Consider the following 72,089-nt stretch of genomic DNA (forward strand, 5'->3'; position numbering starts at 1 on the left):
GTTGGTTTATTTGGTGGAAGATCATATGTTCAGATCCTTTATGCATATTAATACTCCTCTGATTATGAACATGAATATGCTTTGTGAGTAGTTACGTTTGTTCCTAAGGACATGGGAGAAGTCTTGCTATTGGTAGTCATGTGAATTTGGTATTCGTTCGATATTTTGATGAGATGTATGTTGTCTCTCCTCTAGTGGTGTTATGTGAACGTCGACTACATGACACTTCACCATTATTTGGGCCTAGAGGAAGGCATTGGGAAGTAATAAGTAGATGATGGGTTGCTAGAGTGACAGAAGCTTAAACCTAGTTTATGCGTTGCTTCGTAAGGGGCTGGTTTGGATCCATATGTTTCATGCTATGGTTAGGTTTACCTTAATACTTCTTTTGTAGTTGCGGATGCTTGCAATATGGGTTAATCATAAGTGGGATGCTTGTCCAAGTAAGGACATCACCCAAGCACCGGTCCACCCACATATCAAATTATCAAAGTACCGAACGCGAATCATATGAACGTGATGAAAACTAGCTTGACGATAATTCCCATGTGTCCTCGGGAGCGATTTTCTCTATATAAGAGTTTGTCCAGGCTTGTCCTTTGCTACAAAAAGGATTGGGCCACCTTGCTGCACTTTATTTACTTTTGTTACTTGTTGCTCTTTACAAATTATCTTATCACAAAACTACTTGTTACCTACTATTTCAGTGCTTGCAGAGAATACCTTGCTGAAAACCGCTGATCATTTCCTTCTGCTCCTCGTTGGGTTCGACACTCTTACTTATCGAAAGGACTATGATAGATCCCCTATACTTGTGGGTCATCAAGACTCTTTTCTGGCGCCGTTGCCGGGGAGTGAAGCGCCTTTGGTAGGTGGAATTTTGTAAGGAAAAATTTATATAGTGTGCTGAAATTTACTGTTACTTGTTACTATGGAAAGTAATCCTCTGAGAGGCTTATTCGGGGTATCTTCACCCCGACCAGTAGAGCAAAGAGTTGCTCATCAACCTACTGAAGATGAAAATGTCTACTTTGAGATTCCTTCGGGTATGATAGAAAAACTGCTAGCTAATCCTTTTGCAGGAGACGGAACAATGCATCCTGATGAGCACCTAATATATGTGGATGAAGTTTGTGGATTATTTAAGCTAGCAGGTGTGCCCGATGATGTTATTAAGAAGAAGGTCTTCCCTTTATCTTTGAAGGGAGATGCATTGACATGGTATAGGCTATGTGATGATATGGGATCATGGAACTACAAACGATTGAAATTGGAATTTCATCAGAAGTTTCATCCTATGCACCTTGTTCATCGTGATCGCAATTATATATATAATTTTTGGCCTCGCGAAGGAGAAAGCATCGCTCAAGCTTGGGGGAGGCTTAAATCAATGTTATATTCATGCCCCAATCATGAGCTCCCAAGAGAAATAATTATTCAAAATTTTTATGCTCGGCTTTCTGATAATAATCGCACCATGCTCGATACTTCTTGTGCTGGCTCTTTTATGATGAAGACTATTGAATTCAAATGGGATTTATTGGAAAGAATTAAATGCAACTATGAAGATTGGGACCTCGACGAAGGTAAGGAGTTAGGTATGACACCTAAGTTTGATTGTGTTAAATCTTTTATGGATACCGATGTTTTCCGTAAATTTAGCACTAAATATGGACTTGACTCTGAGATAGTAGTTTCTTTCTGTGAATCTTTTGCTGCTCATGTTGATCTCCCTAAGGAGAAGTGGTTTAAATATCAACCTCCCATAGAAGTAAAAGCAGCTGCACCTATTAAAGTTGAAGAAAAGACTATCACTTATAATGATCCTATTGTTCCTACAGCTTATGTTGAAAAACCACCTTTCCCTGTTAGAATAAAGGATCATGCTAAAGCTTCAACTGTGGTTCGTAAAAGCAATATTAGAACCTATACACATCCTGAGCAAGTTAAAGTTGAACCTAATATTGCTATTGTTAAAGATCTCTTGTCTGATAATATTGATGGGCATGTTATTCATTTCTATGATGAAACTGCTAGAATTGCCAAACCTTGTGCTAAAGATAAACATAGACCTGTGGTAGGTATGCCTGTTATTTCTGTTAAAATAGGAGATCATTGTTATCATGGCTTATGTGATATGGGTGCTAGTGCTAGTGCAATACCTATTGACTTATACAGAGAAATTATGCATGATATTGCACCTATTGAGTTAGAAGATATTGATGTCACAATTAAACTTGCCAATACAGATACTATTTCACCCATGGGACTTGTTAGAGATGTTGAAGTCTTGTGTGGGAAAACTAAATATCCTGCTGATTTCTTATTCTTGGTTCCCCACAAGATAGTTTTTGTCCCATTATATTTGGTAGACCCTTCTTGAACACTGTTAATGTTAGGATAGACTGCGAAAAGGATATTGTTACTATTGGTTTGGATGATATGTCTCATGAGTTTAATTTCTCTAAATTTCGTAGACAACACCGTGAAGAGGAATTGCCTAGTAAGGATGAAATTATTGGTCTTGCTTCTATTGCCGTACCTCCTAGTGATCCTTTAGAACAATATTTGCTAGACCACGAAAATGATATGTTTATGAATGAAAGAAGGGAAATAGATGAAGTATTCTTTAAATAGGAACCCGTCCTGAAACACAACTTGCCTGTTGAAATCCTAGGGGATCCTCCTCCACCCAAGGGTGATCCCGTGTTTGAGCTTAAACCCTTGCCTGATACTCTTAAATATGCTTATCTTGATGAGAAAAAGATATATCCTGTTATTATTAGTGCTAACCTTTCAGAGCATGAATAAGAGAGATTATTGAAAACTCTGAAGAAGCACCGCGCTGCTATTGGATATACTCTTGATGATCTTAAGGGCATTAGCCCCACTCTATGCCAACACAAAATAAATTTGGAGAAAGATGCCAAACCAGTTCGTGATCATCAACGACGGCTGAATCCTAAGATGAAAGAAGTGGTAAGAAAGGAAATACTAAAGCTTCTTGAGGCAGGTATTATTTATCCCATTGCTGATAGTCAGTGGGTAAGTCCTGTCCATTGTGTCCCTAAGAAGGGAGGTATTACTGTCGTTCCTAATGATAAAGATGAATTGATTCCTCAAAGAATTATTACAGGTTATAGGATGGTAATTGATTTCCGCAAATTAAATAAGGCTACTAAAAAGGATCATTACCCCTTACCTTTTATCGATCAAATGCTAGAAAGATTATCCAAACATACACATTTTTGCTTTCTAGATGGTTATTCTGGTTTCTCTCAAATACCTGTGTCAGCCGATGATCAATCAAAGACCACTTTTACTTGCCCTTTTGGTACTTTTGCTTATAGACGTATGCCTTTTGGTTTATGTAATGCACCTGCTACCTTTCAAAGATGCATGATGGCTATATTCTCTGACTTCTGTGAAAAGAGTTGTGAGGTTTTCATGGACGATTTCTTTGTTTATGGATCCTCTTTTGATAATTGCTTGAGCAACCTTGATCGAGTTTTGCAGAGATGTGAAGACACTAACCTTGTCTTGAATTGGGAAAAGTGCCACTTTATGGTTAATGAAGGTATTGTCTTGGGGCATAAAGTTTCTGAAAGAGGTATTGAGGTTGATAAAGCCAAGGTTGATGCTATTGAAAAGATGCCATGTCCCAAGGACATCAAAGGTATAAGAAGTTTCCTTGGTCACGCCGGTTTTTATAGGAGGTTCATTAAGGACTTCTCAAAAATTTCTCGGCCTCTGACTAATTTATTACAAAAGATATACCATTTGTCTTCGATGATGATTGTGTAGAAGCATTTGAAATACTTAAGAAAGCATTGATCTCCGCACCTATTGTTCAGCCACCTGATTGGAATTTACCCTTTGAAATTATGTGCTATGCTAATGATTATGCTGTAGGTGCTGTTCTAGGGTAAAGAGTTGATAAGAAATTAAATGTTATTCAATATGCTAGTAAATCCCTAGACAATGCCCAGAGAAATTATGCTACTACTGAAACAGAATTCTTAGCAGTTGTATTTGCTTGTGATAAGTTCAGACCTTATATTGTTGATTCTAAAGTAACTATTCACACGGATCATGCTGCTATTAAATATCTTATGGAAAAGAAAGTGCTAAACCTAGACTTATTAGATGGGTTCTCTTGCTACAAGAATTTGATTTGCATATTATTGATAGAAAGGGAGCTGAGAACCCCGTTCCAGACAACTTGTCTAGGTTAGAAAATGTTCTTGATGACCCACTACCTATTGATGATAGCTTTCCTGATGAGCAATTAAATGTCATAAATGCTTCTCGTACTGCTCCATGGTATGCTGATTATGCTAATTATATTGTTGCTAAATTCATACCACCTAGTTTCACATACCAACAAAAGAAAAAGTTTTTCTATGATTTAAGACATTACTTCTGGGATGACCCACATCTTTATAAAGAAGGAGTAGATGGTGTTATTAGACGTTGTGTACCTGAGCATGAACAGGAACAGATCCTACGCAAGTGTCACTCCGAAGCTTATGGAGGACACCACGCTGGATTTAGAACTGCACATAAGGTATTGCAATCCAGTTTTTATTGGCCTACTCTCTTCAAGGATGCTCGTAAGTTTGTCCTATCTTGTGATGAATGTCAAAGAATTGGTAATATTAGTAGACGTCAGGAAATGCCTATGAACTATTCACTTGTTATTGAACCATTTGATGTTTGGGGCTTTGATTATATGGGACCTTTTCCTGCCTCTAATGGATACACACATATTTTAGTTGCTGTTGATTACGTTACTAAGTGGGTAGAAGCTATTCCAACTAGTAGTGCTGATCATAACACCTCTATTAAGATGCTTCAGGAAGTTATTTTTCCAAGGTTTGGAGTCCCTAGATATTTAATGACTGATGGTGGTTCACATTTTATTCATGGTGCTTTTCGTAAGATGCTTGCTAAGTATGATGTTAATCATAGAATTGCATCTCCTTATCACCCACAGTCTAGTGGTCAAGTAGAATTGAGTAATAGAGAGATCAAATTAATTTTGCAAAAGACTGTTAATAGATCTAGAAAGAATTGGTCCAAGAAACTTGATGATGCATTATGGGCCTATAGAACTGCATATAAAAATCCTATGGGCATGTCTCCGTATAAAATGGTTTATGGAAAAGCATGTCACTTACCTCTCGAACTAGAACATAAGGCTTATTAGGCTATTAAAGAGCTCAACTATGATTTCCAACTTGCCGGTGAGAAGAGGTTATTTGACATTAGCTCACTTGATGAATGGAGAACCCAAGCCTATGAAAATGCCAAATTGTTTAAAGAAAAAGTTAAAAGATGGCATGACAAAAGAATACAAAAGCGTGAGTTTAATGTAGGTGATTATGTATTGCTATACAACTCTCGTTTAAGATTTTTTGCAGGAAAACTTCTCTCTAAATGGGAAGGTCCTTACGTTATCTAGGAGGTCTATCGTTCTGGTGCCATAAAAATCAACAACTTCGAAGGCACAAATCCGAAGGTGGTGAACGGTCAAAGAATTAAGCATTATATCCCAGGTAATCCTATAAATGTTGAAACTAATGTTATTGAAACCGTAACCCCGGAGGAATACATAAGGGACACTTTCCGGAATGTTTCAGAGTCCGAAAAGGAATAGGTATGTGGTACGGTAAGTAAACCGACTCCAAAACAGTTCTAAAGGCAATTTTTCTCCGTTTTGGAATATTTAGAAAAATAGAAAAATAAGAAGCAGTCCGGGAAGGACACGAGGGCTCCACGAGGGTGGAGGGCGCGCCCCCTGCCTCGTGGGCACCTCGTGCGCTCTCCGGACTCCGTTTTCTTGCACAATGTGTATTTTGGTCGGTAAAAATTCATTATATAATCTCCCGAAGGTTTTGACTCCTGTATCACGCAAATATCCTCTATTTTCGTTTCGAGCTGTTGCTGCTGCAGATTAGAGCAAGATGTCTTCTCAAGAGTCAGTCGGGGAGAGCCGGGTGTCTCATCCGGCACCGAGATCAAGGGCAAACAGCGACGCTGACCACTTCGGGCCAACAATGAAGGAAGAGATGGAGGCTGATTTGAAGAGGATAGACGCCATGGAGGAGGATCAAGAAGTCACTTCTCGCTTCCGAGCTGGATTCACAATGGGAGAACTACAGACTATGCAACACCCTTGGGTGCAAGGAGCTTTGGCCGTTACAGGAAAGCTTCGTAAGGAGATAATGGATCTCAAGCAGCAACTCAATAAGCTCGAAGAAGAGAATCGTATCCTGAGGAGTATCATCGCCAGGAATATCACACCATCACCTCCGAAGAAGGAAACATAATCACATGGGTATGGGCACTCCCCTTGGCAACTGCCAAGCTTGGGGGAGGTGCCCTGGTATCGTATCACCATCACATCCCTGTCTTTACCGTTTTTCTTAGTTTGATCCTATTAGTAGTATCTTGATCTAGTAGAATAAAGTTTTGGTATGATCTAGTTTTGAGTTTTGCTTTATGACCCCTCTTTGTAATCGAGTCCGTGAGCTATATAATAAAGATTAGTATTGAGTCAAGGGCTTGATTATCTTGCTATGATCTTGAGAAAATAAAAAGAGAAGAGAAAAGAATAAAAAGAAATAAAGAGATCATATTGATCTTAGTGAGAGTAATGACTTCACATAGAAAGAGTATGATGATTAAAAATTGTTGGGAGTTGGCAAACATAGCTTTGGTCATCGTTGCAATTAATAGGAAGTAATAAAGAAAGAGAGGTTTCACATATAAATATACTATCTTGGACATCTTTTATGATTGGGAGCACTCATTAAAATTTGACATGCTAAAGAGTTGATGTTGGACAAGGAAGACAACGTAATGGGTTATGTCTTCTTATATTTGAGATAAAGTATATTGTCATGGATCATCCAACATGTTGAGCTTGCCTTTCCCCCTCATGCTAGCCAAATTCTTTGCACCAAGTAGAGATACTACTTGTGCTTCCAAAAACCCTTAAACCAGTTTTGCCATGAGAGTCCACCATATCTACCTATGGATTGAGTAAGATCCTTCAAAGTAAGTTGTCATTGGTGCAAGCAATAAAAGTTGCTCTCTAAATATGCATGATTGATTGGTGTGGAGGAAATAAGCTTTATACGATCTTGTGATGTGGAAGAAATAAAAGCAACGGACTGCATAATAAATGTTCATATCACAAGTGGCAATATAAAGTGACATTCTTTCGCATTAAGATTTTGTGCATCCAACCCTGAAAGCGCATGGCAACCTCTGCTTCCCTCTACGGAGGGCCTATCTTTTATTATTATCTTCTCCCTTATGCAAGAGTCATGGTGATCTTCACCTTTCCTTTTTACATTTTATCCTTTGGCAAGCACAAGATGTTGGAAAGATTCTGATATATATATATATCTAATTGGATGTAAGTTAGCATGAGCTATTATTGTTGACATTACCCTCGAGGTAAAAGGTTGGGAGGCAAAACTATAAGCCCCTATCTTTCTCTGTGTCCGGTTAAAACTCCGTAACCACAAGTATTGCGTGAGTGTTAGAAATTATGAAAGACTAAATGATAGTTGAGTATGTGGACTTGCTAAAAAGCTCTGACATAGACTCTTTCTGATGTTACGATAAATTGCAATTGCTTCAATGACTGAGATTATAGTTTGTTGATTCTCAATAAAGTTTCTGACTCATACTTTGCATTGTGAATAGATTATTACTTGAGCATAAGAAATCATATGACAATATCCATATATGTTGCTGTTATGAGAATAATCATGATGCCCTCATGTCCGTATTTTATTTTATCGACACCTCTACCTCTAAACATGTGGACATATTTATTGTTATCGGCTTCCGCTTGAGGACAGGCGAGGTCTAAGCTAGGGGGAGTTGATACGTCCATTTTGCATCATGCTTTATTGCAATATGGGCTATTATTACACATTATGTCACAATACTTATGCCTATTCTTTCTTATTTTACAAGGTTTACATAAGGAGGGAGAATGCCGATAGCTGGACTTCTGGGCTGGAAAAGGAGCAAATATTAGAGACCTATTCTGCACAACTCCAAAAGTCTTGAAACTCCACGAAAGTTATTTTTGGAAATAATAAAAAATACTGGAAGAAGAATCCACGTCAGGGGGGCCTCCACCTGTCCACGAGGGTGGGGGGCGCGCCCTACACCCCTGGGCGCGCCCCTGCCTCGTGGGCCCCCTGTTGGCCCTCCGGTGGCCATCTTCTTCTATATGAAGTCTTTCGTCCGAAGAAAAATCATAAGCAAGCTTTCGGGACGAGACTCCGCCGCCACGAGGCGGAACCTTGGCGGAACCAATCTAGGGCTCTGGCGGAGCTGTTCTGCCGGGGACACTTCCCACCGGGAGGGGGAAATCATCGCCATCGTCATCACCAACGCTCCTCTCATCGGGAGAGGGCAATCTCCATCAACATCTTCAGCAGCACCATCTCCTCTCAAACCCTAGTTCATCTCTTGTATCCAATTCTTGTCTCTAAGTCTGGGATTGGTACCTATAGGTTGCTAGTAGTGTTGATTACTCCTTGTAGTTGATGCTAGTTGGTTTATTTGGTGGAAGATCATATGTTCAGATCCTTTATGCATATTAATACTCCTCTGATTATGAACATGAATATGCTTTGTGAGTAGTTACGTTTGTTCCCGAGGACATGGGAGAAGTCTTGCTATTAGTAGTCATGTGAATTTGGTATTCGTTCGATATTTTGATGAGATGTATGTTGTCTCTCCTCTAGTGGTGTTATGTGAACGTCGACTACATGACACTTCACCATTATTTGGGCCTAGAGGAAGGCATTGGGAAGTAATAAGTAGATGATGGGTTGCTAGAGTGACAGAAGCTTAAACCTAGTTTATGCGTTGCTTCATAAGGGGTTGATTTGGATCCATATGTTTCATGCTATGGTTAGGTTTACCTTAATACTTCTTTTGTAGTTGCGGATGCTTGCAATAGGGGTTAATCATAAGTGGGATGCTTGTCCAAGTAAGGACAGCACCCAAGCACCGGTCCACCCACATATCAAATTATCAAAGTACCGAACGCGAACCTTATGAACGTGATGAAAACTAGCTTGACAATAATTCCCATGTGTCCTCGGGAGCGCTTTTCTCTATATAAGAGTTTGTCCAGGCTTGTCCTTTGCTACAAAAAGGATTGGGCCACCTTGCTGCACTTTATTTACTTTTGTTACCTGTTGCTCGTTACAAATTATCTTATCACAAAACTACTTGTTACATACTATTTCAGTGCTTGCAGAGAATACCTTGCTGAAAACCGCTTATCATTTCCTTCTGCTCCTCGTTGGGTTCGACACTCTTACTTATCGAAAGGACTACGATAGATCCCCTATACTTGTGGGTCATCACCAGCCGACCAGCTTCGTCATGTTAGCTGTACCGGGGGCTTCGCCTCGCCACATTGACTGTGCGACATCACCACCTCATCAAGCCAAGATCCTCACTCGGCCACCTTGGGCTTGGGGGCTTGGACCTTGGCTAGGCTGCGGACTACGTCTTCGTCCCGGCACGAGCTCGAACCTCGTCAAGAATACCGAGTACATTAACCAGCTAAGTCGCCTCCATGCTCAGTTTTTTCTTTCAATTTATTAATTCTTGTTTGGTTCAACCAAACATTATACTTGTGTTAAACAATAAAGTTGTTCGTTGAAATGTTGATTGTTGAACACTTCCTTTTTCCTCACCTCGGTCATGAGGGTTTTCGTCACCTCGGCTGGACCAGGGGCTTCGGCTCGTCACATCAACCGTGCGGCATCGCCACTTCATCAAGCCGAGTTCTTCGCTCGGACACCTGGGGATTGGCTTGGGGGTTGGGACCTCGACCCGCCGCAAGCTCGACCCGCGTCATCAACGCCGAACACATTAATCAGCTAAGTCGCTTTCATGCTCAAAGTTTTTAAATTTTTAATTTGTGTTCGGTTTGACCATGCTCACGTGAGTTGTTTGTTAAAAGAAACTCCCTTTACCCATTTAATTGGGGGCTCTTAAAATTTATATGAGCCATTTTATAATAAATATTTTTTTTCTTGGTCGTTGCAAAATCTTTTTCTACCGCTCCTTTTTCGACTCGAGTGTGTGGTCGATAGCCGGATAGCCTGGCTTCTCTCTAAAGCCGCTCGAGTTTAGTTCACTAAACTGGCCTCGGAGAAGCACTCTGCCTTCGGGATAAGGAGCTTGAAGCCGTAGGCTGACCCGCTTGAAGTCTTGAGATCGGATGTGTCATATTAAAGCACGACAGAAGCACAATTTGTTTTAAGACCAATTTCTGGATTGGCACCAAAATCTCGATTTAGTCCGGATGTCAAGCTTTTACATAAGTTTTTGGCTTTTCGAGCTTATGGCACTTTTTAGCTATTTGTGTGTTTTTCTTTTATGAGGCAGGACATCCTCTTGACCGAGGTACCCTGCGTAATAATCCAGCTTGGGAAATCTTTTTCGACCCATAGTCCGACATTTTTTCTGCCGACCTGCACCTTGGTGTTGGGTCCGAGCATAAATCCCGCAGTACACTGCCGAACACTTTTTAAGCATCGACAATATTAACGGGGGGCTGCGACTTGAGCTGAACCCACCAAAAGCCAAGGTACTCCGAGGAGTCCTCGGCAAAATGTTCTCGGATATTGCTTTATATCCATCAGTTTCGAATTGTGTATTCAGTCAATAGTTGGGTTGCCCGGCCCCTGTGCTTGCCTCCTATGTTCCGCTTTGTTCGGCTAGGTCGCAAAGGGAGAACCACTGCGATTGTGCTTCCAGCTAGCATGGTTAAGCGCCTCAGTGGGGAAAGCGGAAAACTGACTGTCACAATAAGTGTACACTGGTCAGCGATCCAATGAGTCTGTTAAACTATAAGATCGATAGAGGTCACCCCAAGTTAAACGATGGGCCGTTCACAACATTGGACGAAGTGTTAACGGCTTGACCTCGGCTGTCGCCGAACACTAACCGGGGGCTAATAATTGGCCTCCCAACTTTAAGCTCCTATGACTAAGTGAAAGTTATAAAGCCCGAATATCTGATTGCCTCGTTTCCGCTAACACAACCGCCTTCGGGCACCGAGACGTCGGCTAAGGGTTGTTTTGTTATTGCGGAAACACCCTGTGTAGTATCTACAAGGGGGTGGAAGCCGACGATGGGCCACTTTCAACTGATAAACGGTCGCAACAGAGTCAAAATAAACATATCATCAGCATTTGTATTTAATATACGAGGGTTGCCTTCCGTAATTATCATTATAAAGCCATAAATATGCATCAATTTGACTTAAGATTTTGGCCAAGCTGGGTTGCCTGGCTCCTGTGCTTACCCCTACGTTCCCGATTGTTCGGCTAGGCGGTAAAGGGAGCACCTCTGTGATTGTTACTACCGGGTCATCCGAGTTAGTACCTTAGACTGGGTGAAGCTGAAAGCTAGCGATCTTAAAGGACATAATTGGTCGGCAACGACGGAAGTAAAAACTTAGGTTCACTAAAGACCACATAGTTCGGAAACTTTCCCCAAACTAAATCCTCAATATTTTTCTCCCGCATTGATTGGAGGTGAGGTTTCATGATCATGGTTGGCATGACAACCCGAAGAAAGGAACCGATAGCGGGACTATTTTCTTTGGAAGATGTTTTTTACATTACATAGTAATATAACATTCTCTCCGCATACCTTTGTTTATAAAACCATATGGCCGGATTGCCTTGTTTATTATAAATCTTTGCCCTCATAAAGGCTTTATAAAGTGGGACAAACACTCCCCGGCTACTGGCCGAGGAGGTTGAAGCCGATGGCCGGTCAACAAAGTTTTGTACAGTGCGGATCTGAGCATTAATGATGTAGAGTACTTGGATACAAAGAATCATTACACATAATTTGTGATTTTACTCGGGATATCGATCCTTAATTCGGCCACTCGTGCCCACATTAAGGCTCGGGGGCTACTGGGCTTCGGGCTTATTATTTCCAAATATTAAAGGGGCACATTGATCCCCTGATCTGGTGTTGTCACCCGACCAGTGTCTCGGGGGCTACTGCATTGCCTATTCAATGCAGAAAATTCAAAGTGCTTAGTGTTCGGCTTGACCGAACTATGGGCAAACGCGTCTTTGGACAACAATAGGTACCATCTGGACTTACCCGGCATCAAGCTAATATATTACGACAACTTCTCAAGACCCTCTCTCAAGGGCCTGTTCGCCGATCACTATTTCCTCTAATATATTACACCGCGTTTCTGTTCCTAAGTATGCTGCCGAGCTGGGAATTGATCCTCAGGATGATTTTACGAATCGACCTGAGTCTCAGGGGCTACTAGGGTCAGCGGTTTGATTTTATCCTTCAAGTGCATCCCGGATATTAGGCCAACACGCACCTTGAGGGCTACTAGCTATACATCTCGGCAGAGAATACATTGCACAATTCGAAATTAAATTCATAACAATCAGCCCATGGCCGGGGTGGTGCACCACCTCGGATACAGTCCGACGTTGGTGCTTAACCGCACAAGATACCTTGGAAGCAGTCCGGCATAAAAGCTCGGTTGCAAGTGGCTGGCTCCATAGAGGGCATCTCCGGCATTAAGCTCGTTCGAACCCTTTTAACTTTTTCAAGACCAAGGTAATCTATGACACCTCGGATACAGTCTGGGGTTGGAGCTCGGATACATTTCGGCATTGAAGCTCGGCTGCAAAAAGACACCTCAGATATAGTACGACGATGGAGGTCAGATATAGTCTGGTGTTGGAGCTCGTAAGCGAGAGGATACCGCCGCATGGGAAACACTTCAAACCCGAGGTGTGGTGTAAAAATAACAAGGCATTGATAAAAGCCGATAACTTAAAGGGCTCCTCGGATACCTGATGTGGGAACCCTTCGGATTTAGCTTGGCAATCCTCAAGATCGAAGATAGGAAGATTTGTTGAACCAGTTTTCAAGACTGACGACCAAAGATGAAGAACAACTCGGAAGAACCGAGGAGCGTCCCCAACTTGAAGACCGGTTCAGGGGGCTACTGACGATGTCCTGGACTAGGGGGTACTCACCATGTCGTCTCCCGACCAGTGGGTCGGGCCGAGGACCCCCACGACGGTTCACTAATGGGCCAGTTCGAATAGCCGATGACATATACAAGGAAGATTCCACAAGACTTGGTGATCAAAACAAGGACTCCTCTCCATCGGCGTATTCGACTAGGACTCTTGTTATCCTAGGCCTCTGGTACATTATATAAGCCGAGGCCAGGCTTGTCGATAGATGATTATGACATTATTCATCATACCCTCAGGTTTTAGACCAGAACATATGATCTCGAGGTAGATCAACTCTGTACTTGATACTCCATCAATGTAAACAAGAGCAAGACATAGGGTTTTACCTCCATCAAGAGGGCCCGAACCTGGGTAAAACATCATCTCCTTCGTTCCTGTTACCATTGATCCGAGAATCCACAGCTCGGGATCCCCTACCCTGAGATCTGCTGGTTTTGACACCGACAGTCGTCCCCCGGGCGACGCCTTCATGACTCAAGGATGGGGCGAGATCACCCGCGCCTGCTGTCCGGAAGGGGCCCTCGCCATCCACTTTGAATACGACAGAGCCTCCACGCTTTTCTTCAAGGTCTTCGGCGAAGACGGCCGGCGCCTGGAGTACTGCTCCGGAAGAGGTGATCCACGCGGTGCGGCCACGGGTGCTGAACTTGCCCTTGGCCTTGCCAGCAGCTCCTCCAGCAGCAGCGGCGACTCCCCGGAATCCAGCGATTCTCCGGAGTCTAGCGATGATGACAACTATGAGCCGCCGAGCTCACGCCGGGCTCGGAGCGCAACGGCGGCATCCGCCCGGCGTCGCCGGTGACGCCCTGTGTGTCGGCACCCTGGGAACGGGGTACCCAAACTTGCCTGCCTGCGGCCCAGGGCGTGGCTCCTCCAGCGGCCTGGTACAACCCATCTTCGCCAGCAAACACTCAAGACCCTCGCGAGGGGCCAAGCCTCACGAGGCGGACGACTCAAGACCTCCTCACGGGCGGCCTCCCTAGGTTGGCTCCCGAGGAGCGGAGAGATCTATGCAAGGGGCACCTCGCGAGGTTTGCATGACGTGAGCCATGACGACCAAGGCCATGCAGGCGCCAGCGCGTGCAGAGTACCGGTTGCCTCTTTGGTGCTAAAGGGGCAGGCGCAGACAAGGAGTCCCTAGGCATCAGACAAAGGTTTCCATATCGGTGCAACGAGATCAAGACCAGTAGGACGGCAGGACGGAGGTCATCGCGGAGCCCATGACGGCGTCACCACCAGAGCCTTTGGCAGACGAAGACCACCTTTTGTCAGGATAATTTGTACTAGTTGTCCCCCTTCAAATTGGCCGTTGTGGGATCTCTTCCCGCCTAATATTTGGGAAGAGGACCCGGGCCTCTATATATAGGACTAGCCACCACCGTAGGGGGCATCTCATCTCATCTGATCTGATCTCATCTCATCTCAACTCATCTTGGACTGGATCCATTCCACCAAGGCCACCATACAAGCTCATCGAGCTCAAGAACACCTCTCCTTAGGAGGCTGTTCATCCTCAGCCTGCAAGGCAATCCACCACACCACACTGGAGTAGGGTATTACACTGCAACGGTGGCCTGAACCAGTATAAACTCTTGTGTTCCTTGTTCCTCGGGTTCGTTGTGCTAGGCTTTGAGATCGTGGCAAGAGCGTGAGCTAGGGGGAGAGAGATCTTCATGTGCACCCCAGAGTTCGAACCTCAAGGGTTTTGCCGGAACCCGAAATCTGACATTTGGCGCGCCAGGTAGGGGTGCGCTGAAGCTTTTCTTCCGTTGATCCACGCTCCGCTGCTCCACCATGTCCATGGCGGACGCACGCCGAGCCCACGCCAAGTGCTAGGCCACCCTCGCCGCCCGTGTCACTCAAACAGCTCCTGTCGGCGGGCCTCCCTATCTTTCTCCATCACCCGCCGTCAACACCGCCACCGGCCCGGTGGGAAACGAGCACCAAGCATCATCGCTGCACCCTTTTGTGCGGCGGGACGGCCGCACCGCCACCCCGTCGCTGACTCCGGCCATCTCATCATCCCACGCTCGTCACGCGCCCACGGACGCGCAGGCCGCGCTCCTCATGGCACGCGAGCTCCTGCGCTACCGCCCGGTCGACGACCTCTACGAGGACTGGCTGGACCGCATCGCCGAGCTCGTCAGCGCCGCTGGGGGCTCCCCCGCACCTTCTCTCTCGCTGCCTCGCCCTCCCCCAGCTGCGGGCGACGTAGCTCATGGAGCGCCTCCGCCACCTCCGTACCCAGACGGCGTCCTGGCACCGAGACCTGCGGCCCCTTGGCGCGACCCGCTGCACCGGGTGCCCGCGAGCGAAGAAGGAAGCTGCCAAGAAGTTCCCCGACCACAGGAAAATGCTCCTCCAGTCCCGGTGCCACCACGTCAAGACCGCGTGCCACTTGCGGCGGCGGTGCGTGGGCATCAAGATCAAGCTCCGCCCCCGCGACGGGCCCCGGTGGCCACAACAGGCTGCCGTGCCTTCACTCCAGAGCTGCGTAGCGTAGTCTGGCCAGGCAAGTTCAAGCCGGACCTGCCCCTCGCTACGATGGCACCCCCGACCCTGCGGAGTTCTTGCAGCTCTACGAGCGGAGCATCGAGGCGGCCAACGGTGACGAGAAAGTCATGGCGAACTAGTTTCCCATGGCTCTCAAAGATGGTGCTCGCTCATGGCTCCTGAATTTGCCCCCGGGGTCAATCTCCTCCTGGGGTGAGATGCGCGACCGCTTCGTCGCCAACTTCCAGGGCACTCGCGACCGTCCACTGGCCGCGGGTGACCTACGCCACATCAAACAACAGCCAGGAGAGACCCTGCACAAGTAAATCCAGCGCTTCAACAATGTTCGCCTCAAGATTCCCAAGGTGACGGACGAGGCCATCATCTCAGCATTCTCTGATGGCGTCCGCGACGTCAAGATGAAGGAGGAGCTCGCCATCCACGAGGAGCTGTGCACAGCTCTGGAGATGTTCAACAAGGCGACCAAGTGCGCAAGAGTAAAGGAGGGGCGCCTCTCCCTCCTCGAGCTCCCTGCTGCCGACCCAGAAGAGAAGAAAGCCAAGGACAAGGACGTGAAGCACAAGGGAGTAGCCGTGCTCGCGGCAGAGCCGGACACGAAGCACGGCCAGGACCACCCCGAGTCGTCTAAGGGCAGCCGTCCATTCCGCGCCTTCCACAACGTACACAGCCACAACACCAACGACTGCCAAGAGCTTAGGGCCATTCGAGATGGACGCTTCGGTCGATGCCCCGAGCGCAACGACCGGGGCTATGGCCGAGGAGGAGGATGAAGTGGGGGACGCTGGGACGACCGCGGCCCCCGTCAGGAGTGGCGCGACCGGCCTCGTGAGGACCACTGGCAGGAACAGCCTCGCGAGGGCGCCTGGAGGGACCAGCCTCGTGAGGACCGTCCTCAGGGAAATGCTGGCCTCCCTCCGTTGCAGCCACCGCCAAGAAGGAACGACGAACACCATCAGGACAAGGGGGTTGGGGGCTTCCAGGAGCCGCCTGCTATCGCCTGCATCTTGGGCGGTGCTTAGGCCCCAGCCTCCCAGGGGATCTTCAAGCAGTTTGCTCGTGAGGTGAACGCGGCCCTTCCCAGGCTCGAGGCCACGTGCCCTCTTAGGTGGTCCAAGTGCGCCATCACCTTCAGCTCGTCGGACCAGCTCAAGTGCGCGGCTGTAGGAGATATGTCCTAGAGGCAATAATAAATGCTATTACTTATCTCCATGTTCATAATTATGTTTATGTTCCATGCTATAACTGCTATGGTTCTCGAGTCTGCAATAACACGAGGCTCGGAGGAAGACTCATATGCACGTGTGGAATAATAAACGGTAAGAAGTATTCCTAGTATGGCCTCTAAGACTAGCTCAAGTGTTGCATGATGATTCTGTTTTCCTGGTCATGGGCATGTCTATGCCAGCAACTTTGAGGGCACAATGTTAAGAGAACATTTGTGTTGAATCGACCCGGATTGATGTTATGCTATGAGATTCTTTCGTCACAAGTTTAATGGTACATAACACGGAGATGGTTAATGTTTGCATGATTCCTTAGACCGTGAGAGTATCGAGTTTCTTCATGCTTGCTTCATGAACTTTGGGGTTTGTTAAACGTCATCCATAAATGGGTGGCTATTACGGCGGCTTACGGGTTCATGGAAAAGTATGTCAAGTAACTTCATAGCTCAAGATTGGGATTTGCTCCTCCGACGATGGAGAGATATTCTCGGGCCCTCTCGGTGTTACGGTATCCATAATCGTCTGGCCAGACACCTTGTGATTTGATCACTGGGATGCCGGAACACAGAAACGAGAAAAGAAAACAAAACCGGTAACGAGGTAACTTGCATGGTGGACAAATTGTTCGTCCATGGGGATGCAATAAATCTCACCTCGGGTGTTTGTGACATATCGCGAAGCAACAGGAATAGCTCAGTGCAACTGGAGGTTCACTCGAATATTTATTCGTGTGGGTATAGGGGTCAATATGGGTGTCCACGGCTCCGATGTTGATCATTGATCGGAAGGGGTTCCGGGTCATGTCTATACTTCACCGAACCTATAGGGTCACACGCTTAAGGGTCATCTATCTGCTGAATACTAGACAGGGAGTCTGAGAGAAAATCATCAAAAAAGTTTCGGACACCGAAAAGTTTCGGACAGCGGAAAAGTTCCGCACAGAGAGGTCACCGGATGAGTTTCGGTGAAACCAAAATAGTTGTTTCGGGGTATGCCATTAAGTCAAAATGGTTTTGGCACATGCCTGATAATTCTTGGAGGGTGCCAGAATCATTCTGGAAACTTTTTGGATTTTTCAGAAATAAAAACCGGAAATGTTCCGGAGCTGCAGGAACCGGTTCAGATGCTTTTTGCAGATGAAAATCACTAAACTGGAATTGTTCCAGAACGCATTGAAAATTATTATGGTGGGTACTATAAATGTTCTAAGCCCACATAAATATTTTCAGTTCGAACGGACGCTGAAAAATGTTGTCGTGAATAGTGAAAGTGCTTTTTGGGATATTTTATGGAAAGCCACCTTTTGGGGCTTTGCCCAAAAGATCTAGGGATGACATGGAAGGGTGGGAACCTCCTTTTGGGGGCCCCCACAAGGGGTGGGACTTTCATGGGTGCAGCTCATCCATGGGGCCCCACTTGTCCCTTGTTTTCACTCTTTAGGTCCTTGGGAAGGACTCCATTTCATGTGGGTTTTGGGTTTTCTTGTAAAACCACCCTACCCCTTGGGATTTCCTATAAATAGAGGTGGAGGGGCAGCCCTCCACTCTCATCCCTTGCTCTCATACACATGCCATGCATTATCTGGCTTCTTCTCTCCCTCCCACGAAAAGAGTTTCGTAGAGCCGTAAGGCTGTCTGGGTTCCGGCAGGAACTAGTTCTGGACGGCGAAGCCCTGCCGGATAGATGACACCGTATGTGTGCAACTCTGTAGAGAGATCGTAGTTTCAGTCTTAGTTCGTGAGTGCCTCCCGAAGGCTTGTCCGTGTGACCGTTCGAGTTTCGAAGGTCCTCCCGAAGGGTTGTCCGAGTGACCGTTCGAGTTTCGAAGGTCCTCCCGAAGGGCTGTCCACGACATCGTCCGGGGGGCTGTTTGACCGCCTCCCGGAGGGCTGTCTAAGGAGCAGATGAGGGTATACATCCTCGAAGTTGGGAGGTTGTAAATCCTAGCTGCGGGGATCTGCACCGCCGATCGTCATCGACTCTACTTCCCGCTGCGCTACGAGTCGGTAACGAAAAAGATCAAACCATGTATGCAGTCTCCATAGTGGTCCTGGGCTGGTGCGTAGGTCGGAATTTTTTTGTTTTCTGTCGCGTTCGCCTACAGTGCCATCATGAGCCGTGCTATGCGTAGATGCAGGTTGCGATCTAGAATACATAGAGATGTATGGGTATTGCATAATATAATTAGGTAGTAGATGAGATATATTGCTGAAAATTATTTATGCGGGTGACAGATGAAATCTGTTACCCGATGTTCTTGTTGCTTCCCTAGAATTTGCATATTTCTGATCTTGATAACAGTATGGTGGAGTTTCAATGTTCTGGCAATCCGCGATCCTGATTGATCAACGAAGTGCTAACAGTTCATTGAATTCCACCGTAGTTAAAAAGAAAGATGAAATTTAGCAGACGAAAGGGCAATGCGGATATGATCTGCACGGGGGTCATGCGTATGACGAAGTTCAGTATGGGGCTCGAGATTTTATTATCTCGTGTTTCATACACCCCGCAAAGTTAATATAGCGACTTGAATTATCATACTTAATGATGGACGTTGGTAGCTTCAGTTTGTTTCGAAACCTTAGAAGCCATGAAAAACAAGTCTTTGCATGAACCGATTAGAGGCGTCTAACTTGGTTTTGCAGGAGGCTTTTGCATGTGCATGTGATGTGGTATAGCAGTGCTCATAATAATTTGATTATGTATGAGATGACTATATGATGTAAATTGATTAACATGACCCGCGTGTCATGATTCGACATGATGGCTGGAGCCATATGATTGTCACTTTAGTGACCTACGTGTCAACCTTAAGTAATGCACTTATTTTATTAGCTATAGAGATAGCAATATTATCTGGTGCATCGACAAGGTGGTGGCAATCTTCGTGAAGGTGAACACCGACGCGAATGCTGAAGACGAAGGAATGAAAGACTTCTCTGTCATAAAGGGTTATACCATATCATGCTATTATGAATTGCATGAGATGTTTATCCCTTTGATGCACCCTTTTTGATTGCGTGGCAGTCGCTTTTTATTAGGGTGATCTCTCACTAAAATATCAAGTAGTTAGTGTTCTCCCAAGTGTAGCACCGTCACGGCACCTATCTTTTCGGGGTGCGCCATGGATGCATGGGTACGAACGATTAGAGAAGTGTGAGGCGGTTGAGGTCAGACCTCGCAGCAAGATCACTTGGTTGTCTTGACGTTCATGGCAGGATCGTCCTGAGCTCGGAACACACGCATCGAAAGATGAGCAAGAGTCACATAGAGATGTGATCGGCAAGTTGGCCTACCGATTAAAATTCCCGTTATGAGATGATGATTCTATGGCGATGAATTGAAGTCTGGATCTTGTATCACTCAAAATTAATTATGAGAGATATTGATTTGAGTGGGAGCCACTATTGAATTAACATGTTTAATTCTTAGTGAAATTAATTATGAACATTGCCTAAGTGTTTCTTGCAAAATAGTTGTAGAATAATGGCTCGCGATTCCACTTTCCCTGTTAAAATTGAATAGCTGTTAAATATCTGGTTAAAACTTTACGATTGGTAACGTAATATGAGGATTGTCCTCAAAAGTGCCAAGAAGGACTTTGTCCTATCGCATGCTTTTCGTATCCTCCCGCTAATGCTATGGATCGCGTGACTCTCGTCCTTCGATCCAAAAGCTAGAATTCTGTTTCGGTCAAGTGGAATATGTTTTCTTCCATGAAACCCAAACTTCGAAAGTTGGGATAGTTATATGATATTCATGGAATTGAAAATTATTTTCAGATACAAACAAAGCAATGTTTGTTTGCAAGTATTAGTAAAAGTGTTTACTATGCATTTGACTGTTGGGAAAGGGATCCAAAAGAACGCCTGTCATATAATGAAAGGTGAATAAAACAACACCTTAAAGAGAAAGGAAGTGTCCAAAGGGTGTTAGTATGACTTACACGCCTAGGAAGTCCGGGGCTAACGCCACTCTTAAGTTGGGTGCTTCTTTTGCGAGTAGGAGAAATACTAAAAGTTAAACTGTTAGAAGTATAAAGGCAGAAAGAAAGATGACTGGAATATCCAGCTCATGTATGAATGTCATACAAGTTTTTGATGTATAGTAGGCTGGTCAAAGATATAGTTCTTGGGAATTATGGTTAAACATGTTAATCACTAATTCTTGGGTATTGTGAGTTAATCACAAAGATACCCGCTCGATTGCATTCTGTTACGAATCAATGTAAGAGCTACTATGGCCTAAAAAGACTAGCCAGAAATGAGGTTAAGGTATACACAGGGAACATAGTAAATGTTACTATACCTTCCATCGGTGTATTGCCGTATGTATTTATTTTCATAATTCATTTAGAGTTTTACAAACTCTAGCCCATTGCATAAGGTATCTTGCAAGAAGGTTGTTCATAAGAGAACTTTTTATGTTCGATGTTATGAATAACACAAGGGCCATACTTTCATTATGAATGAGATGTATGTTATGAATATTGATAATAATACAATACCTCTGGGTTTACTTTCATAATTCATTTTAGAGTTTCATACACTCTAGCCCATTGCACAATGTTTGTTGCAAAAGAGTTGTTCATAAAAACAACAATTGTTGTTAAGTATTATGAATAACATGAAGGGCCATGCTTCCATCCAAGATGGGATGTATGTTATGAATATTGATGGTAATATGATACATCCATAACACTGGCGCTAAATGTCGCAAGACTAAAAGAATACCACACAAGTGTGGCACTACATTTGGTCACATTGGAGAAACCCGCATGGAAAATTCCATTATGATGGATTTTGAAGTCTTTTTGATTTTGAATCATCTGACACTTGCAAGTTTCCTCCGAAAAGTGAAGTGACTAAAATACCGTTCACAGGCCATAAGGAACAAACGACAAACTTATTAGTGATCATACATTTGATGTGTGTAGTCTGATAAGTGTTGTTAGTGGTGGATTTATTTATCTTCAGAAATGACTCAAGTAGATATATGGATATTTGCTTGATGAGACGTAAGTCTGGATCTTTTGAAATCATTCGAAAGGTTTTCAAAAATGAAGTAGAAGTTATTGTAACAAGAAAATTATGTTTCTGCAATTTGATTGCACAAAGGAATATTTGAGTTACATGTTTAGCGAATGTCTGATGAGTTGTGAAAGCGTTTTCATAACTTGCACCTCCCGAAACACCACTGCAAGTGAAAAGTCCGTGGAGATGTAATCTAACCATTTATGACATGGTAAGGTCAAAGAAGACATAAATAAATTTTCCATTATCCCTTTTAAAGTGATGCTTTAGAGACTGCGGCTTTTACACTGAAAAGAGCTACATCGGGTCTGTTGAAATGAAGCCATGGTATGGTACGCCCAACCATGTTATATCTTTTCTTAACATTTGGAATATGGGGCTTGTGTAAAAGGTTACAAACCTATTCCAAATCAGACAAGTGCTACTTTGTAGGTTATACCAAAATGTTGGGTATTCCTCCCTCACTATACTGAGGCAAATAGTTTTGCCGCGAAACGGTGTGCTTTTAAGGAGAATGGTTCTTTCAAAAAGGTGAGTGGGAGAATAGTGCAACTCGACGAGATAAACAGTATCTTCGTCATCAGATCAAAGGAAAGAGACCTTGGAAGTAATTCCAGAGATTCCTACTGCGACTGATACGGAAGTCTCTACAATAAAATGTATGAACTTCGGTCGAACTTGCAGCTGAATCACGTAGGCAAGGCTCGTGCAAACCTCTCAGGTGCGCAAACGAGATATTGTTGTTAGACAACATTATACCTACGATACACAAGGAAGCGTTGATGGGCCCTGACTCCGGATTTGGCTAAATGCCAATACAACCCGAGTTAGTTTCCATATAAGTGATTCAAGATTAAAACCTTGATACACCTTTCGGAAGATTTAGAGTCTAACGAATATTTATGGAACTTAAAACTGATACGGATAAAAATGTTTTATCCATAAAGCTCGACTTGTTGAAATAACAAGTTCAAGAGTTGACTACGATGAGGTTGTTTTCATCGTAGCGATGCTTAAAGTCGGTTCGGGTTGAACTAGCAATTAATACATATTTCAATCATGAGATATGAAACATGGATGACAATAGGATTTTCATCTGATGGAAATTAAACTAAGGACTTGCTTGTGTTACAGTCCAAGGCATTTTGTCTATCCAGAGGATGCTAGTAAGGGTGCAAACTTTAGAGTTCCAGCGATGGACAGAAGAGAGCAAAATGGAGTTGGAATCTTCGTGCTTTGATGAAATGGTCAAAGGGGTTTGACTTCATCCATGGGTAACGAAGATGCTTGTAATTCAAGAAAGTAAGTGGGAGCATAATAATATTTCTAAAAACCTTGTGTGCTTGACACATTGTTAATTGGAAATAAATTTCTTGACACGAATTAGGACTTCATTTGAAAATAGTTTTTTGATGAAGTGCTTAGGCTAAATAGCCTCAATATTAGGCATAATGATCTATGGCGATAGATTTACCTAATAGGGCTAAGCAATGAATACATATTGACAATGTGCTAAAACCTTTTAGCATTTAAAACTGCCAAGGAGTGATTCTTGCCGGAGTCACATGGAAGAGTTTTTTGCAAGACTCGGTGTCCCAAAACACTGATGAGCAAAATACATGATGTAGATTCCACACACTTTTGTGTTTGGATTAATCATGTATTCCATGGTATATAAAACAACTAGATATGTCCGATACTCCCAAGGTGTTGCGAGTATGGATACTAAAGAGATTAAAGTACTGATCGTGGGACAACAGTGAAAGATGTCATTGAGTACTAGAGTAAATACTGATGATATGTTTTCTCGCAAGCGGAGATCATGAAGAGTTCATTGTAAAATTTTACATCGATACAGTCTTCATCTTTTCTCCATGCGATTTTCGATTTAAGTTGAGGGTTTTGTGTAATACACAATATGGTGGCACGGTAGTTGGAAATTGTTCCAAATAGGATACCGTGGCGAATTCTATAACAAATGACTAAGTATGTTGACGCTTTAGAAGCGACAAACAAGATGTTGAATCATATAGTTCATTCATGAACTTAGTATGGTTCCAAGATGGCATTTGTCAATGGGACACTACTGCAGGTGGTTTCTCCATAACTCAGTCTGAGGAATCCAGGTTCGACCTATGATTCACATACATAAAAGCCAAGTCCGCACAAAATATGAATTTTGTGAAACCGTGAAAACGCGAGGATATGCAGAGATAGACACCGAACTGAAGTTGTCAGATCCGATGGAAATCAGGCTATACCACATGCGAAACATTTTTTACACCGGTATGCCATAGGTGTAAACTGCATTAGCATTAACTAGATTATTGACTCTAGTGCAAGTGGGAGTCTGTACGAGATATGTCCTAGAGGCAATAATAAATGCTATTACTTATCTCCATGTTCATAATTATGTTTATGTTCCATGCTATAACTGCTATGGTTCTCGAGTCTGCAATAACACGAGGCTCGGTGGAAGACTCATATGCACGTGTGGAATAATAAACGGTAAGAAGTATTCCTAGTATGGCCTCTAAGACTAGCTCAAGTGTTGCATGATGATTCTGTTTTCCTGGTCATGGGCATGTCTATGCCAGCAACTTTGAGGGCACAATGTTAAGAGAACATTTGTGTTGAATCGACCCGGATTGATGTTATGCTATGAGATTCTTTCGTCACAAGTTTAATGGTACATAACATGGAGATGGTTAATGTTTGCATGATTCCTTAGACCGTGAGAGTATCGAGTTTCTTCATGCTTGCTTCATGAACTTTGGGGTTTGTTAAACGTCATCCGTAAATGGGTGGCTATTACGGCGGCTTACGGGTTCATGGAAAAGTATGTCAAGTAACTTCATAGCTCAAGATTGGGATTTGCTCCTCCGATGATGGAGAGATATTCTCGGGCCCTCTCGGTGTTACGGTATCCATAATCGTCTGGCCAGACACCTTGTGATTTGATCACTGGGATGCCGAAACACAGAAACGAGAAAAGAAAACAAAACCGGTAACGAGGTAACTTGCATGGTGGACAAATTATTCGTCCATGGGGATGCAATAAATCTCACCTCGGGTGTTTGTGACATATCGTGAAGCAACAGGAATAGCTCACTGCAACTGGAGGTTCACCCGAATATTTATTCGTGTGGGTATAGGGGTCAATATGGGTGTCCACGGCTCCGATGTTGATCATTGATCGGAAGGGGTTCCGGGTCATGTCTATACTTCACCGAACCTATAGGATCACACGCTTAAGGGTCATCTAGCTGCTGAATACTAGACAGGGAGTCTGAGAGAAAATCATCGAAAAAGTTTCGGACACCGAAAAGTTTCGGACAGCGGAAAAGTTCCGCAGAGAGAGGTCACCGGATGAGTTTCGGTGAAACCAAAATAGTTGTTTCGGGGTATGCCATTAAGTCAAAATGTTTTCGGCACATGCCTGTTAATTCTTGGAGGGTGCCAGAATCATTCTGGAAACTTTTTGGAATTTTCAGAAATAAAAACCAGAAATGTTCCGAAGCTGCAGGAACCGGTTCAGATGCTATTTGCAGATGAAAATCACTAAACTGGAATTGTTCCAGAATGCGTTGAAAATTATTATGGTGGGTACTAGAAATGTTCTAAGCCCACATAAATATTTTCAGTTCGAACGGACGCTGAAAAATGTCGTCGTGAATAGTGAAAGTTCTTTTTGGGATATTTTATGGAAAGCCACCTTTTGGGGCTTTGCCCAAAAGATCTAGGGATGACATGGAAGGGTGGGAACCTCCTTTTGGGGGGCCCCACAAGGGGTGGGACGTTCGTGGGTGCAGCTCATCCATGGGGCCCCACTTGTCCCTTGTTTTCACTCTTTAGGTCCTTGGGAAGGACTCCATTTCATGTGGGTTTTGGGTTTTCTTGTAAAACCACCCTACCCCTTGGGATTTCATATAAATAGAGGTGGAGGGGAAGCCCTCCACTCTCATCCCTTGCTCTCATACACATGCCATGCATTATCTGGCTTCTTCTCTCCCTCCCACGAAAAGAGTTTCGTAGAGCCGTAAGGCTGTCTGGGTTCCGGCAGGAACTAGTTCTGGACGGCGAAGCCCTGCCGGATAGATGACACCGTATGTGTGCAACTCTGTAGAGAGATCATAGTTTCGGTCTTAGTTCGTGAGTGCCTCCCGAAGGGCTGTCCGTGTGACCGTTCGAGTTTCGAAGGTCGTCCCGAAGGGCTGTCCGGGTGACCGTTCGAGTTTCGAAGGTCCTCCCGAAGGGCTGTCCACGACATCGTCCGGGGGGCTGTTCGACCGCCTCCCGGAGGGCTGTCTGAGGAGAAGATGAGGGTATACATCCTCGCGGTTGGGAGGTCATAAATCCTAGCTGCGGGGATCTGCACCGCCGATCGTCATCGACTCTACTTCCCTTTGTGCTACGAGTCGGTAACGAAAAAGATCAAACCATGTATGCAGTCTCCATAGTGGTCCTGGGCTGGTGCGTAGGTCGGAATTTTTTTGTTTTCTGTCGCGTTCCCCTACAGAGGCAACTGCCGGCGCCCTCCCGATGCTTTGTTCACCCGTCATCAGCAACGTCCAAGTCACAAACACCCTCATCTAAGGTGGCGCAGGGCTCAATGTCCTGTCCGTCGAGACATTCGATAGCCTCCAAGTGCCATACGATCAGCTACAGCCTACCAAGCCTTTCTCAGGAGTGACCGACGGATCCACCACCCCGATAGGGCAGGTCCGCCTCCCTGTCACCTTTGGCCAGCGTAACAACTACTGCACCGAGCTCATCGACTTCGATGTCGTCCACATCCGTCTGCCGTACAACGCCATCCTTGGGTATCCAGCATTGGCCAAGTTTATGGAAGTGACCTACCACGGTTGCAACGTCCTCAAGATGCCAGGGAGCGGCGGAGTCATCACGGTCCCCTGCGAAGAAAGAGATGCAGTCTGCTCCCTTGAGCGCGCCTTCGAAGCCGCTGAGATTGAAGACCCCGACAACGAAGGCACCACGTACCCTTCTGAGGCCATCCCTAAGAAGAAGAAGCAGCTAGTCCACCCAGTGCCTAAGGAGAGTGGTGTCTCCAGCGGCACAACCTTAGGACCTGCACCCGCAGCTGGGGCGCCTCCCTCCCTCGCATAGGAAGGCGCGCCCGGCGCCCTCCTCGGTCAAGGCTCGGGGGCTCTCTTCTGGAGGGCCTCAGAGCTAGCCAACATCACGAGGGAGGCGCTCGGACACCATGTGGAGGCGTGCTTCACCGCACGTTTCCTTTAGAAGGGCACCGAGCGACGAGCGCCTGGTGCTCAGGAGTTCATCGTCAGGGTGACCAAGGAGCTTCAAGAGGCAAGGGCCATACGTGGCGACCGCCGCCTACCACCTGGCGAGGACGGCGGGCTGCGCGTCTGCTTGGACATTCTAGGGCTCAACAGGGCTGCATCTCGAGAGCTTTTGGCCTTCGCATGTTGGTCGGTGCGAGGGTCCACCTCACAGCTACGTTGGCATGCCATTTGGCTTGCCGAGTGCGAGTGTCACCTACCAGCGCCATCTACGGAGCATCCTGGCGACTCAGGAGGCCAGGCATCACGCCATCCTGGAGGAGATCGCGATGGTTCTCCAGGAGCCACCAGGGCCCGCGGAGCCTCCCGAGGCTCAGGACCCTGACGACTCGTGAGGAACGACTCTTCGACATGCATCATCGGCTACTCCAACATCACTCCAACAGCGTTATCAGGTGACTCTTTCCAGTTCATTTAGTTGGGGGCGCCCCTCGGGCAGCATTATCCCCAAATCGCACGGGTCTGTCCCTGCGACGTGTATCCTTTTGCATCTTTAGCTTACTGTGTTGGGGGCGCCCTCCGGGCTGCATATTCCCCAGGCCGCTCGGGTCCGTCCCAGTGGCATGTATCGTTCTTGCATCTATCTAAGCTAACTTGCCCCTTTGCTTGAGTCATTCTATGGTTATCACTTGCCTGATTGCACTTCGTGGCATCCCGCACTGCTAACCAACCTCTTATCTGCCCCGCGATGGGAGCCCCACACGTCGGCACGACGCTTGTGCTCGGGTCCGTCCCTGCAACGCTGACAAATCTGAGAGATCGAGCTCTGGCTCGCGGCCCACTCCGCGCACGTCACCTCACCAGATCCTCAGTGCCCTTGTCTCTCTCAGGGACGATCTACCTCTGGGTAGCCGGCGCGACCACGGGCTATGTTCCCTCTTCAGCTAACTTGCAGGAACCTCCGGAGCACTAGCTACAGGTGGTCCCGTTGGCTCGTTCCTCCTCTCATGCGATTCACTTGCGCGTGGAAGGGAGGGCTCCTGAGCATCGCGCCTTAGGGGCTCTTACTGACTCTCCAGCCCTCACCCCTGGCCTTGACCACGGCATTGCGACCTGGCATACCAGCAGCGGCTGAGCCTTGCTCGAGGGTCGGGACCCAAGAACGCAGAGCACTCAGGAGAGCGCGAGAGGGGGAAGGACCTGACGTGGTACCGACCTGGCAGCACCACAGCCGTAGACGCGCAGGTCGGACGCGGCCCAAGGAATCGATCCTAAAGATAAGTCACACAGTCAAGTCAGCCCAGCACCATAACGCAGAATTCCTAGCCTGTGCAGCCTTGCTACGGCGACGCCACCTACCTTTCCTACCTTCTGGGAGTTGCTTGCACGCTAAGGGGGACCCCCCTGAGCATTGCGCCTCAGGGGATCTTACCGGACCTCGGGCCGCTCACCTCCTGGCCTTGACCACAGCATCGTGACCTGGCATACCAGCAACGGCTGAAGCCTGCCTGAGGACTGGGGCCTGTCAGCGTAGAGCGCCAGGCTACCGCAAGGATGGAAAGGGGGAACCAAGCCGATGCAAGATGCGCGAACATAAGCTTTCATAATGGGGATGATATTAACACAAAAGGAACTACTGACCCTTTACACACCCCCACGGGGTTTATCTCGATTCCTCGCAAGGAACAAAAGAAGAAGGCTTCTAGGAGCCATATCTACAAGCATCGCTGCCGGTGCCATCATCAATAGTGGGTCACGGGAGGCCGACGCCAACCCCATCCAGATCAGCGGCGGCGACGGACGGCCGTCGCCGCCGCGCTCCGGGCACGGCGAGAGCTCGGGGGCACGTAGCTGTCGTCGCTTGTCTCCGGGGTCTCGTAGAGCTCGGGAGAGTCGCTGGACTCCCAAGCGTCATCGTTGCTGTCGGAGGAGCAGATGCCGAGGCCAGTGGCAGGCCCGGCGCCTGCCGCTGTGCCGCCCTGGTGGCCCCCTCCAGGGCAGCACTCCAGGCGGCGGCCTTCCTCGTCGAAGACCTTGAAGAACATCGTGGAGGCGCTGTCGTACTCTAAGTGGATGGCGAGAGCGCCCTCCGCGCGGCAAACAAGGGCGACCTCGCCCCATCCACGGGTCATGAAGATCTTGCCCGGGGAGACGACCTCAACCTTCGCTCCTGTCATCGGGGTGTCGCACTCGGCATGCTGCAGCCACAGCTCAAGTGGCCCCCTCGGTGGCATCTCTTCAGCGAAGAATTGTGGAAATCGGATCCATGTGCGTGGAGGCATGGCCGCCCACACCACGAGTTCGTGCGAGGAGCCCTCGGCGTGAGTTCGCGGGGCAGCGGCGCGCGCCACCACCGCACGGCCACCACGGCCGTGGCGCGAGCAGCGCCGGCTGCTGCCTCCTCCTTCGAAGCCTCCTGCCTGAGCGTACAAGGGCAGCGGGTAGCCGGGGGGAGGCCGCTCGTGCCATGGCCTCGTCACTTCCGGCCTCACAACGACATCGCGAGAACGAGCCATCCTCTTCTTCAGCGGGAGTGGCTCTAACTCGTCGCAGGGGGTTTTCCCCTTCTCAGCAGCGGAGAATCTCCGTATCGGCGCCATGGGCGTTGCAGCAAGACGGTGGAGGAAGGGAGAAGAAGAAGCATGCGGAATGGAGGAAGAGATGAGCAACGGGGGCTCCACCCCTCTCCCCATTTATAGCCGGGAGGAGGCCAACCGCCGGCCTCCATGATCGCAGGTAATGATGACTTTTCTGCATGCAGCAGGGACTCGTCAAGTCGGGCGGTTGCCGAGGCAGCGTGGGGAAGCGGAGACGCCCATGTCCCGTCAATCACCATGCGTCAATCAAGGCCGCAGGCTATTGGGGCCCGCGGCGCTCCGCTGTTGACCCTTGGCTTCACCATGAAGCCAAGTACTAGCGCGCCTTGGGCCCGGGGGCTACTGTCGGCGCCCTCGGAATGGGGTTACCCAGACTTACCTGCCTACGGCCCTGGGCGTGGCTCCTCCAGCGGCCTAGTACGGCCCATCTTCGCCAGCAAACACTCAAGACCCTCGTGTGGGGCCAATCCTCGCGAGGCGGACGACACAAGACCTCCTCAGGGGCGGCCTCCCTAGGCTGGCTCCCGAGGAGCGGAGAGATCTATGCAAGGGGCACCTCGCGAGGTTCGCATGACCTGAGCCATGACGACTGAGGCAAGGCGGACGCCAGGCGAGCGCCAGCGCGCGCAGAGTACCGGTTGCCTCTTTGGTGCTAAAGGGGCAGGCGCAGAGGAGTCCCGAGGCATCAGTCAAAGGTTTCCATATCGGTGCAACGAGACCAAGACCAGCAGGACGGCAGGACGGAGGTCATCGCGGAGCCCATGACAGCGTCACCACCAGAGCCTTTGGCAGGCGAAGACCACCTTTTGTCAGGATAACTTGTACTAGTTGCCCCCCTTCAAATTGGCCATTGTGGGATCCCTTCCCGCCTAATATTTGGGAAGAGGACCCGGGCCTCTATATATAGGACTAGCCACCACCGTAGGGGGCATCTCATCTCATCCGATCTGATCTGATCTTATCTGATCTCAACTCATCTTGGACTAGATCCATTCCACCAAGGCTACCATACAAGCTCACCGAGCTCAAGAACACCTCTCATCAGGAGGCTGTTCATCCCTTGTACCTGTTCATCCTCAGCCTGCAAGGCAATCCACCACACCACACTCGAGTAGGGTATTACACCGCAACGGTGGCCCGAACCAATATAAACTCTTGTGTCCCTTGTTCCTCGGGTTCAGCAAGCTAGGCTTTGAGATCGTAGCGAGAGCGTGAGCTAGGGGGAGAAAGATCTTCGTGCGCACCCCAGAGCTCGAACCTTAAGGGTTTTGCCGGAACCCGCAATCCGACACTGTGGCCATGGTTCTTCAAGGTATTCTCCTTTTGTTTTCCCTGCGTGGAATCGTGACGGGCCCCGTGGGGGTGTGTAAGAAACTGTAGTGCTTTTGCCTTAATGTTATTATTCCTAGTTCGGTGTTGTGGTTGCGTATCCCGCTGCGGGATGGTGGTCCTTTTGGTTCTCGTGGTAGCTTAGTGCTCTACGCTGACAGGACCCAGTCCCCAGGCAGGCTTCAGCCGTCGCTAGTATGCCAGGTCGCGATGCTGTGGTCAAGGCCAGGAGGTGAGCGGCCCGAGGTCCGGTAAGAGCCCCTGAGGCGCGATGCTCAGGAGGTCCCCTTTATTGTGCAAGCAGCTCCCTGGAGGCCGAAAAGGAAAGCGACATTGCCTGAGCGAGATCGCGAGAGTCAAAATACAGGGTCGTGAGGTTCACGCCGATATGTATGGGCTGACTTATCTTGGCGAGCCCGCGGCGATTCCCTTGCGTGACGCCTGATCGTGTCCTGGTGGTGGCGCTTCTAGGCAGGGCTCGTGGTGATACCCCCCTTTTTGCTCATATAGATGCTCTACGTCCTCGGGTCCCGGCCCTCGAGCGAGGCTCAGCCGCCGCTGGTATGCCAGGTCGCGATGCCGTGGTCAAGGCCGGGGGTGAGGGCTCGAGAGCCAGTAGGAGCCCCTGAGGCGCGGTGCTCAGGAGCCCCCCTTTAACGTGCAAGCTAATTGCGTGAAAAGGAGTGGCTGGCGGGGCTGCTTGTAGTCAGGCTCTGGAGGTTCATGCGGGTTAATCAGAGAAAGAGATCACAACGCATAGCCACGCTTTCTGCCCTTTCATTGATCTTTCTACAAGAAGGTGAAGGCACTGAGGACCTGGTGAGGTGAGGTGCGCGGGGCAGGCCGCGAGTCAAGCTCGATCTCTCAGGTTTAACAGCGCTGCAGGGACGGACCCGAGCATAGGTGCCATGCCAGCAGCCTCCATGGCGGGATGAGCAATCGGCGGTTTAGCAATGCGCGGAGGCCGCGAAGGGCGACGAAACACCGGACAGGCAGGTGATAATCATAAAGAAACTCATGGAATGGTAAGGCCAGTTCTGATAGATGCAAAGAATGATACATGCCGCAGGGACGGACCCACACGGCTTGGGAATAATGCAGCCCGAGGGGCGCCCCCAACTGAATAAATCAAAAAGTGTCACCTGGCACCGTTGCTGAAGAAGTGTTGAAGTAGCTGAAGACGTGCGTTGCAGAAGTCGCTCCTCACGATTCGTCCAGGTCCTGAACCTCGCGAGGCTCTAGAGGCCCCGGGGTGGGGGGTCGCGAGGATCCAACGCCACCTCCGATAGGATCGCCTGGTGCCTGGCCTCATGACACGCCAGGATGCCTCGCATGTGGCGCTGGTGCGTAGCAGCCCTGTTCAGCAAAACCGAAAGGCATGCAAACGTAGCCGTGAGGGGGGCCCTCGCATTAGCCAACGTGGGATGACCAGAAGAGCTCCTGAGATGCGGCTCTGTTAAGCCCGGGGATGTTGACGCAGGCGTGCAGCTCGCTGCCCTTGTTAGGGGAGGGAGCCGCGTTGGGTGGTGCGGGGCGACGCTCGCCCCGCATGGCTCTTGCCTCCCGAAGCTCCTTGGTCGCCTTGGTGTTGAACTCCTGAGCACCTGGTGCCTCGCGCCCTGCGCCCTCCTCGTGAAAACGCGCGTTGAAGCACGCCTCCACATGGTGCCCTAACGCTTCCCTCGTGACGCTGGCTAGGTCAGAGGCCCCCTAGAGGAGAGCCCCCAAGCCCAACCTGAGAGGGGCACCGGGTGCGCCTTCCTATGGGAGAGGGGAAGGCGCCCCGTCAGTGGGCGCAAGTCCTGAGGCACGGCCGTCAGACGCCCCATCCTCCTAAGGTCCTAGGCGGTGCAGCTGCTTCTTCTTCTTGGGGGCGGCCTCAGGAGGGTAGATAGCGCCCTCGTCATCTAGTTTCTCGACCGCCGCAGCCTGGTAGGCGTGCTCGAGGGAGCACACCGTGTCCTTTTTGTCGCAGGCGACCGTGATGCTGCTGCAACTTCCTGGCATCTTGAGGACGTTGTAGCCATGATGAGTCGCAGCCATGAACTTGGTTGGGGCCGGATACCCAAGGATGGCGTTGTACGGGAGGCGAATGTGGGCGACGTTGAAGTCGATGAGCTCAGTGCGGTAGTTGTTGCGCTTGCCGAAGGTGACAGGGAGGCGGATGTGCCCCATCGGGGTGGTGGAGCCGTCGGTCACTCCTGAGAAAGGCTTAGTAGGCTGAAGCTGGTCGTACGGCACCTGGAGCCTGTCGAACGTCTCGATGGAGAGAACATTGAGCCCCGCGCTACCATCGATGAGCGTCTTGGTGACGAGGACATTGCTGATGGTAGGTGAGAAGAGCATCGGGAGGGCGCCAGCGGTGGCCACGCACTTGAGCTGGTTAGTAGAGTCGAAGGTGATGGCGTACTTGGACCACCTGAGCGGATGCGTCGCCTCGAGCTTGGGGAGGGCTGCGTTCACCTCGCGAGCGAATTGCTTGAAGATGCGATGGGAGGTGATGTCTGCTAGACTACGTCGGTATTTCCCCAAAGAGGAAGGGATGATGCAGCACAATGACGGCAGGTATTTTCCTCAGTGATGAGATCAAGGTTATCGAACCAGTAGGAGAACCAAGCAACACTATGTAAACAACACCTGCATACAAATAACAAATACTCGCAACCTGACGTATTAAAGGGGTTGTCAATCCCTTTCGGGCAACGACACCAGAATTTGGCAACGGATGTGAGAGAGTTGTAATAATTTGATAGATCGAACGCAAATAAAATAAAGTGCAACAAGGTATTTTTGTATTTTTGGTTTAATAGATCTGAAAATAAAAGCAAATAAAATAGATCACAAAGGCAAATATATTAGAGAAGAGACCCAGGGGCCATAGATTTCACTAGTGCATTCTCTCGAGAAAATAGCAAACGGTGGGTAAACAAATTACTGTTGGGCAACTGATAGAACTTCAAATAATCATGACGATCTCCAGGCATGATCATTATATAGGAATCACGTCCAAGATTAGTAGACCGACTCCTGCCTGCATCTACTACTATCACTCCACACATCGACCACTATCTAGCATGCATCTAGTGTATTAAGTTCATGGAAAAACGGAGTAATGCAATAAGAACGATGACATGATGTAGACAAGATCTATTTATGTAGAAATAGACCCCATCTTGTTATCCTTAATAGCAACGATACATACGTGTCGGTTCCCCTTCTGTCACTGGGATCAAGCACCGTAAGATCGAACCCATCACAAACCACCTCTTCCCATTGCAAGATAAATAGATCGAGTTGGCCAAACAAAACCTAAATATCGGAGAAGAAATACGAGGCTATAAGCAATCATGCATATAAGAGATCAAAGAAGACTCAAATAACTTTCATGGATAAAGAGATAGATCTGATCATAAACTCAAAGTTCATCTGACCCCAACAAACACACCGCAGAAAGAGTTACATCATATGGATCTCCAAGAGACCATTGTATTGAGAATCAAAAGAGAGAGAGGAAGCCATCTAGCTACTAACTACGGACCCTTAGGTCTATAAAGAACTACTCACGCATCATTAGAGAGGCACCAATGGACATGATGAACCCCTCCGCGATGGTGTCTAGATTGGATCTGGTGGTTCTGGAACTTGCGGTGGCTGGAATTGATTTTCGTCGACTCCCGTAGGGTTTCTGGAATATTGGGGTATTTATGGAGTAAAGAGGCGGTCCGGGGGGCACCCGAGGTGGGCACAACCCACCAGGGCACGCCTGGGCCTCCAGGCATACCCTGGCGGGTTATGCTCCCCTCGGAACAACCCCCAGGTACTTCTTCGGCCCACTGGATGTCTTCTGGTCCAAAAATAAATCCACAAAAAATTTCGCTGCATTTGGACTCCGTTTGGTATTGATTTCCCGCGGTGTAAAAAACATGCAAAAACAACAACTGGCACTTGGCACTATGTCAATAGGTTAGTACCAAAAAATGATATAAAATGACTATAAAATGATTATAAAACATCCAAGAATGATAATATAACAGCATGGAACAATAAAAAATTATAGATACGTTGGAGACGTATCAGCTTTCCCAAGCTTAATTCCTGCTCGTTCTCGAGTAGGTAAATGATAAAAATAGAATTTTTGATGTGGAATGCTGCCTAACATGCCATCTCATATTCTTCTATTTGTAGCATGTACATTTGGACTTTTATATGGTTCAAAGCAATAGTCTTGTTTTGACATGAGGACTTAAATTCTCAAGCATATCAACAAGCAACCATGTCTTTCAAAATATCAATGCTAAAATAAGTTATCCCTAGCCCATCATGCTCAATCATTGATCCATTCATGAAACACACCCGCATATTAGCTACACCCAATTCTCAAGTACGATCATAGTGCCCCCTAGTTGGTGCTTTATAAGAGAAGATGGAGACTCAAAATAAAAATAAAAATTGCATAAAGTAAAAGAAAGGCCCTTCACGGAGGGAAGTAGGGATTTGTAGAGGTGCCAGAGCTCAATGCGAAAATTGAGAGATAAAAACATTTTGAGAGGCATACTTTTCCCACCAATGAAAATGTCTTAGAGCTCCCAACACTTTACATGCTAGATATATCATGGGCGGTTCCCAAACAGAAAATACAATTTATTCCTTTTTCAACCATACTTTCACTTTCCATGGCTAACCGTATCCATGGGTGCCCTCCATGCCAACACTTTCCAAGGAATTTATTATTTAATAACATAAAGTAAATTCATTTTTTTATTTCGGGACTGGGCATCCCTAATACCTTTGCCTTACTCTCGTGCAATGAAAAGTGAATAAACACTCATCGTGAGAATAACACATCTAGCATGGAAAATATTGGCCACCCCTCGTCGCCTCGCGAGCGGTACGAGCACACAAAAGAGAAATTTATTTTGAAAATTAGAGATGGCACATACAAATTTGCTTAGAACGGTAAAAGAATACCGCATATAGGTAGGTATAGTGGACTAATGTGGCAAAACTGGTTTAAAGGATTTTGGATGCACAATTAGTGATCATACTTAGTGCAAAATGAAGGCTAGCAAAAGATTGAGAAGCGACCAACCAAGAAATGAATAATCTCATAAGCGAGCATTGAGCATAATTAACACCGAATAATGCACCACAAGTAGGATGTAATTTCGTTGCACGACTATTGACTTTCGTGCTTGCATAGGGAATCATAAACCTTAACACCAATATTCTTACTAAAGCATAATTACTCATCAACATGACTCACATATCACATCATCATATCTCAAAAATATTACGAGGAATCAAGTTTATTTTGTCCAATGATCTTCATGAAAGTTTTTATTATATCCTTCTTGGATATCTATCACTTTGGAGCTAATTTTCATGTGTTGCTTTTGGTAAGCTCAAACAAATATAAGTGAAGATCATGAGAATAATATTTCTTTCTCTCAAATTAATTTAAGTGAACCAAGAGAGAATTTCTTAAAAAATACTAAAGCACACCGTGCTCAAAAAGATATAAGTGAAGTACTAGAGCAATTCCATAGAAAAGTGGTTCATTGACGGGATGCGAGTGCCGCTTACCTCCCTGGCAACTATTTGAGGACTCTATTTTATTTAAAAACTTTCAAATCTAAGTATTTTATTAAAACAACAAGCAAAACAAATTAAAATGACATTCTAGGAATATCACACATCATGTGAAGAAGCAAAAACTTGGGCTCAACCGATACTAACCGATAATTGTTGAAGAAGAAAGGTGGGATGCCTACGAGGGCATCCCCAAGCTTAGATGCTTGAGACTTCTTGAAATATTATCTTGGGCATCCCCAAGCATGAGATTTTGTGTCTCCTTAATTCCTCTCATATCACGGTTTTCCTAAATCTCAAAAGCTTCATCCACACAAAACTCAACAAGAACTCGTGAGATAAGTTAGTATAAACCAATGCAAAAACCTTGTCATTCTTTACTGTAGCAAATCACTAAAATTATTATTCAACATTGCATACTAAATGCCTCTGCATATTTAATACTCCTATCCTCAAATACAATCATTAAACAAGCAAACATATGCAAACAATGCAAACATAACAGCAATCTGCCAAACCAGTACAGTCTGTAAAGGATGTAAGAGTATCAATACTTATTCAACTCCAAACATTATGAAATTCTACCACACTGTAGAAAATTTATCAGAGCTTATTTTGCAAAAAGTTTCAACATTTTATCACATTCTGACTTTTCTAGGGAATTTTTGCAACATCGATAAACTTTCTGTTTTGAAACAGCAACATGTATACTTGCAAAATAAGCATGGCAAAGGCTATACTTGATATTTTTATTGAAAAGAAAGATGAAAAACATTATTCTAAATAACAGCAACCAAATACTAACAAAATAAATTGTAACACCCCGGATGTAACTTCCCATATTTGTAACTCCAACTCTTGCCATTTTCGACTATGTGTTATGATATTCCCTTCGTGGTCGGGTTTTGTTTTTCGTTTTGCATTTTGTTCATGTCATGCATCTCATATCATGTCATCATGTGCATCTTATTTGCATACGTGTTCGTCTCATGCATCCGAGCATTTTCCCCGTTGTCCGTTTTGCAATCCGACACTCCCACGTGCACCGGCGCACCCCTCTTGTTTTCTTTTCGTGAGCGGGTGTTGAACGTTCTCGGAATGGACTGAGTCTTGCCAAGTGGCCTTGGTATACCACCGGTAGACCACCTGTCAAGTTTCGTTCCATTTGGAGGTCGTTTGATACTCCAACGGTTAACCGGGTAACCGCAAAGTCCTTTTGTGTGTTGCAGCAAAACCCCTCTTCAAACAGCCCAATAACCCATCTAAGTCACCTCCATGCTCTCGGTCGTTCGATCACGACCGTGTGGGCAAAAACCGCACCTCATTTGGATTCTCCTAGCTCCCTATGCCTATATAAACACCCCTCCCCCGAAAATTCCGGATCAAATCCACCCTAACCCTAGCCTTCTTCCTCCGTGTGCTGCCGGACGTGTCCAGTCCGCGCCGGACAAAAATCCCGCCGCCGCCCAGCCTCTCCCGCGCTGCCACGTGGCAGTCGCCGTCGATGCCGACCGCAGGCCTGCGAGGCCCACGGCCGGCCCCCGCGGCCGCCCGCCGCTCCGTTCCTCCCCCAGCGCCGCCCGCCACCCGGCCGCCGTCCGCCGCGCCCGAGCCGGCGAGCTCCGGCGCCGCCGCGCCCGTCGCCTCCGCCCGCGGGAGTCCGCACCCCGTGCGGCCCCATGCTCCACCGCGCCGTCCTCGTCTCCCCCGAGCCCCGGCGAGCTCCTCCGCCTCCGGCCGCCCTCTTCCCCTCCTTCTCCGGCCGGCCAGCCCCGATCTCCGGCGAGCCCGACGGATCCCTCCAGATCTGGAAGAAGGTTGACTTTCCCCTCCCTCCGATTTTCTCCAAGTCCTAAAATTTTGCATTATGTTGCTCTCTTCATCCTACCATAACTCCGTGCATACCGCTCCGTTTCATGCGTGTAATATATAGAAATGTTCATTACGAGATGCTCTTCATTTCGTTCTTTTGTGCGATGCTCATTTGGGTCCATATTGATGCCCAAATCTCTGATGCAAGAGTGCTATATGATGTTTACTGCTATTATTTATCAGAACTTGGAGTTTTGTTATTTTTGTTGCATTGATGTGTGCATCTTATGGGCATGAGCTCTATAGGTGTTTTGATGTATGCCATGCCATCTTTACAGAGGTGTATGCCATGTATTTTTGTGATCTATGTGGTGACTAGCACAAGCATGCAAACTAGGCTTCGTGATGTTTCTGTTTTCAGGGACTTAGAATTTTGCTAGGTCTATGACTGCTGTTATTTTGTTGCTATGTATCCATGTGTCTACAGTGATATCCATGCTTCTTTTGGGCATGTCCAGTAAGGATGTTTTGTAGATATAGTTGTGATCTATCCATCCATGCCCCTGTTTGCAATTATGGTGTGCCCTAGAATGTCTTAATCTTGCTCTACTTTTGCTATAAAATGTTTCTGGCAGAACGTTAACATGATATTCAAGTTTGCCAAGGTTGTTGTAGTTGATCCTTTCATGCTATATATTTTATCTTGCCATGGATAGCCTCATAAACATGCCATCGTGCTATAGGTATGCTTGTTTTGTCATGCATTGCTTTGTGATGAGTGAATCAAGCTCACCAAGATGCATTCATAATGCTGTTACTGCCATGCTCTGTTTTCTGCCTAGTCTGAAACCTGTTAACGAATCTTGCTATGTTTACATGGGTGCCATCATATCTTCTGATCCTTTTTGGCCCATGGTCATTAAGGGACTTTTGTGCTATGCATTTAGTAGATTCATGCCATGCCTTGTTTTTCTATGTTAAGTTCCTGTAGCATGTTGGTTACTTGCTCTGAACATTGCTTCCTGATGCTGTTTCAGCCATGTCCAGTAATTTCACCAAGTCTGTGATCCTGATATCTTTTGCACTTTTGCCATGATTGTTTGAACCTGTTATTGTGTGATCTAGCCATAGCTCAGTGTTCATCTTTTGTCAAGAATCTCCTGTAGATTTCTAATTTATGCTTTGTTGCTATGTTGGGTTGCTGTAGCATAGTTACTTGATGTATGCTAAGTGCTATCATGTTGTTAATCGCAGAATCGTGTCATTCTTGTTTTGCTTGCCATTTGCAAACCGTGCATCCGTTTCCGGTGATCTTTATATCGATTTCGACCGAAATCATCTCATCTTTCCAGTGGCATACTTGGTTTGCCAAGTTACTGCCTTGTTCATCCTTTTTTTTTCCGGAGCACGCATACACATCGCATATCATATCTCGCATATCATGCATGTATTGCATCATGTTGCTTGTGCATTTCCCGTGATTGATTGTGATTCCATTGCTTGTGTTCTTGCTGTGGGTAGAGCCGGGAGACGAGTTCGTGAATGAGGAACCTGTTAAGTACGCTTACGAGGATCAAGCTTTCGACAACTCTGAGAACCTTGCAGGCAAGATGACCTCACTTCTATCTTTGCTTTGCTAGTTGTTCGCTCTATTGCCATGCTGCGCTACCTACCACTTGCTATATCATGCCTCCCATATTGCCATGTCAAGCCTCTAACCATCCTTTCCTAGCAAAACGTTGTTTGGCTAAGTTACCGCTTTTGCTCAACCCTTCTTATAGCGTTGCTAGTTGCAGGTGAAGTTGAAGTTGGTTCCATGTTGGAACATGGATATTTTGGCATATCACAATATCTCTTATTTAATTAATGCATCTATATATTTGGTAAAGGGTGGAAGGCTCAGCCTTATGCTTGGTGTTTTGTTCCACTCTTGCCGCCCTAGTTTCCGTCATACCGGTATTATGTTCCTTGAGTTTGCGTTCCTTAGGCGGTTGGGTGATTTATGGGACTCCCTTGACAGTTCGACTTGAATAAAACTCCTCCTGCAAGGCCCAACCTTGGTTTTACCATTTGCCACCTAAGCCTTTTCCCTTGGGTTTTCGCGAGCCCGAGGGTCATCTTTATTTTAGACCCCCCCGGGCCAGTGCTCCTTCGAGTGTTGGTCCGAACCGAGCAGCCTGCGGGGCCACCTCGGGGAAACTCGAGGCCTGGTTTTACTCGTAGCTTGACTTATCCGGTGTGCCCTGAGAACGATATATGTGCAGCTCCTATCGGGATTTGTCGGCTCATCGGGCGGCTTTGCTGGTCTTGTTTTACCATTGTCGAAATGTCTTGTAAACCGGGATTCCGAGACTGATCGGGTCTTCCCGGGAGAAGGTTTATCCTTCGTTGACCGTGAGAGCTTATAATGGGCTAAGTTGGGACACCCCTGCAGGGTATTATCTTTCGGAAGCCGTGCCCGCGGTTATGAGGCAGATGGGAATTTGTTAATGTCCGGTTGTAGAGAACTTGTCACTTGACCCAATTTAAAATACATCAACCGTGTGGGTAGCCGTGATGGTCTCTTCTCAGCGGAGTCCGGGAAGTGAACACGGTTTGAGTTATGCATGAACGTAAGTAGTTTCAGGATCACTTCTTGATCATTTCTAGCTTCGCGACCGTTGTGTTGCTTCTCTTCTCGCTCTCATTTGCGTATGTTAGCCACCATATATGCTTAGTGCCTACTGCAGCTCCACCTCATTACACCATCCTTTCCTATAAGCTTAAATAGTCTTGATCTCGCGGGTGTGAGATTGCTGAGTCCTCGTGACTCACAGATTCTACCAAAACAGTTGCAGGTGCCGACGATGCCAGTGCAGATGATGCAACCGAGCTCAAGTGGGAGTTCGACGAGGAACGTGGTCGTTACTATGTTTCATTTCCTGATGATCAGTAGTGGAGCCCAGTTGGGACGATTGGGGATCTAGCATTTGGGGTTATCTTATTTTCATTTTGATTTGACCGTAGTCGGTCTATGTGTGGATGTTGGATGTTGTATGAATTAATTTATGTATTGTGTGAAGTGGCGATTGTAAGCCAACTCTCGTTATCCCATTCTTGTTCATTACATGGGATTGTGTGAAGATGTCCCTTCTTGCGACAATACCACAATGCGGTAATGCCTCTAAGTCGTGCCTCGACACGTGGGAGATATAGCCGCATCATGGGCGTTACATAAATTGACGCTCCAAGAAAAACACATATCATGTGACGAATGAAAACATAGCTCGAAGTGAGGTTGCCGATAATGTTGGAGACGAAAGAGGGGATGCCTTCCGGGGCATCCCCAAGCCTAGTTGCTTGGATCTTCCTTGAATATTACCTTGGGGTGCCTTGGGCATCCCCAAGCTTAGGGTCTTGTCAGTCCTTATTCTCCTTATACCAACATCTCACCCAAAACTTGAAAACTTCAATCACACAAAACTTAACGGAACATTGTGAGATAGGTTAGTATGATAAAGAGCAAACCATTTCACTTTGGCACTGTCAAAGACAAGATTCATAATTGTTTCCACACAATTCATACTGTAGCATGTCATTTCCACAATCTATATTGAGCAATATAAGCCATAGAAAGTAGAAAACAAGCAAACTATGCATTGAAAACAGAATCTGTCAAAAACAGAACTGTTTGTAATGATCTGGATAACTACCATACTTCTGCTACTCCAACAATTATGAAAAATTAGGACCACGTTAGCAATTTGTCTATTAAACTTCTGCAAAAATAATCAACTCAAAAACGCTCTTCTGTTAAAAATGAGAATTATTTTCGTGAGCGCAAAGTTTCTATTTTTCAGCAAGATCAAATCAACTATCACCAACATGATCCCAAAGGCTTTACTTGGCACTTTGTTGAAACAAAAGCTATAAAACATGATTAGTACAGTAGCCTAATCATGTGAACACAAAAAAACAGTAGGTAAAAGTTTTGGGTTGTCTCCCAACAAGTGCTTTTCTTTAATGCCTTTTAGCTAGGCAAGATGATTTCAATGATGCTCGCATAAAAGATAAGAATTGAGACACAAAGAGAGAATCATGATGCATATGACTAGCACATTTAAGTCTAACCCACTTCCTACGCATAGGGATTTTGTGAGCAAACAACTTATGGGAATAAGAATCAACTAGCATAGGTAGGCAAAACAAGCATAACTTCAAAATTTTCAACACATAGTGAGGAAACTTGATATTATTGCAATTCCTACAAGCATATGCTCCTCTCTCATAATAATTTTCAGTAGCATCATGAATGAATTCAACAATATAGCTATCACATAAATCATTCTTTTCATGATGCATAAGCATAGAAATTTTGTTACTCTCCACATAAGCAAATTTATTCTCATGAATAGTAGTGGGAGCAAACTCAACAAAGTAACTCTCATGAGAGTGAAAATTAAAATCATGATGACAAGTTTCATGGTTATCATTATTCCTTATAGCACACATGTCATCACCATAATAATCATAGATAGCAACTTTTTTGTCATAATCAATTGCAACCTCTTCCAAAATAGTGGATTCATCATTAAATAAAGTCATGACCTCTCTGAATCCACTTTCATCAATATAATCGTCATAAATAGGAGGCGTGCAATCATCATAATAAATTTTGTCATAAAAACTTGGGGGGCTAAAAATATCATCTTCATCAAATATAACATCCCCAAGCTTATGGCTTTGCATATCATTGGCATCATGGATATTCAAAGAATTCATACTAGCAACATTGCAATCATGCTCATCATTTAAATAATTTGTGCCAAATATTTTATTGACTTCTTCTTCTAACAATTTTGCACAATTTTCCGAACCATCATTTTCAAGGAAGATATTATAAAGATGATCAATAATATGATGCAAACTCAATTCCATATTTTATGGAGTTTTCTTTTATAAACCAAACTAGTGGTAAAACAAGAAACTAAAAGATTCAAATGCAAGATCTAAAGTTATACCTTCATGCACTCACCTCCCTGTCAACGACGCCAGAAAAGACGTTGATGTCTACTACGCAACTTTATTCTTGTAGACTCGTGTTGGGCCTCCAAGCGCAGGGTTTTGTAGGACAGTAATAATTTTCCCTCAAGTGGATGACCTAAGGTTTATCAATCCGTGGGAGGTGTAGGATGAATATGGTCTCTCTCAAACGACCCTGCAACCAAATACAAGAAACCTCTTGTGTCCCCAACACACCCAATACAATGGCAAATTGTATAGGTGCACTAGTTCGGCGAAGAGATGGTGATAAAAGTGTAATATTGATGGTTGAAATATATTTTTATAATCTGAATAAAAAAACAGAAGGTAGCAAATAGTAAACGGGCACAAAAACGGTATTGCAATGCTTGAAAACAAGGCCTAGGGTCTGTAGTTTCACTAGTGCAATCTCTCAAAAGTGCTAATATAATTGGATCATATAACCGTCCCTCAACATGCAACGAAGAATCACTCCAAAGTTCCTATCTAGCGGAGAACATAAGACGGAATTGTTTGTAGGGTACGAAACCACCTCAAAGCTATTCTTTCCGATCAATCTATCCTAGAGTTCGTACTAAAATAACACGAAACTATTCTTTCCAATTGATCTAACCAAGAGTTCGTACTAAAATAACACCAAAGCAAATTCAGATTCATAATATTCAATCCAAAACAAAGAACTTCAAAGAGTGCCCCAAGATTTCCACCGGAGAAACAAAGACAAGAACGTGCATCAACCCCTATGCATAGATTGCCCCAATGTCACCTCGGGAATCCGCAAGTTGAGTGCCAAAACATATATCAAGTGAATCAATACGATACCCCATTGTCACCACGAGTATTCAATTGCAAGACATATATCAAGTGTTCTCAAATCCATAAAAAGTATTCAATCCGATAACAATAAAATCTCAAAGGGAAAAACTCAATTCATCACAACAATATAGAGAGGGGAAAACACCATATGATCCGACTATATTAAGAAAGCCCGTGATACATCAAGATCATGACATCTCAAGAACACGAGAGAGAGAGATTAAACACATAGCTACTGGTACAAACCCTCAGCCCCGAGGGTGGACTACTCCCTCCTCATCGTGGTGGCCGTCGGGATGATGAATATGGCCACCGGAGATGATTCACCCCTCCAGCAAGGTGCCGGAAAGGGTCTAGATTGGTTTTCGGTGGCTACAGAGCCTTGCGGCGGTGGAACTTCTGATCTAGGTTAACCCCGAGGGTTTTCGGAATATTTGTGAATTTATAGGGTAAAGAGGGGGTGCGGGAGGCCACCAAGGTGGGCACAACCCACCTGGGCGCCCCAGGCGCGCCCTGGTGGCTTGTGCCCCCCGGGGCACCCCCAGGTGCTGCTCTGGCCCATCCTGTGTGTTCTGGTCCATAAAAAATCTCCGAAAAGTTTCGTGGTGTTTGGACTCTGGTTGGTATTGATTTCCTGCGATGTAAAAAACAAGCAAAAAACAGCAACTGACATTGGGCACTGGGTCAATAGGTTAGTCCAAAAAATGATATAAAATTGCTATAAAATGATTGTAAAACATCCAAGAATGATAAAATGACATAATACTTCATAAATTATAGATACGTTGGAGACGTATCAGGAGGCAGGGGCCTGAACGCCGCCTAGGATGCAAGTGATGGCACGAGGCTCTTGGAAGCCCCCAGCACCATCATCTTGGTGGTGGTCTTCATTCCTCCTTGGTGGCAGCAACAACGGAGGAAGGCCAGCGTTGCCCTGAGGACGGTCCTCACGAGGCTGATCCCTCCAGGCGCCCTCGCGAGGCTAGCCTTGCCAGCGGTCCTCACGAGGCTGATTGCGCCAGTCCTCGTGGGGGTCGCGGTTGTCCCAGCGTCCTCCGCCTCGGCCTCCTCAATGGCCATAACCTCTGTCGTTACGCTCGGGGCGATGACCAAGGCACCCGTCGCGGATGGCCCTGAGTTCTTGGCAGTCATTGGTGTTGCGGCTGTGCACGTTGTAGAAGACGCAGAATGGGCGGCTGCCCTTGGAGTACTCGCGGTGGTCGCAACCACGCTTCATCTCAGGTTTGGCCGCGAGCACAACTGGGCCCTTGCGCTTCACATCCTTGTCCTTGGCCTTCTTATCTCCTGGGTCGGCCTCTGGAAGCTCAAGGTTGCCATGTTGAACATCTCCAGGCCCGAGCACATGTCCTTGTGTATGGCAAGATCTTCCTTCATCTTGACGTCCCGGACGCCATCGGTGAACGCTGAAATGATGGCCTCGTCCGACACCTTGGGGATCTTCAGGCGAATGTTGGTGAAGCGCTGGATGTATTTGTGCAAGGTCTCTCCTGGCTGCTGCTTGATGCGCCGCAGGTCACCCGCAGCAGGTGCACGGTCGCGAGTGCCGTGGAAGTTGGCGATGAAGCACTCTCGCATCTCATCCTAGGTGGAGATCGATCCCGTGGGGAGGTTCATAAGCCACGAGCGCGCACCATCCTTGAGGGCCATGGGAAACCAGTTCGTCATGACCTTCTCATCGCCGTTGGCCGCCTCGATGCTTAGTTCGTAGAGCTGCAGGAACTCGACAGGGTCGGGGTGCCGTCGTAGTGTGGAGGCAGGTCTGGCTTCAACTTCCCTGGCCAGACGATGTGGCGCAGCTCCGGGGTGAACGCGCGGCAGCCTGCTGCACTCATCAGAGCCCGCCATGGAGATGGGGCCTGATCTTGGCGCTCGCGCACCACCGCCTCAGGCGGCACGCGGTCTTGACGTGGTGGTGCTGGGAGTGCATGCGCCTCTCCTTGTGGCCGCTGCACCACCTGGCAGCTTTCCTCGTCGTGCGCCGGCGCCCTGCGTGGCGGGTCTCGCCGAGGAGCCTCACTCCTTGGCTCGAGGATGACGTCTTACCTGGGAGGTGGAGGAGGCGCACCGTGGGCCACATCACTCGCAAGAGGGGGCAGGGAAGGCAGCGAGCGGGATGGTACAGGGGCCTCTCCCACGGTGCTGACGAGCTCGGCGATGCGGTCCAGCCAGTCCTCGTAGAGGTCATCAGTCGGGCGGTAGAGCAGGAGCTCGCGTGCCATGAGCAACGCATCCTGCATGTTCGTCGGCCCGCGACGAGCATGAGAAGATGAAGCAGCCGCCGGAGTTAGCGACGGAGTGGCGGTGCGCCCATCCTGCCGCACAGAAGGCTGCAGCAACGAAGCCTGCTGCTCATGGGCTGCGGGGCCGGTGGCAGCGTTGGCCGCGGGCGATGGGGAACGAGGGGAGTGCCGTCACCTACAGGCGCTGTCTGGGCGACGCGGGCGGCGAGGGTGGCCCGATGCTCAGCAGGAACTCGACGAGCATCAGCCATGGGAATGGCGAAATGGTGGCAAATCGACTGGCGGAAGAGAGGCTCTGACACACCCCTACCTGGCGCACCAAATGTCGGATTCAGGGCTCCGCAGACCCTAGATGGATTCGAACTCTGGGGCACGTGCGAAGAGCTCAACCTCCCCACTCTGCCAACTCATCGATCCCACGGCCTAGCTCGAGGAACTAAGGAAGAACGGGACAAGGCAGTTTACCTAGGTTCGGGCCACCTTGCGGTGTAATACCCTACTCCTGCTTTGTGGTGGATTTGCCTCGAGGTGGGCTGAGGATGAACTGGTACAAAGGGAGAACAACCTCAGGAGGCGTGTTCTTGTGTTTTTGTGAGCTGGTGGGAGTATGGATGGTCTGAATGATCCACCCCCTCTAAGGTGGTGGCTAGGATATACTTATAGTGGCCTTGGTTCTCTTCCCCCAAAATGAAGGCGGGATGGGATCCCACAACAGCCAAATTCGAAGGGAGACAACTAGTACATCTTATCTTGACGAAAGGTAGTCTGCGCCTGCAAAGCTTCTGGTCATGACGCCGTGGTGGGCTCGGTGATGGCCTCCGTCCTGTCGTCCTGACGGTCTTGGTCTTGTTGCATGGAAATGGAAACCTTTGGCTGATTCCTCGGGACTCCGCACCTACGCTTGCCTCTTTACACCAAAGAGGAAACCTGTAGTACTACGCCCGCTGGCGCCCGCCTGGCCTTGGTCGTCATGGCTTGCGTCATTCGAACCTCACGAGGTGAGGGCTCGCATGGAAATCTCCGCTCCTCAGGAGCCACTGTAAAGAGGCCACTCCTTCAGGAGGTCTTGGCGTCGTCCGCCTCGCGAGGCTTGGCCCCTTACGTGGGTCTTGTGTTGTTGATGCTGAAGATGGGCCCTACTAGGCCGCCGATGGGGCCATGCTATGACAGGCAAGTCTGGGTACCCCGGTTCCCAGAACGCCGATAGTCGGGAGCGATGTCTTCGACCTTGAGCCCTTGCATCCACCGATCCTCGCAAAACAGCGCCGATCGGCCATTACCGAGGCGTGTCACAGTTGCCACCTGGAATATGTTACGGACCTCAGTCGGAATCTGTATGTCAAAGCCTGCCCATGGTCTTGTGTCGCCCGTGCGTTGTAGCCACGGCCATCAGGCCTGAAGTGCAAGGTTCAACCACGCCATTTCCGGGATGCCTAGGCCTCCAGCCCAAGTCGGTGTGCAAACCAAGCTCTAGGCGACTACGCACTGTCCACCATTTGCCTCGCTTTTACCACACCATAAGAATTCCCTACAAATTTTCGTTATGGCCTTGAGCGTCTTGGGTGGGATGTTGAGTGCAAGCATGGCATGTAATTGTATGGCACAAAGGACCGACTTGATGAGCAGCACGCGACTACTTTTCGGCAGGGTGCCCCCCTTCCAGTGTGGCAACTTATTCGCTACTTGTTGCACCAAATTGTGTAGCTGGGCCACCGACAGCTTGTGGACGCTCAAGGGAAGGCCAAGATATTTGCAGGGAAACATCTCGATCAGGCAACCCAGGGCATCCGGGATTAGCCTGGTTTGGTCCTCAGAGCATCTTATTGGCACAACCATAGTCTTAGCCAGGTTTACTCGCAGTCCCGACGCATGCCCAAAGGTGTCAAGGATATCTAGGAATAGTTGGAGCTCACCCTCGTCATGCCTAAGGAAGATCATAACATCGTCAGCGAAAATGGACTTCCTTTGGTGCGGTCCAGTACATGCTAGGGGGCGATGAGGCCCCTCTCGGATGCCAGAGAGAACAATCGATGTAGCGGTTCCATCATTAGTATGAATAGCATGGAGGATAGGGCTCCACCCTGCTTGAAGCCCCTACGGTTTCGAATCGGCGCTCCCGGCACCCCATTGACGAGAACCCTAGTTGAGGAGGCAGAGAGAAGGCCCACTATCAAGGAAATCTACCGTGGCCCAAAGCCCAAGATCGAAAGAACCTCGATCGCAAACGGCCATTGATTTGTATCAAAGGCTTTTGATATGTCAAGCTTGACCATGACAGAAGCATTCCATAGTGCATGAAGTTTCTTCGCCATACACTGCACAAGCATGAAATTATGATGCATCGATCTCCCGCGCATGAACGTGCTCTGGTGGGCCCCCACAAGCCATGACAAGTCCTCGGTAAGCCTCATCGAAAGGACCTTATAGAAGATTTTGATGGCCTCGTGTACCAAGCTCATTGGCCGAAAGTCCCGTATTTCCTCCGCGCCATCTCTCTTTGGAACTAGGGTGACAAGGGCTTTGTTGATAGCATGCAGCCCTCTCATGTCACCCCTGAAGAAGCAGTCTAGCGCCCTCATGAAGTCTGCCTTGATGATATCCCAACAAACTGCGTAAAAATGTCAAGAGAATCCATCCAGGCGCGGGGCCTTGTCGCCTGGAATAGCTTTCAACACTTTCTCCACCTCATCTGCTGAGAAAGGAACCTCCAGGTATGCCAAGTCAAACCTTGGCAGGCCCAGAGCGTCAAAGTTGAGGCTCCTCTCCCGTTGCGGCGCCGAGCCAAGAATCCTCCCATAATAGAGGTCCACTACCTCCGCAATTTCCTCCTGGCCAATTATGACGGTATTATTACTTCGAAGGCTCATAATGGCGTTGCACCGTCTCCTGTGGCTGGCATCTTGTTTGAAGAACTAAGCGGATGCGTCGCTGTCATGAAGCCATGTCATTCGAGAATGCTGACGAGCTATGGTTCACTCAAGTGAGCATAGCCCAAGCAATTTCCGCTTGAGGATTCTTCTTAGGACGAGCTATTGATTTAATTCAAAAATTAATCATGAATGATACATCCATTTTGCATCATGTTTTCCTACTGTTATTTATAGTGTTTTTATTCAATATAACACTCTGTTGAGTAATTCTAATGCCTTTTCTCTCATAATATGCAAGGTTTACACAAAGATGGAGAATGCCGACAGCTGGAATTCTAGACCTAAAAAAGCTACGTCAGAGATACCTATTCTGCACATCTCCAAATGAGCTGAACTTTTACGGAGAATTATTTTGGAATATATAAAGAATACTGGAGAAAAGAAATACCAAGGGCGCGCCACCCCATCTAGGCGCACCCTGGTGGGTAGTGGGGGCCTTAGCCCACCTCTCGTGCCCATCTTCTGGTACATAAGGTCTTTTGACCTAGAAAAATAAATAAGGAGAGGACTTTCGGGACGGAGCACCGCCGTCTCGAGGCAGAACTTGGGCAGGAGCACTTTTGCTCTCCGGTGGAGCGATTCCGCCAGGGATACTTCCGTCCGGGAGGGGGAAATCGAAGCTATATCATAACCAACAACCCTCTCACCTTGGGAGGGCCAATCTTCATCAACATCTTCAATAGCACCATCTCATCTCAAAACCCTAGTTCTTCTCTTGTGTTCAATCTTTGTACCGGAACCTCAATTTGGTACCTGTGGGTGATAGTAGTGTTGATTACATCTTGTAGTTGATGCTAGCCGGTTTATTTGGTGGAAGATTACATGTTGCAAGTAATCATGTGAATTTGATATTCGTTTGATATTCTGGTGATATGTATATTGTGATCCCCTTAGTGGTGTTATGTGAACGTCGACTACGTGACACTTCACCATTGGGCCTAAGGGAATGCATTGTGGAGTAGTTATTAGATGATGGGTTGCTAGAGTGACAGAAGCTTAAACCCTAGTTTATGCGCTATTCCGTAAGAGGCTGATTTGGATCCACATGTTTAATGCTATCGTTATGTTTTATCTTAATTCTTCTTTCGTAGTTGCGGATGCTTGCAAGAGCGGTTAATCATAAGTGGGAGGCTTGTTCAAGTAAGAACAACACCCAAGCACTATTCCACCCACATATAAAATTATCAAAGTAGCGAACGCAAATCAAACCAACATGATGAACACAAATCAAACCCGTGTACCCTCAAGAACGCTTTACTTGCTATAAGAGATTGTTTTGGCCTGTTCTTCGCTACAAAAAGGATCGGGCTACCTTGCTGCACCTATTGTTAGTATTTCTACTTATCATTTGTTACAAATTATCTTGCTATCAAACTACCTGTTCCCGACAATTTCAATGCTTGCAGAAATTACCTTGCTGAAAACCGCTTGTCATTTCCTTCTGCTCCTTGTTGGGTTTGACACTCTTACTTATCGAAAGGACTACTATTGATCCCCTATACTTCTGGGTCATCAAGACTCTTTTCTGGCGTTGTTGCCGGGGAGTGAAGCGCTCTTGGTAAGTGGAAATTGGTAATGAAAAATTTATATAACATGCTGAAATTTACTGCTACTTGTTACTATGGAAACCAATCCTTATTCTCAGGAGGTACGGTGAACAGCTCGTGATGCCGCATGCCACAACATTCCAACCTCAACTTTCCAATCAAACTCACAAGGCCTGACATTTCATAGACAACATTCAGAACAAACTTTTAAAATACCTTACATAAGTCAACATTCATGATTATGCATCTCATCAGAGTCAATATTACTTCTGAACTGAACACATGAATAGGAAAAAACGATCGACACCGCTCACGGCAAAGGGCGTCCCATTCCAAAATATCAAATGCAAGTCTTCTGGATAACATCAATGAGCAAAATTTGACAAGGTTTTCCAATTCCAAAGTAACAAAGGAATGTCTTCTTGCTGACATCAATGATTAAACTTTGATAAGCTTTTCCCATTCAAAATATGTAATGCTTATGATTGTGGAACGGGCAGGGTTTGTCATCAGTTTGCACATTGAAATGGTTCATGGAGCCAGATTAACCAGCTTATCTTTTTGTGCAGTTCCATTGAAATCAAACAATGTATTGCGTAGCATGGTGGATTTCATATTTATATGTTGCAAGGCCTTGAAGACATTGGCAGCTCCATTCAAGTAGATAGTCTAGTGGCTCAAGGTGACAACGAATGATTAGAGAACCTTTCGCTGTATTGTGCAAGATGAAGTATTATGGAGGACATAAACCATCTGAACATTTTGTGCAGTTCCACTGAAATCAAGCTGAGCATCCCTGTCTGCATAAATACAGAAAAAGTGTGATGAATATAATAGTGGTACTAGTTGATTAAACATACACTCACAAATATAATCATCTTCATTATCTTAACAGGAAAAGATAGCAATACAATAGCTTCAATTAAAAGTTTATTAAAAACAATACAACAATATAAGTAGCACAACATAACAAAGCACGATCATGTGGATGAAGGCCGATACCGACCTCGTTTGTGTTGCGTCGGGCACTAACTTGGTCATACCTTTCCTTGTGGCGTGAATTTTGCACTCCACGTGTTGTTGAGTTTCCCTTGGTCTTGATACTTCTTGAGCTTGCGTTGGTTTTTCCCATGAAGAGGAAAGGGTGATGCAGCAAAGTAGAGATAAGTATTTCCCTCAGTTTGAGAACCAAGGTATCAATCCAGTAGGAGACAACGCAGAAATCACCTAATACCTGCACAAACAATCAAACAACTTGCACCCAACGCGATAAAGGGGTTCTCAATCCCTTCATGGTTACTTGCAAAAGTGAGATCTGATAGATATAGATGAAACTAAATAAAAGGTAAAGTAAATATTTTTGGTATTTTTGGTTTATAGATCGGAAAGTAAAAGATTGCAAAATAGTAGTCGGAAACTTATATGATGGAAAATAGTAGATCGGAAACATATATGATGGAAAATAGACCCGGGGGCCGTAGGTTTCACTAGAGGCTTCTCTCAAGATAGCAAATAATACGGTGGGTGAACAAATTACTGTCGAGTAATTGATAGAAAAGTGCAAAGTTATGACGATATCTAAGGCCATGATCATGAATATAGGCATCACGTTTGTGTCAAGTAGACCGAAACGATTCTGCATCTACTACTATTACTCGACACATCGACCGACTCCTTCCTGCATCTAGAGTATTAAGTTCATGAAGAACAGAGTAACACATTAAGTAAGATGACATGATGTAGAGGAATAAACTCAAGCAATATGATGTAAACCCCATATTTTTATCCTTGATGGCAACAATACAATACGTGCTTTCATGCCTACTGTCACTGGGAAAGGACACGCAAGATTGAACCCAAAGCTAAGCACTTCTCCCATTGCAAGAAAAACCAAACCAATAATTCGAAGAGAATTACGAAGATATCAAATCATGCATAAAAGAATTCAGAGAAGATTCAAATAATATTCGTAGATAAGCTGATCATAAATTCACAATTCATCGGATCTCGATAAACACAACGCAAAAGAAGATTACATCAGATAGATCTCTAAGAACATCGAGGAGAACATGGTATTGAGAATCAAAGAGAGAGAAGAAGCCATCTAGCTACTGGCTATGGACCCGTAGGCCCGTGGTAAACTACTCACGCTTCATCGAAAGGGCAATAAAGTTGATGTAGAAGCCCTCCGTGATCGAATCCCCCTCGAGCAGGGTGCTGGAAAAGGTCCCTAGATGGATCTCATGGCACTACCAAAAAAATACACTTCCGTGATGATACATGTTTGTCACAGTAGGTCACGTTTTTTGTCATGTATGTACATCCATGATGATTTTATGACAGAATAAAGATAGTCATACCTCTGCTGTCGTAGAAGTGTTCCATGACAATACCAAAATTATCATCATGGAAGTGTTCACTTCCATGACGATAAATGACGCGTCATGGAAGTGCTTTCGTCAAGGGTAACCGACACATGGCATCCACCGTAACGGTCGCCGTTAAGCTATTGGGTCCGGTTTTTGATCCTATAACCCATTAATAGCCCGGACCAGTGGGGATTTTCTACGTGTAAAATTCTCATTGGGTTAGATAGGCGCCTATGATATGTCTACATGTGCGACGGCCCAACACTGGCCCATTTAGCTTACAAAGGCCGACCTGTTTGACTTGGTCAAAAGTTAGTGGGTCGACCCATGAAAAGCCTATTAACGGTCTGTTCGCATATAGCCCATTTTACGGCCCACTAACTCATGGCCTGTTAGGGCCTTCCCGAAATCGGCCCAATAGCGTCATGTGGGCTGTCGAATATAACACCAGCCCGTTTCACTTTCGGCCCATGTATTGCCCACTACGTCTTTTGGCCCATATGAGGCTTTTCGTACCTTTAGGCACTTTAGTGGTCCACGGTGACTCTGGCCCATAATGAACAGTAAATTTCTTTGTACCCATTAATGGCCCATGATTCACATGGGCCGTTTCCAACCTGTGTTAGCTTTCGGCCTACTGACGACCCATACGTTCTTGGTCTCCTTTCCGGCCCTCGATTACTTCCGGCCCGTTACTGACCTGTTCCCCTAATGGGCCAAATTCGGCCCATGGTTAGAATCATCCCGTTTGTGTCCTGTTAACCCGTTGCGCCGTTTCCAGCCCATCCTATATTCTGGCCCATTAACAACCCGTTATGCCTGTGATAGAATTAAGCCTTTGATATCTTCCGGCCTATTAACGGACCGTTACCGTGCTGGCCCGATACCAATTACACCCGTTTACGGCCCATGTGGACCCATTTATCCGACGGCCCGAGGCCCACTGATTCTACGGCCCGTTGGAGGCCCATTTATCCGACGGCCCGTAGGAGGCCCATGGATCCTACGGCATGTAGCAGGCTCAAGGTTACCACGGTCCGTATATGGCCCATGGTTGTTGCAGCCACTAGCAAACCAGGGCAAAATAAGACTAGGAAATAAATAAGCCCGAAACTAACGCTAGGCTATTAAGGCGATTGCATAGATTACATCCACTGGGCATCAAAGTTAGCCACCAGTGCAAATATAGGGAACACCCTACACTATACAAAAATGGCTTGCTGTTTTCTTCAGCCGATTGCTGCACATTAAGAACAAATTTTGTATTGCAACAAAAAAAATTACAACCATAAAACAAAAGGACGGTTGGCATAAAAGTTAATAGTCTGGCAGATAAATGCACCACTAGAAGTTTAGAAGCTCAGTTCATTTGACCTTACTGTTATGTTTTCATATTGTACTATCCGATGGAGCACCATAACCTTCGCCTTCGTTTCTCCTAGGCTCCTGAACAACATAGCAAATGTCTGATAGTCTAGTTTCAAAACCATGCATATCTTGACAACATCGAACAATGGTTGTCCTTGTTTCACAAAGGGTCTCTGTTAGGGAATGGACTTGTGTCTGGAGCGCAGATATAACATTGTTTTGAGCCTGCATATCTTGATCATGAGGCAGTTTGGACGAGATTGCCTTAACAACCAACCCAGTATTACGCAGGAACGTGCTTTTGGCACTGTTAGTGGATAGGTACTGACCGACTGTAGCAACAGGTGACATTGCGGTTATAGTTGCCTCGTCACCTTCAGAAGGTGGTGGTTCCACCTCCATAGCTTGCTGAAAGTTGAGTTTTTTTACATTAGTAGTACCAGAACAGAAGATATTTAGGAGGTAGCAAAACCAAACAAAACAACTTTAGTCTATATACAGAACTTATTCTAGTAAACCCGTGTAAAATATTAATTGTATTTTACTGCAAAGTACATAATAAAACAAGGTTCCAAACATATAACCATGTACCATGGCTTATGTATTGTATATTTCTTCACATTGTATTGACAGCTAAGGATAAAGAGACAAAGTTTATAATACGGTAAGCATAGTAGGACATCATTCATATAACAAAACAACTGAGAACAGACAAACAGGCAATTGTAACGTTGTGTGGGCAAGTCTAGCACGAAACTAGATTACAAATCAAGATCAAAGGAACATCACTCCTCTCTTTTAAACCTTGTAAGGTGCAATGACATGCTAAGACAATTGTGTATAAAATAGAAAAGAGTAATAGAAATTGGCTGCAAACCATGCAGTTCAATGCACGAGTCAGAGTAAGTAGTAGTTAAAAGGCATGAGGATTAAGGACTTACAACAACGGCTTTGACTGGTGTAGTCATGCCCTTCGTCTTGCTTGTGTGACAGTCCTTGAAGATTTCCATGGCATTTGGTCCAGGTACTTTTTGGTCCTTGCGGGCTTTCCTCTCCATTTGGCACAGGTCAATATAAATATGATAATATGGCACAACGAAAAGAGTGAAAAACAGCTAATTACAAGAGCCTCGCAGTCTGCAATATAGCTACGAGATCCTGTCGTATGTTGGAATTTCACTTTCGTACGGTTGGCCTTGTTCTTTGAACAGTTCACCTACAAGAAGATAGATTTGTGAGGCACATGCATAAATAGGAGTTCAACATGTGATCTGATCACATACATATAATGTACTTGATACTTTGGATTAGACTAGTGTTGAAGGAGGCCTCTCCAGTCTTCATCCGATATATTTTCCACTTGAGATGTTTGGGCAAGTTCACTGTTAGCCTTGCCTTCAAAGTGAGTTTTCCTCATGTTATAGTGATACTATCGCAGAGCAGACTTGAAAACATGGGTGCAAGCTTGTCTGGTTGCATCATCTTGGCTATCCAACTTGAACCTCATATGTTAAAAATTATGGGAGTCTCATTATTAGCAACCTAGAAAGTATGGGACAGAGCAAGACGATATTACTAGTTTCCATACATAACCATAGTTACAGTTAAATGGTCGAGGAAGCAAGGTGTTGAACGGGGTTTCGTCTTTGTCATTCCTGTACTAAATCCATGTTTGGAGGATACGTGCATGACACCTAATGGCAACCGCTGCCTCTGATACTAACTTGGCTGACTCTGTAGCATCACGTGGCCTTTTTAAACCTGCCTCAAAACAGATCTCCATTCTTCCTCCTCTAGATTTAGTTAACCTATCGAGCATTACCCTTGATGTTTGTTTCCTCTTGCGCCTAGGTGCTACTCCAACAACGAACATAGGAAGTGTTAGTGTACATCAAATTATGAGAGTGATATGTCTCCAACGTATCCACTTTTCCTAACACTTTTCCTCTTGTTTTGGACTCTAATATGCATGATTTGAATGAAACTAACCCCGGACTGACGCTGTTTTCAGCAGAACTACCATGGTGTTGTTTTTGTGCAGAAATAAAAGTTCTCGGAATGGAACGAAACTTTGCGAGGATTTTTTTATGCAATATATGGGAATTTCTGGAGCCAAGAACCACCGGAGGGGGGCACTTGGCGCGCCCCCCCTCCAGGCGCACCCAGGTGGGTTGTCCCCACCTGGTGGCCCCGCAAACCCTGAAACCGACGCTATAAAATCACATTTTTCCAGAAAAAAATCAAAGGGAAAGAATTATCGCGTTCCACGAGATGGAGCCGCCGTCACCTCCTGTTCTTCATTGGGAGGCCAGATTTGGAGTCCGTTTGGGGCTCCGGAGAGGGGGATCTTTGATCTTCCTCATCACCAACCCTTCTCCATCGCCAATTCCATGATGCTCCCCATCGGGAGTGAGTAATTCCTTCGTAGGCTCGCTGGTCGGTGAGGAGTTGGATGAGATTCATCATGTAATCTAGTTAGTTTTGTTAGGGCATGATCCCTCGTATCCACTATGTTCTGAGATTGATGTTGATATGACTTTGCCATGCTTAATGCTTGTCACTTTGGGCCCAGGTGCCATGATTTCAGATCTGAATCGTTTATGTTATCACCATTATATCCATGTTCTAGATCCGATCTTGCAAGTTATAGTCACCTACTACGTGTTATGATCTGGCAACCCCGGAGTGACAATAGTCGGGACCACTCCTGCTGATGACCGTAGTTTGAGGAGTTCATGTATTCATTGTGTGTTAATGCTTTGTTCTGGTTCTCTATTAAAAGGATGCCTTAATATCCCTTAGCTTCCAATTGGACCCCGCTGCCACGGGAGGGTAGGACAAAAGATGTCATGCAAGTTTTTTCCATAAGCACATATGACTATTTACGGAATACATGCCTACATTATATTTATGAACTAGAGCTAGTGCCGTATCGCCCTAGGTTATAACTGTCTCATGATGAATATCATCCAACAAATTACTGATCCAATGCCTACGAATTTCTCTTATATTGTTCCTACCAAGTTACCACTGTTATCGTTACTGTTGCACTTGTTACAAAACTACTGCTATCACTGTTACTGTTACCATTGCTGCTGCTACTATTATCAAAACTATCATACTACTTTGCTACTGATCACTCTGCTGCAGATAATTAATCTCCTGGTGTGGTTGAGTTGAAAACTCAGTTGCTAATACTTGCAAGTATTCTTTGACTCCCCTTGTGTCGAATCTATAAATTTGGGTTGAATACTCAACCCTCGAAAACTGTTGCGATCCCATATACTTGTGGGTTATCAAGACCTTTTTCTGGCGCCGTTGCTGGGGAGCATAGCTATATTTGTTGAGTCACTTGGGACTATTATCAATTTATCACTATGAATAATCTGAAGGATGCTATGACTAAGATTTATCCCTCTAAGACGAGGGGAGGTAAGGGACTGCCATCTAGCTGTGCTTTAGATTCACCTTCTGTTATAAGTAAACTTGCAACACCACCACATGCTATTAATCCTGATATGTCGCATGTTATTGATGATGCTACTTCTGCAATGAATGATACTTATGATGTTGGTTCCCCTACTAGAACTAAAAGCTGAAAATATTGAAACACCTACTAGAATTAGCCCTCCTAGATATGAGTTGCTAAAAGTACCAGAAGGTTATGATATGAATGAGGAGACGACTAGAGATATTCTTGCTTGTAAGGATAGAGATGATCTATAGAAATTATTATGCAAGTATAAAGAAAAATCCTTGAATGCTAGAATGCAATATGATCCTAAGTTTGCTACCTCACCTATCTTTATAGATGATAAGGATTATGAATTCTCTGTCGACCCAGAGTTAGTTACTTTGGTTGAATCTGATCCTTTCCATGGTTATGAAACTAAAACTGTTGTGGCACATCTTACTAAGTTGAATGACATAGCCACCCTTTTTACTCATGATGAGAAAACTCGCTATTACTATATTCTCAAATTATTTCCGTTCTCATTAAAGGGTGATGCTAAAGCTTGGTACAATACTCTTGCTCCTGGTTGTGTGCGTAGTCCCCAGGATATGATTTATTACTTCTCTGAAAATATTTCCCTGCTCATAAGAAACAAGCTGCTTTATAGGAAATATTTAACTTTATGCAAATTGAAGAAGATACTCTCCCACAAGCTTGGGGGAGGCTTTGCCAATTACTTAATGCTTTGCCTGATCATCCTCTTAAGAAAAATGAAATACTTGATATCTTCTATAATGGACTAACCGATGCTTCTAGGAATTTCCTAGATAGTTGCGCTGGTTGTGTTTTCAGGGAACGAACTATTGGGGAAGCTGAAGAATTATTGAATAACATATTGAAAAATTATGATGATTGGACTCTTCCTGAACCACCGCCTAAACCCACTCCGAAGAAGAGAGGTATATTATATCTCAGTCCTGAAGATATGCAAGAGGCAAAGAATTCTATGAAGGAAAAAGGTATTAAGCTGAGGATGTCAAAAATTTACCTCCTATTGAGAAATACATGGGCTTGATACACCATCACCACCTAAGGTGGTAGAGGTAAATTCTCTAATGAAATTCAATGATAATGACAATCCTCATAATATGCACCCTAGACAATGCCTTTATGAGTTTGAAAATTACATTAGAAATCAAGATCACTTCAATGCAAATGTTATGAAACAATTGAAATACATATCTGATATGATTGCCCGCTTGAGTGACTTGTTATTTAGAATTTCAAATGATGTTAGAGATGTGGGGAAGCATGCTTCTATGGTTCAAACTCAGTTAGAACAAGTTGCTAAATCTCAAAGAGAGTTTCTTAATGAATGAATAATAACATAAGTGACTTTGCTGTTAGAGTAGCAACTAGAGGAGGTAAAATGACTCAGGAACCACTTTATCCTGAGGGACACCCAAAAATAAATGAACAAGACTCTCAAAGAGTTAACACTGATGCATATAGTCCTTCTAAAAAGAAAAAGAAGAGGAAACATGATAGGACTTTGCATGCCTGTATTGAACCTGAAGTAGAAAAACCTCCTGATAATGATAATGAAGTTTCTATCTCTGATGCTGAAACTCAATCTGGTAATGAACACTCACCTTCTGATAATGAAAAAGATAATGATGAGGTTCGTGAAAATACTCAAACAAATAGTAAAGAACCAGACAATGATGTTGAGATAGAACCAGCAGTTGATCTTGATAACCCACAACCCAAGAATACACGATATGATAAAAGAGACTTTATTGCTAGAAAACACGGTAAAGAAAGAGAACCATGGGTTCAAAAACCTATGCCCTTTCCACCTAAGTCAACTAAAAAGAAAGATGATGAAGAATTTGAACACTTTGCTGAAATGCCGCGGCCAGTCTTTTTGCGCAGTTGCTTGACTGATATCTTGAAAATGCCTCCCTATGCAAAGTACATGAAAGACATCATCACAAATAAGAGAAAACACCGGAAGCTGAAATCTCCACCATGCTTGCTAATTATACTTTTAAAGATGGGGTACCTAAAAAACTTGGAGATCCGGGAATACCAACTATACCTTGCTCCATCAAAAGAAATTATGTGAAAACTGCTTTATGTGATTTAGGAGCTGGTGTTAGTGTTATGCCTTTCTCTTTATATAAAAGACTTGATTTGAATAAACTCACACCTACTAAAATATCTTTGCAAATGGCTGACAAATCAACTGCTATACCTATCGATATCTGTGAGGATGTGCCCGTTGTTGTTGCTAATGTTACTATTTTGACTGTCTTTGTTATACTTGAGATGCCCGAGGACGACAACATGTCAATTATCCTTGGTAGACCCTTCTTGAATACTGCAGGGGCTGTTATTGATTGCAATAAAAGCAAGGTCACTTTTCATATCAATGGTAATGAGCATACGGTGCACTTTCCGAAGAAACAATTCCACGTGAATGGTATTAATGTTATTGAAAATTCTCCGACAATCACTATTGGAAGTTTTCAACTACCTCTACCTTCTGTTAAAAATAAATATGAAATGCTTATTGTTGGGGACATTCATATCCCCATTGAGGCAACTTAGTGATTTACGAAAGTTCTTCGGTTTCATGCTAATCGAAAGTGGTTGTTAATAAGACTTGATCAACCTTATTAATGGATCATTTTTGAGAGGTATGAAGTTGATGAATTTAGTAAGCACTACCTTATCTCCCTACTTTTTATTTGTTGTTTTTATTAGTTAAAGTAAATAAAATGCCATGTTTTGTCTGTTTTCCGAATTTTCCAGGCAATAAAAAATGACACAAAAATAAAAGTTCTCAGAATGCTCTGAAAATTTAATATGTTTTTTCTGAATATTTAAGAATTTTTGGTGCAAATAATATCAGAGGGAGGTGCACCAGGTGGGCACAACCCACCTGGGCGCGCCAGGATCCCCAGGCGCGCCCTGGTGGGTTGTGGTCGCCACGTGGCCCCCTCACTTATCTCTTCATACCAGTTCATCACCTACCTCCAGAAAAAATCGTCATTGCTCTCTCTCTCTCTCTCTCTCTCGTGTTCTTGCTCTCAAATCCGTGGATTTTGATCTCTTTGCTCGAAGCTCCATTTCCGAAACAGTTTTGGGGGATTGTTGCTTGGTATGTGACTCCTCCGTTTGTCCAATTAGTTTTTGCTTTAGTGGTTTATATTTTAAATAATTAGCTACTCTTGGTGCTGCTGTAGATGAGCTTGCATGTTGAATTCTTAGAGTTCTAAGTAGTTTGAATGCTTACTATGCCTCTATGTATCCCTATGAGGAGTTGCTGTCAATCTTGTAAAGTTTTGTTTATAAATTTTTTTCATCCAAAATTTTCCAGAAAATTGTACGCGAATATGATGAACCTCTTTGGAAGGAGGTCTTCAAAGAGGAGATCCTCGGAGGCATCTTCTAGTGACAGTTCCGTTTGTCGGTCTTATATTGAACCAAGTGGAAGTTTTATACGAGATGCCTCCACCAAAACATGCCTATGGCCATGCGATGATTATATGGTGCGTGTGGGCATTAAGGAGGAATTTGAGCAATATGTTCACAATGCCGGTCTCGGTCCCTACATTTCAGATAAGTGCAATCAACACCACACTCTCACTGAATCATTTGTCAAAGGATTTAAATTCCATCCCCGTGAGTCTAGGGTGTCATTTAAACTATATGAAAATGCATTTACCATTTCACTAGAGAGATTTGCTCACCACTGCAAAATCCCATTCTGGGGTTTGCTTGACGAACCACCAAGGTCTGAGTTCCAAGCATTTTTTACTAGCCTTTGCTATGGTGAGACGAGGGGAGTGACGCAAGGTAGAATAAAGAGCGTTCATTTTCCCTCAGTTCAGTACTTTGCTTTATTTAATGGGAAATGTATTGTAGGCAAACAAGATTGTAGTACACTTTGTGCTCCAGACTTGAACCTCATACGCACCGCTCTCACCGGTGATAGAAGTTATAATGTTGGAGCGATTGTTGCACACAGGTTGCAACACAACGCTAATAGTGGTTATTTCTATGGCGGCACCCGTTGATTCAGACAAGCCGTGGAGTGTGATTGTTGGTGGAGGGGGAGTAAACCTTTACTTTTATCGCTTGGGAACCGCCACTAGCGTGCTTAGCATGGAAGATATTGATAACTGATGGTCGTGAAGTAAACAAGAAGGGTGCATTTCTCAAAATATCATTTACCTCTGCTTGAAAAACTTGAGCTCTGGCACCGCTGCAAATCACTGCTTTGTTCTGCGAAGGGAATTTCTATTTACTTTTATGTTGTGTCATCACCTTCTAAAATAAGCGCGAGAACCTGAGAGCACTGCTGTCATGCTGATGCATTGTGTGTAGCTAATGTTGGGTGCATCATGACTGGATCTTTTCTACCATGAATTACAATGTTTAGTCGCTACTTGAACTTTGGAGGTGCTCTGCATTTATGTTTTGCGGTCTCAGAAAGGGCTAGCGAGATACCACAATTGTCATGTTATATCATGGTTGTTTTGATAACGTGTTGCTGTTTGAGATATCTTATTATTGCTCGCTAGCTGATTATGTCATTGATATGAGTTAATATAATTTTTAAGAGTTATTGTCGGCATGGTTAGTTATAATGTTGGCTGAAAACCTTGGTGCCGTTTAAGCTTATTTATGCAAACAAGAGCAAAAGAGTTCGTAAATGTTTTTCTTTTTCACTTTCAGTTTATCAACTGAATTGCTTGAGGACAAGCAAATGTTTAAGCTTGGGGGAGCTGATATGTCTCCAACGTATCTACTTTTCCTAATGCTTTTCCTCTTGTTTTGGACTCTAATTTGCATGATTTGAATGAAACAAACCCTAGACTGACGCTATTTTCAGCAGAACTACCATGGTGTTGTTTTTGTGCAGAAATAAAATTTCTCGGAATGGAACAAAACTTTGCGAGGATTTTTTATGCAATATATGAGAATTTCTGGAGCCAAGAACCACCGAAGGGGGCACCTGGTTGCGCACAACCCACCAGGGCACGCGCCCCTCCAGGCTCGCCCAGGTGGGTTGTCCCCACCTGGTGGCTGCGCAGACCCTAAAACCGACGCTATAAAATCACATTTTTCCAGAGAAATATCAGAGAGAAAGAATTATCGCGTTCCATGAGACGGAGCCGCCGTCACCTCCTGTTCTTCATCGGGAGGCCAGATCTAAAGTCCGTTTGGGGCTCCGGAGAGGGGGATCTTCGATCTTCGTCATCACCAACCCTTCTCCATTACCAATTCCATGATGCTCCCCATCGGGAGTGAGTAATTCCTTCGTAGGCTCGCTGGTCGGTGATGAGTTGGATGAGATTCATCATGTAATCTAGTTAGTTTTGTTAGGGCCTGATCCCTAGTATCCACTATGTTCTGAGATTGATTTTGCTATGACTTTACCATGCTCAATGCTTGTCACTTTGGGCCCGGGTGCCATGATTTCAGATCTGAACCGTTATGTTATCACCATTATATCCATGTTCTAGATCCGATCTTGCAAGTTATAGTCACCTACTATGTATTATGATCCGGGAACCCCAGAGTGACAATAGTCGGGACCACTCCCGGTGATGACCGTAGTTTGAGGAGTTTATGTATTCACCGTGTGTTAATGCTTTGTTCCGGTTCTCTATTAAAAGGAGGCCTTAATATCCTTAGTTTCCAATTGGACCCCGCTGCCACGGGAGGGTAGGACAAAAGATGTCATGCAAGTTCTTTCCATAAGCACGTATGACTATTTACGGAATACATGCCTACATTATATTTATGAACTGGAGCTAGTGCCGTATCGCCCAAGGTTATAACTGTCTCATGATGAATATCATCCAACAAATTACTGATCCAATGCCTACGAGTTTCTCATATATTGTTCCTGCCAAGTTACCACTTTTATCGTTACTGTTGCACTTGTTACAAAACTACTGCTATCACTGTTACCGTTACCATTGCTGCTGCTACTATTATCAATACTATCATACTACTTTGCTACTGATCACTTTGCTGCAGATAATTAATCTCCAGGTGTGGTTGAATTGACAACTCAGCTGCTAATACTTGCAAGTATTCTTTGGCTCCCCTTGTGTCGAATCTATAAATTTGGATTGAATACTCTACCCTCGAAAACTGTTGCGATCCCATATGCTTGTGGGTTATCAGAGACTACATGTAAAGAAGCATGCAACTGTAACTTGACTCCAGCAACTACCTTCTTGCTGTTAAAGCTCACAAGGTTCATCTGATCTTGCCAACTCGTCTTGTGTCAAGAGTGCTTCGGAAGTAGTGTCAGGTGGTAAGGGAGCTTGCGAACGTGCTGCTAGCTGAGTTGATAAATGAGTAACTCGTGCAGCTGGTGGTACTGTGGAAGGTGTTGCAACAACTAGGGTTGTCTCTGCTTGTTTGGTGGCAGCTATTAGTTTATGTTTGCCTTGTTTTGTAGCTCATGTAGTACGGGATACCACGTTTGTAACATTTTCCGCTGGACTTTGACCTTCTATTGCACCATCAGTACCAGCAGAATCTGCATAATTCTTCCGAATCACCCTGCTGCTGTTGGAGCTTTCGTTGGAGGAGGAGCTGCCGCTGCCGGACGAGCCGCGGCCGTCGCCGAGGATGAGTTCACCATCATCCTCGTCACGACCGTCGCCAAGGCCGAGCGCTTCGTCACTATTGTTGTCTTTAGGGCAGCACCCTGTGCGGCGCCCGTCTTCCCCGAACACCCTCATGAAGAGGGTCGCGGCACCATTGTACTTGAAATGGAGGGTGCGCTGCCTAATCAGACCACGCGCGCGGGCAAACGTCTGCCAGCCGCAGGCCAGGGCTACGTTGCCCACGACGGAGACCTCCACCGCGACCCAAGAAGCCTTGCTGCAGCAGCCGTCGGCCTGCAGCCAGAGGCCGCCAGGACCCGTGGCCGGCAGCTCGCCGGCAAAGGAGGGCAAAAGCTCAAGCCAGGTGCCGGCCGGGTTCTCCGACCACACGACGAACTCCGACAGCACCTCCGCCGAGTGGAAGCGCGACCGGGGAGGCCGAGTGACCATGGCACGCCTCCCTTCGTGGACGGGACTGCCACGTCTCGAGCGGCTCCGGCCGCGTGAAGAGACGCCGCCGGACCCCGAAGAAGTTTGTCCGCGCCCATGAGGGGTCACAGCGGGGGTTGCGGCGTGCTTGCGCTTAGGCGGTGGCGAGCCGCGCCCCTCCCGGCGAGCCTTCCCCTTCTCTGCGGCCGAGAACCTCTTTGTCGATGCCATGAGTGTCGCTGCAAGGCGGTGGAGCAAAGAGGAAGAAGCAGCAGGCGGAATGGAGGAAGAGATGAGCAACAGGGGCTCCGCCCCTCTCCTCATTTATAGCCAGAAGAAGACCAATCACCGGCCTCCACGATCATAGGTAATGATTGTTTTCTTCTGCATCCAGCAGGGACTTGTCAAGTCAAACGGTTATCGAGGCTGCAAATCGCCACGCGACAATCAAGGCCGCAGGCTGTTGGGTTCCATAGCGCTCCACACTTTCCCTTTGGCTTCACCCCAAAGCCAAGTCCGAGCGCGCCTTGGGCCCGGGGGCTACTCTCGGCGTCCTGGGAACGGGGGTCCCCAGACTTGCCTACCTGCAGCCCAGGGCGTGGCTCCACCAACGGCCTGGTATGGCCCATCTTTGTCAGCAACTACTCAAGACCCTCGCGAGGGGCCAAGCCTCGCGAGGCGGACAACACCAAGACCTCCTCGGGGGCGGCCTCGCTAGGCTGGCTCCCGAGGAGCGGAGATATCTATGCAAGGGGCACCTCGCGAGGCTCACGTGACGTGAGCCATGATGACCAAGGCAAGGAGGGCACGAACGGGCGTAGAGTACCAGTTTCCTCTTTGGTGCTAAAGAGGCAGGCGCAGGCGAGGAGTCTCGAGGCATCAGGCAAAGGTTTGCCTATCGGTGCAACAAGACCAAGACCAGTAGGACAGCAGGATGGAGGTCACTGCAGAGCCCACAGCTGCATCGCCACCAGAGCATTTGGCAGGCGAAGACCACCTTTTTTCAGGATAACTTGTACTAGTTGTCTCCCTTCAAAATTGGCCGTTGTGGGATCCCTCCCCGCCTAACATTTGGGAAGAGGACCAGGGCCTCTATAAATAGGACTAGCCACCACCGTAATATGGACGGATCATTCGGACCGCTCTCACACACACCAGCTCATCGAGCTCGAGAACACCTCTCCTCAGGAGGCTGTTCCCACCTTGTACTTGTTCATCCTCTACCTACAAGGCAATCCACCACACCACACTGGAGTAGGGTATTACACCACAACGGTGGCCCGAACCAGTATAAACTCTCGTGTCTCTTGTTCCTTGGGTTCGGTAGGCTAGGCCTTGAGATCGTTGCGAGAGCGAGCTAGGAAGAGAGAAATCTTCGTGCGCACCCCAGTGTTCGAACCTCAAGGGTTTGACGAAACCCGAAATCTGACACTTGGCGCGCCAGGTAGGGGTGCGCTGAAGCTCCGCTCCTCCACCGGCTTCATCTCTCCGTTCGGCCCCCATGTCCAGTGCCGCTCCTCCGGCTGGACCGACGGACGCTTGCGACAGCGCCATGGGGCTCTGGGCCCTCACCCTCGCCTTATGGCAGGTGCAGTGGCCGCGCATGTTTAGGCCGAGGATGCCACCCCGCTATGACGGCGCGGCGGATCCGTCGACCTTCCTGCTGGCATACGAGGAGGCCGTTCTGGAGGATGGTGGTGCCGACAAGGTCATGGCCAATTGGTTCCCCATGGCCCTCGCTGGCGCGCCGCGCGCCTGGCTGCTCAACCTGCCAGGATACTCTGTGGCTTCTTGGGATGAGCTGGGCGGCCTTTTCGTCGCGCGCTTCGCGGCGCTGGTGCCTGTTGCTGTCGCGACCCTCCTCGATGGCTCACAGGCACCGCCCTCGGACCGTCATGCCAAGCAGTTCTTCCGCCAGATCGGCGCCGCCTCTGTGCAGCATGGAGCCCCTCCAGTATGGGCGGCGCCCAAGGCCGACCTCATCTTCGACTTAGGGGACCACTCCGTTACCACTGCTGGCTCAGGCGCGGTCCCAATGCTCTTCACACCCACCATTTGCAACGTCACCATGACCAAGACCCTCATCAACGACGGAGCTGGCCTCAACGTGCTCTCCATGAAAGCTTTCAGCTTGCTTCACGTGCCATACCGCCGGCTCCTCCCCACCAAGCCTTTCTTCGGAGTAGGTAGCGGACCCACCAGCCCCCTGGGGCAAATACGCTTCCCGGTCACCTTCGGTACCCGGGACCGAGCTCATCACTTCGACATCGCCCGCATCGGCCTCCCATACAACGCCATCCTCGGGTACCCTGCCCTGGCTCAGTTCATGGCCGCGACCCATCCGGCCTACAACCTCATGAAGATGTCGGGTAGCAGCGGCGTGCTCACCGTGGCTGGAGACACCAAGGAGGCTCTGACGGCCCTCAAGCTCGCCTTCAGGGCCGCCGCGGCAGCGCGCCCGACCGACGAAGCCGCCCATGGGGCTAAGGGGGCCGCACCGGCGAAGAAGAAGTAGCTGTTCACTCAGGATCTGGCCGAAATGAAGCAAGTGCCGGTCGAGGAGGATGGATCCTCGGGAGCCACCTTCACCATAGGCGCCAACCTCGACCCGGACCAACAGGAGGCATTGGTGAAGTTCCTGCGCGCGAACAAGGAGGTATTCGCCTGGGAACCCAAGCAGCTGGTAGGGGTCCCCAGGGGGGTAATCGAACATCACTTAAGAGTGTGTCCCAATGTGCGCCCTGTGAAGCAGAAGGTGCGGCGACATCCACGGAGAAGCAGTCCTTCATCGTTCAGGAAGCTCGCAAACTAGAAGCGGCAGGCGTCATTCGCGAGGTCCGGTACCCGGAATGGCTGGCGAACCCTCTCATCGTGCCCAAGAAGGGCGGGAAGGAACACATGTGTGTCGACTTCACCAACCTCAACAAAGCCTGCCCCCAAGACCCGTTCCCGCTCCCGCGCATCGACCAGATCGTCGACTCCACCACCGAGTGCGACCTGCTGTGTTTCCTGGACGCATTCTCGGGTTACCACCAGATCAAGATGGCGGTGGAGGACGTGGAGAAGACGACCTTCTTGACCCCGTGTGGGGTATACTGCTACACCTGCATGCCGTTCGGGCTACGCAACACTGGGACGACCTTCCAGCGGCTGATGCACATCGCCCTGGGCCGGCTGCTAGGGAGAAACGCTGAAGCCTATGTCGATGACATCGTAGTAAAATCTCGGGAGACTTTCGCCAGCCTGCGCCAAGTGGACCTGCGGCTCAACCCGGAGAAGTGCATGTTTGGTGTCCCCTCCGGCAAGCTACTGGGCTTCCTCGTGTCGCACAGGGGGATCGAGGCCAACCCAGAGAAGGTCAAGGCAATAGAAGGCATGAGCCTGCTGCAAACTCTCAAGGAAATGCAGAAGCTCGTGGGCTGCGTGACCTCGTTGGGGCGCTTCATCTCCAAGCTAGGGGAGTGCGCCCTGTCGTTCTTCAAGCTGATGAAGAAGAAGGGACCATTCGAGTGGACCCCAGAGGCCGACCTGGCGTTTCAAGACCTCAAGAGATACTTAACCAGCCCTCTGGTGATGGTAGCGCCTCGTCCGCTCGAGCCCCTGGTGCTCTACCTGGCCGCCATGCCCCACTCAGCCAGCGCGACGTTGGTGGCTGTCTGGGAGGAGGGCCAGGCCAAGAGCATGCCGCGTAATACCATACCTCCAGCCGGGACGGTGCGGCGCCAAGACGGCACCGGTAAAGCCACGACGACGCCCGCAGATGATCAGGCCCCACAAGACAGCGTTTCTGGGCCTACGGATGCCCTAATGGGTGACCAAGCTCCTGAAGTCCCCTCACCTCAAGAGGCGCCACAAAACCCGGGGGGCACAGGCTCCATCCACACTCCCGCCCTCGTTGAGCACCCGGTATACTTCATCAGCACGGTGTTACGGGACACAAGAGCACGATATCCCATGTCACAGAAGCTTTTGCTCGCACTCCTGGTGGCCTGACGCAAGCTGCGTCATTACTTCCAAGGACACCCAATTAAGGTCGTCTGAGCCTACCCACTGGAGAGGGTGCTCCAGAGCCCCAACGATGCGGGAAGAGTCGCTGAGTGGAACATTGAACTGCAAGCGTTTCAGCTGGAGTTTAGTACAACTAGGGTCATCAAGGGAGCCGCTCTCGCCGACTTCGTGGCAGAATGGACCGAAGCTCCGAAGCCCGAAGCAGGCGAGAGCCGATCCCTCTCGCCAGGAAGTGAAGCGCCAGATGGCTGGGTCATATACTTCGGCGGCGCTTTCGCACGCCAAGGTGCGGGGCTGGCGACGTGCTCATCTCACCCACCCAAGACAAGCTATACTACACCATGCAGCTCTGCTACGAGCGGGGCGAGAAGGTGTCCAAAAACATCACGGAATACGAGGGGTTGATTGCCGGCCTCAAGGCCACAGCAGCCTTGGGAGTGAAGCGTCTCACCATCAAGGGCGACTAACAGCTCCTCGTCTACTTCTCCAACAAGGTGTACGAGCCGAGGGACGAGCACATGGAGGCGTACCTCGCGGAGGTGCGCAAGATGAGAAGCTATTCTTGGGCCTGTAACTGCAGCATGTGCCGCGCGGGACAAACAAGGAAGCTGATGAGATCGCCAAAAGAGCGTCAAGGTGCCAGCCCCAAGAGCCTGGTGTCTTCGAAGAGGGACTTTTCAAGCCCTCGGATCCCCCTTCAGTCGCGGAGCCTGCACCACCTCAAGAGGAACTCCCCCAGCCACCAGCCTCGGGAGCCCCTGCCTGTGGCCCGACCCCAGGAGCACGCCTGCTCCTGGCGCTCGAGCCTCTGGAGGGGTGCTGGACCGAGGATTTCAAGGCATACATGGCGCAAGGAACGCTGCAAGAGAAAGAGGAGGATGCGGAGCACGTGGCCTGGCAGGCTACGGCATATTGCATTCAGGATGGTGAGCTGTACAGAAAATGACCAAATGATGTTTCCTTGCGATGCATCTCTAGGAAGCACGGGAGCGAGCTACTAGCTGACGTACATGGTGGGGACTGCGGGCATCACTCGTCGTCGCGCGCCCTGGTTGGCAAGGCGTTCCGTAGCGGGTTCTACTGGCCCACGACACTCAACGACGCAACCGAGCTGGTAAGGTCCTGTGAGGCCTGCCAGTTCCATGCCAAGCAAATCCACCAGGCAGCCCAGGGCCTCCAGACTATCCCACTCTCGTGGCCGTTCGTGGTCTGGGGGCTGGATATCCTGGGTCCGTTCCCTCGAGCGCCCGTGGGCTACCACTACCTATACGTCGCCATCGACAAGTTCACCAAATGGGCAGAGGTGGAAGCCGTCCGCACCATCCCAGCCGGGTCGGCAGTTAAGTTCATCAAGGGCCTCGTGAGCCGGTTTGGGGTCCCTAACCGCATCATCACCGACAATGGCTCGCAGTTCACTAGCAATCTCTTCAACACATATTGTGCTAACCTTGGAACGCAGATATGCTACGCCTCAGTGGCACAACCCAGGAGCAATGGCCAAGCCGAGCGCACCAACACAGAGGTCCTGAGAGGCCTCAAGACCAGGACCTTCAAGAAGAAGCTTGAGGCCTGCGATAGGGGCTGACACGACGAGCTCTAGTCCGTGCTATGGTCCATGTGCACCACCGCCACCAAGCCAACAGGCGAGACCCCATTCTTCCTCGTCTACGGAGCCTAAGATATTCTCCCTCACGAGGTCAAGCATCGCTCCATGCGGGTCCTGGCGTTTAACGAGGCACATCAGGATGCCATGCGGGGGATGGACCTCGTGCTGGGGGAGGAGCGCCGCCGTCAAGCCTCGCTGTTAGAAGGGAGAGAGAGGAATTGTTGTGGAATAGTTGTTGTATTGCTTGAGCCTCGTGGGCATATATATAGGAGTACGATGATCTACTTGGAGTACAAGCAAGCCAGAACAAATCCTAGTCTATCTCGTCTTTCCTAATAAACATTATACTCAACATCCCCCCGCAGTCACAACGGTAGCGACACAGACGGTGAGACTGGAGAAGAATCTGAAGGGAAGCCGACGGACAACCCCCCACAGTCGTAACGGTCGATGCATCGCGGAGTCGTGGCTGCAGTGAAAACCGATGAGGTTGCTCAAGCAAGGCGGTAGCCCTTTGTGCTGTCTGTCGATGTAGCCGAGAGCGTACGGTGGTGTAGCCGTGGTCGAGGTAGCCGTGCGAAGAATGCCGTGGTCGGTGTTGAGGCGGGGTGGCCGGTGTCGATGAAGTCGCCGTGGGTCCGCGGGCGCAAGGAGGCGCCGAGTTAGCATGCGCGCAGTGGTGCGCCGGGAAGAAGATGTTGTTGACGACGCGTCGCGGCGGGTTTGCCAAGCTCGGGGATACATCATGGACGAAGGCACGCACCGGTGTTGCCAGCACCGGGCATGCGTAGACGGACGAGGAAGAAGTTAAGGAAGCGTCGCACCAGGCTTGCCAGGCCCTGGGACACATCATGGACGAAGGCACGCATCGGTGTTGCCAGCACCGGGCATGCATAGATGAGGGACCTCCACGAGCTGTACGCCATGTCGGAGAGGTCGGACGGGCCAGCAGAGAAGAACTCGACGACGGTTGCGGCGCCAATCGGCGCGAGGCCGATGTTGCCCGCGGTTGTCGGAGTAGACAAAGTGGTCGGGGTAGATGACGGCGACGCTGGCGACGGGCTGGTGCTGGACGTAGACGAAGGAGGTGGACGCGCGGCGGCGACCAAAGAAGAGCGGCGGCGGCTAGGTTAGGAGCGCGGAGGCGGTGCTCGAAGTAGGCGAAGAACCCTGACATTGTGACGAAGACCGG

Source organism: Triticum aestivum, chromosome 7D (assembly GCF_018294505.1).
Source record: "Triticum aestivum cultivar Chinese Spring chromosome 7D, IWGSC CS RefSeq v2.1, whole genome shotgun sequence".
Classification (NCBI taxonomy): Eukaryota; Viridiplantae; Streptophyta; class Magnoliopsida; order Poales; family Poaceae; genus Triticum; species Triticum aestivum.